Source organism: Anopheles coustani, chromosome 3 (genome assembly GCF_943734705.1).
Source record: "Anopheles coustani chromosome 3, idAnoCousDA_361_x.2, whole genome shotgun sequence".
Classification (NCBI taxonomy): Eukaryota; Metazoa; Arthropoda; class Insecta; order Diptera; family Culicidae; genus Anopheles; species Anopheles coustani.
In genome coordinates this window covers 29,629,180-29,701,268 of record NC_071288.1, presented here as the reverse complement: position 1 = coordinate 29,701,268, position 72,089 = coordinate 29,629,180, and the positions used below count along the sequence as shown (strand labels likewise).

At 47.1% G+C, this 72,089-nt stretch overlaps 2 protein-coding genes across 2 annotated transcripts in view; one reads left to right on the top strand and one right to left on the bottom strand.

Annotated features, from left to right (window-relative positions):
* The window catches only part of LOC131272174 (DNA-binding protein RFX2), a 28,828-nt gene extending 2,179 nt beyond the window's left edge, over positions 1-26,649 (bottom strand). The window contains exons 1-8 of the mRNA XM_058273825.1: positions 25,972-26,649; positions 23,511-24,266; positions 23,180-23,429; positions 5,962-6,055; positions 3,493-3,880; positions 1,485-1,592; positions 653-1,258; positions 1-590 (exon numbers count right to left, since the gene is read on the bottom strand). The exon at positions 1-590 is cut by the window's left edge and continues 394 nt beyond it. Coding sequence (XP_058129808.1) covers positions 1-590; positions 653-1,258; positions 1,485-1,592; positions 3,493-3,880; positions 5,962-6,055; positions 23,180-23,429; positions 23,511-23,900 — 2,426 coding nt within the window. The 5' untranslated portion in view covers positions 23,901-24,266; positions 25,972-26,649. The remainder of the gene's footprint in view (positions 591-652; positions 1,259-1,484; positions 1,593-3,492; positions 3,881-5,961; positions 6,056-23,179; positions 23,430-23,510; positions 24,267-25,971) is intronic.
* A 7,065-nt stretch (positions 26,650-33,714) lies between these two features.
* On the top strand, positions 33,715-70,149 carry LOC131259054 (rho GTPase-activating protein 100F). Its single transcript, XM_058260471.1, has 16 exons — positions 33,715-33,801; positions 50,207-50,503; positions 52,234-52,356; positions 52,452-52,589; positions 57,845-59,291; positions 59,331-59,998; positions 61,243-61,517; positions 61,583-61,737; positions 61,800-61,879; positions 61,957-62,197; positions 65,454-65,735; positions 65,845-65,978; positions 66,419-66,536; positions 66,604-66,949; positions 67,004-67,581; positions 67,636-70,149. Exons 1-16 carry the CDS (start codon positions 33,715-33,717, stop codon positions 68,391-68,393), a joined length of 5,727 nt encoding a protein of 1,908 aa, XP_058116454.1. The 3' UTR covers positions 68,394-70,149.
* The last annotated feature ends 1,940 nt before the right edge of the window (positions 70,150-72,089 follow it).

The window sequence follows — 72,089 nt, the reverse complement described above, 5'->3', positions numbered from 1 at the left end:
TCGCTCAGCATCTGCGCGATCTGCGTGCCGTTCTGCAGCACGGCCCGGGCCGCCTGGGCGAGATGGTTGAGCGAGGTGTAGCGGCGCAACGTCTGCCCGAAGGCGGCCACCGCCGACAGCTTGATCGCAACGATCGGCTCCGGGCAGCCGCCCATCGCCGACGTCAGCCAGCCCTCGAGGTTCTTGGCGAAGTTCCGGATCGCTTGCGTCAGGCCGGTCGGGATTGGACGCAGCACATCCGGGATCAGCACGTCCACCATGTTCTGGTAGAACTGAAAGTCGACCTGCTTCACGAACTCCTGCACCGGCTCGCACTGCGTCAGCAGGTACAGCTTCTGCTTGCTGAGGTACTTCTCTTCCTCGCACTCGTCCCCGTTGTTGTTGTTGTTCTCCGCGCGCCAGAACTCGCGCCACAGTGACTCGATCATGTTGAAGTCGAGGTTGAGGATCGCGTCCAGGAATGCCTCGCAGTGCTCGCGGTAGATTGAGCGCAGCGTGTCCACGTCCTCCATCGTGATGTCGTCCGGCAGCGGGTGAATCATGTCGATGAGCGGAAACTGAGGTATGGCACCGCTCGGATCGCCCAGATACTGGAAGAAATGAAGCAAACACGTGAACAACGCATTTCTTCTTACGACGTGCGAGTTCTTACCTGAGCACATGCTTCGGGCATTTCCGCCTTAAAGCTGTTCTTCTTGCCCACCCGACCGCCGTGGCCATGCATCGACATCCCATGACCAGCGCCACCACCTTGCTGGAGATGTCCGGCACCCCCAACGCCACCCCCGTGGCCCATAGACCCGTTGTTCTGCAGACCATTACCGTGGCCATGGCTGTTGGACGAACCGTGCACGTGCATCCCATTGCTTCCACCGCTCCCATTGTTGCCTCCCATCACCCCCGAACCACCACCACCACCACCACCCAACCCATTGCTTCCGAGCTGCTGATGATGGCCAGTACCAAGCATTCCGCCACCTCCTCCACCCGCCAGATGGGGCTTACACTCGATCGCGTTCACCAGCGGGGACGTCGGCTTGATGCGGATGCCGTAGTAGTGGTACTTGCTGTTGCCCCGCGTGCCCAACCGGCGCGTCCTCAGCCCGTTGAACACCGAGCGGATCAGCTTGCCGAAGCTGGCCGCATTGACCGCGTCCAGCTTGTTTTCGTTGCAGTGCCACATGTAGTGGTTGTAGAGGGTCGAGCGTGGCAAGCTAACACCGTCCGCCGTTTCGTAGTTTTCCATCAGCCAATTGACCTGCAAAGTTGATAATAGGAGAAAAGGCCCCATTTTAGCCTCAGTATCAAACACGGGCAACGGAAGAAACAACGGAAACAACGCGGGAAATCAATTGGGTAAACAATACCTTAGGCACACATACACACACACACACACGGACGGAAAACAAATGGAAGAAAAGCAAAGCAAGCTTGCAGCTGGTCTGGAGTCTGGAGGGGAAAAGTGAAAACGCCTTGGGGCTTACCGTAGCGGGCAGCACGCGTGCAGCATGGGTTAGGCCGGGGGTGGGATCGAGATCCTGACCCGCCATGGTGGAGGTGTTTGCCTGTGCGTGCAAATAGGATGCTACGTCCTGGGTTGTTTTGATGAGCGAATGTGGTTGAACAAATGTCACACAAGGTACGTGAATGTGGGTGCACAAGGGTAAAAGGCAGACAGGGACAGACCCAGTAGGCAGATGGCGGAAGTTAAGTGAGAGAGAAGATCAGAGAAGAAGAAAAAAGAATGAAAAAGAGAGAGAGAGAGCATAGTGTTAGTATTTATTGGTGCATTGCGAAAGCAAATGAAATAACATACAATGAATGAAGCACAAGGAGGTGATAGGTTGATGGGTTTCTTTCCTTCGGGATCGCGTAAATTAACTAAACCCTAACAGGTATTCATCTGTAATACTAAGCCCAGCACTAATCACTAAAATTAAACCAAACCCCCGAAGACCAAAATTTCGAACGTAGATAGGAACAACCATACATACGTATTCCATGTAATTAAAAAATGTGTAGCTTTCTACTCTGTCAAGCAGTAATTGTTACATTTACCACCAAATCTAGCACTACAACTCATCAGTCATAATCAAACATTTACAAGTGAAAAAATGAAATAGAACAAGCTACAAAAAACAACTTTCGATTCCGAAAATGTTTGAATTTAATAAAATGGTGCACTAACGGACTGGAAGCGCGTTTAAGAAAAGTAAAAAACATGATTTTGAAAATTTCGGTATGAAATAAAAATACTTAAAACAATGACACTGTGTATCGCATGATGGCAATACAATATTAAATACAACGTGCAACGTGCCTCAAACCGTTTGAAATTAAATATGGAAGAAAAATCCAGCAAGTACCAGCGTGTCCTATCGCACAAACAAACAAAAATGTCGACAATTTATTCATCTTTAATGTACGATACAATGTCGACAGGTTTTTTTCACATCAACAGTAAAAAAAAAGCACGACACACCCCGGGATAATAATCTCGCATCCTGGACAATCCAGCATAATTTTCCATGATGAAGAGGACTCCATGCATTAAGAACGTCCACCAAAGGGAAATAAAACAAACACTCAGATGACCAGTTGGAAAGGATAAAACAAGTAATAACAAAGCATGGCTCAAATGATTGGTAAAAACCACGCACTCGTTTTTCGATGACGCGAAAACTGCAATCAATACACGAGCCTCACACGCACTCGAGCAGGGGGTGGGAATGTGCAAGTGAGTAGGTAAGTGCACGGGGTGGAGTTAATTAAGTAACAACTCTCGTCAAAAACCGCGACTGTCGAGTGTGAATCAATCGGATGGAAATCATGGACGAAAACCGATATCGAAAGGGGGGAAATAAAAACAAATACAAACAATAGAGAGGCACGGAGAGTACAAAACCAAACAACACACAAACCGGAACCACCACCACCCGTATAGTGGAGGAACCTCCCACACAACCCCCTGTAGCAGGCGTGAAAAACAAGCGCGGAAACAGTGAATAGGTTGGGAAACTTATTGATGAAAAGCGGAACGCAAATAAACCGACCAAACCGATGCTGGCGCGGATGTGGTCGAAATTGGAGGACAAAAAAAGTACGGAAGCAAGGAAACGGATATTTCGTTCAAATTGGACCCCGTCCACCATCGATTACTGGCACTGGAGCGCAGTTCGATAACAATCGTCCACCGATGGTTTCACCGTTTCGGACATCGTCGGTATCCAGATCCGCGGTAAACCACAGGCACCTGCTGTGGGTTTGTCCGGTGTGTCCGCTTCAGTGGAGAAAATTGGCAACACAGCTTCACCGGAATGGCGCAACCAGCAATAGCAGTATGTGTACGTGTGTGTGTGTGTGTGTGTGGGGGTGTTGGTGCGTGCGATGCTAGTTTGCGGTTTCCCCGATTGCTGATCGATCCGTACCATTATCCTAACCAGCTTCTCATCCGCCGGTTCCGCTGGCCTGCCACACGCCTCAACTACTTACCGTCATGTTTTGCGGCGAAGAATCGGAGGGATGCTGCTGCGCGCCGGAAGTGTTACCGGTGCCGTTCACACTGGCCGTACCGAGCAACACGGACTCATCGACAGGAACGAGATATTGTTGTTGTTGCTGCTGCTGCTGTTGCTGTTGTTGTTGCTGCTGATTGGTCGTTCCGGTATTGGCCGATCCTCCGCTTCCGGTCGTCACCGTGCCATTGGCGTTCGCTGTGGTGGTACCGTTGGCAGTCCCATTACCGGTCCCGGTTGTGTCCGTATGGCCGGTGGCGGTCGTGTTCGTGCCAGCGCCGGTCGTATTGTAGTTACCGCCCGTGGTGTAGTATTGCTGCTGACCGTTCGAGCCGTAGTCACCGACGGTGTACACAGGATACGCCCTGAGGAAAACGCAATGAACAAGTTAGACACAAGTCGAAATACATTAGTGCGCAACTAATTCATCAATTTGAGCCATAATTTACAACTTAAAACAACTACTACACAGATTTGTTAACCTCATATTCAATTTTTTGTCCTTCCAACTCTGTGTCGAACGAAAGATCTTACACAAATTCAGGTACGCAAAAACTGATCGACAAATTCCTAGAATCAAGCATTTTATGCGGAGCCCAAGGTTACTGGAACGAAGCAATACTTGCTTCTACAGGTTGGATCGTAACAGCTTCTAATGTCTCTTTACCTTGAGTCCAAAAATGAATCAATTTTGAGGTTACAATCGCCGCTAGATGTAGAAGGATTTGCTTAAAATTGCAACCAAAAGGATTTGCTGATACATTACTCACATAGTTGTTAGCAATATAAATGTGCTTTACATCCTGGTGCAACTATTTTTTGTTATAAAATTTAATTCAAACGGTGGTTACAAATGTTTGTGTCCATGAGTTCCTAGATGGCGCTATCCTTATACCTGTTCGATCGTTCTATATGACTCAAATTTAGGAGTAACCTTGATGGAGCCTCAAAAAGACGTTTATCTTTTAAGATGTTAATACCGTTGAAAAAGAGATTTTCTCAGGACTACCATGAGTTCCTCATGTCGTTTGCTGGTCGATGATCAGACTTCCTATCCAACGATCAGTCAGACAAGGCGATCCTTTTTCGAAGAATCGAAGCCATTTGCGGGGATCGGAGCGGGATAACCTGGTCATATGCCGATGGCATCTCAGTGGTGACTACCTCCCTTTCCAAGATTGAGCGGGGCCGAGATGCAATAGAGGCGTTTGCCATGCGCTGCACCTCCGGGAACTCGAGATACTGTTCTCAAACAGCATCCGCGAAGCAACGGGCCACAACTGGGATGTGGTGGTTGACCAATTTCGTCGGCTGGTTTGGCTGCACAGAGTGAGGGACCTGAACCTAATGCAGAAGGAGGTTCTGCTAAATCTCTTCTTGATGCCGAAACGGTAGTTTGTTGTGTCAGTCGTTGGTAGCACGCGCAATGGACATAGCTAAGGTGATTAGCCTGATAGGATTTCTCCAAATGTTGCTTCGAAACCGTGGGGTACTCAAGCTCCACATCCCAGGCGTGGTCAATTCCGGGGACGTGTCTTTGGACCGTCGTTCAGTAACTCGCCTGCGTTTCCGACACGCTCAAGAAACGTTTCGCAAGACGCCGACAACTGGTCCTTATTAAGAAACGTATGCCGACCGATTTAGTGATTGATCTAGCTGTCCCAAAATGTAAACTGTACTTGTGATACTAAACTGTAAGATCACTTTATAACCCCGTTTACTATTTAAAATAAATAGTATGTTTTATTTAAAAGAGAAACGGTTCTTACTTTCTCAAAAAAGCCCAAAAACTTAATCGAAATGGTCCTGTAATAAACTTCTGGGAAGTTTAGGGTCTCCTGTGTCTTTCTTCCCACTTAAAGTATTACATCTTTCACATTATTTTTTGTGCATTAAAAAAATGAAACCCCTAAATCCTGGTTTCTCTCTTATAATCTACCAGTGGGTCTGGCGTATAGCTTTGAAGTAGTTTTGTGTTCTTTGTTGAGTTTCCATGCACCTACAAGTTGCTATAACTTAACAGCATGCACAGACATCTAACCGACCAGCTTAAAAACATTGTTTAACATTCTTTCTTCCACCCAAACGAACCAGAACTAAACAAAATGCTGAACTAAATCGATAGTTGAGACAATTGTTACCGCGGCAAAACTGAGAGTAAGCTTCATGTAATTTACTCAATTTTACAATGTGATAAAGACGAATGTGTGACGATTAAAACATTTTCTTTTTTAGTGTAACTTTATCAGTTTAGTCCTTTTTTTAAGTAGAGCACGCTTTTTGTGCTTGTGATTGTCCTTCGCGTTGTGCGTCAATGTCACACGAACAAAGTTACCTTTTTCGAATTCCAAGCAGGTGCAGGAATCTCGAAACAGACTGTTTGTGGTCACAACATAATTGCAATGAAACTTTCTACAGTATTGATGACGACGGTAAAAACACTTACATCTGTGTCTGCCCCTGGCCGGAGCTGGTGTACAAGTCCGAGTCGACATACTGCACGTACGCATGGTGATTGGGCACATTTTCCGGCGACGAAACTGCGAAAGAGGAGATAAATCGTTTTTAATTTCCATTGTAAAGGTTTTGCTTTTTCTTTTCGTTTTTTTTTCCGTGAATCATATTTAAAATTCATTCGGAAATAAAATAATAAAAAAAAAAAACCGGTCATTCATTGCAACTGCTGTGCTATTATTTTTTAGTCTGTGATAAAAAGTTGAAAATCGGATTACAAAATTTTCGCAAAAATGAAAATAAAAGCAACGAACAGAAGATCCGACGTGCACGATGGAGCAGAATGTCCTGGAGAGATATTTTCTTTTGCAGCATCTACTCGCCTCGAACGCACCATCCCATCCTATCCTCCTCCCCCTCGTAGACGGTCGCTTCATTCAAGGAAAATATAATTTGCAATCAAACCAACAGAATGGAACATTTCCAAAGCAATTTCGAATCGGAAAACCGTGCCTTCCTCGCACCGGTTGTACACGGACACGGTGGCGGGCCGTGGACAGCGCAAAAATGGTGGAACCGAGCAGTACCGGCCATCTTGTTTTTTCCCCCTAGCTAAGCTAAGTTTTGCACCCTTGTTTTTCTTGTCGGGTTTCCGTTTTCCACGCCGGTTCGTGCGTCGGGCGGACTGTTTGAGCACCAAACAATCGTCAGCAGATGGTTGCTGGGTCCCGCCGCGTTTGTCGCGCGGGAGGGAATGCTGCGGGAAATGGGAGGAAAATCTGAGGTCGGGGGCGAACAAAATTCTCCCCATCATCTGTGTGACGTTTGCTGACGCCCTACAAATTTGGCTGAATTCTATTCGCTTCCCCTTCGCTGCTCCCGGTCAGTCGCTGTGTTTTTGAGGACGTTTGCCGTTGGTATTTCCGAGGAAGAAGGAACTGCCAGCATGGTCGAACACAGGCAATGCCCTCGGTGCACAGGACAATAGCGAGCGAGCGCTTTTCCTCCAAAGCGTTCGCGACCTGGGGCCCGATTTTTGGCCCGAAATTGCTAAACCCGGATGGGTGTATATTTTTGTATTTATCAACATTACACAGTGGAGAGGAACGAAAAATGGTAAATAAAAAAGAAAAAATCTCCATCGCGGTTGGAATCAACCGAATATGCTGCTCGACGGGAGCACACTGCCGTCTGAAACGGGTACCACCAAAAGCTTCGGACGGTCGGTTCACGGCCGGCTCTTGATGGCTCTTCATTTCTTGGAAATATTTTTACACTCGTTTGATTTATGAATAGGAATCACGATGGGATGTGCACCCAAACACACACGAACGTCCCGGAATCTGTGAATGCGTGGGTCAACCTCATGCGTCGCCAGAATGCGTGGATTCCGTTGAAAACATGTTAGGATGGAGGTTCCACTGAAAACACGGAATGGAGTCCGGGAAGGAGACCTTCACGTTCCATCATGGCGGAAGTGCAGGTTTCCCGTTTTCTACGTTTTCTCTTTACAACTCATGCACATTTCATTCCTTCTTTTTGTAGGGAAACAGTAGCGCACACACATATGCATCGGCTGAATGGCAGGATTTAATTTCAAAAGTCAGACCCTTCTGCCTTCTGCTGAATAAATGAATAAAAGGAAGATTTGGTTTATTGCCTGCTAGATTAGATATTCATTGTTTCCGGCTTTTCATTGCCTGCGACGTGGGGGAGGAGGGAGTTGTGGAACGGAACTGCTGCATAGATGTGCGAGGATGAGAATGCAGACTGCAGAATTTGGGGCGCCCGTTTTCCGGGATTTTACTCTCGTGTGGAGGGTTGGAGGAGAAGGCTGGGTTTGGTGGTTTTAGAAGCGATAACATTCCAAACGAAGTCCAAATGGACACAAAGGCGGTGGATGGGGTGAGGGAGGGTTGATTGGAAATATTCCACGCCCGATGTGTGTGTCCGTGGTTTAATTTAAGAAGAATGTAAGATATTTCCAGTTATTTGACAATACGAATTCTAAGATAACGCTTTAAATTTGGAAAGATCGTTTAATTGCGGAATGAGCATAAGGCACATTCTAGTATTTTCAATCAAAATTTGCATTTGAAGTGTCATTTCTTGGATGGAATATTTCGTGTTTAAGTTTTGACGGCATATTTAAAATATTTAAAGCATCAACTCGAAGCTACTGTTCATCTCATATTGTTGATTGCTTTTCGGTTTAACTAACATAAAACTAGACTTGTTTTAAATATAATTTTTATCCGATTCCACTGAATTTGCTAATCAACTTACAGCTTAAAGAGTGAAATGTATTTCAATTGGCGAAACGACTGTTCGATACTGGAAGTATATTATATTCCAATTTTTTTAGAATTCATGAATGGTTCGCAAATTGTATCATTTTATGTTCAGATAGAAACGTTACTGGTGTGATCAGATTGTGTATCCACACTGATAGCAATTCACAGTACACCATCAGCAAGCCACAGACAAAAGTCCAAACGATGCAAGTATAAAATAGTGTTTAGTACTAAACAATCGTATCTAGCGAGACATGTTTACAAAACAGAAATAAATTAAATTGAAAACGATTGTTTCAAGGAATGAAAATGACGTTTAGTGTTTAGTGAAGTAATTGAGTTTGGAACTGAGAAATTATTTTTTAAAATCATATACTTCAAACAAAACGATTGTTAAAAAGAAAATATAAGTGATTAGTGAAGTAATTGAGCTTGGAATTGAGAAATTAATTTAAAAAATCAAATACTTCAAACAAAACGATTGTTAAAAAGAAAATGTAAAACACATACAATGTATAATATTTGCTGTTTGACAAAGAAACACAAATAAGTCACTCAAATGTAAAGTAAAAATTGAAAAAGGCAAAGGAACAAAACAGAGCTTACCGAAAATTCCCAAAAACAGAAAAAAATGGAGAACACTCTAGAAAATTAATTTCAACAAAACATGCATCCTAAGCTACCATCATAAACGTCCAACCGTGCAGTTGCAGTGCCATATTGCTGATTCGCTACGCCATTGCCGGTGTATCCAAACAATCGAAACGGTGTTCGTTAAAAAAAACAAATGCGGATAAAAAACAGCCACCCGACAAAAATCGCAATGCGTGTTTTAGTGGACGAAGGAAAGCGCACAGCAAGCCGTCCGTCGAACGAACTGGGTTCTACCGGCTCACGGCAGCCCTTTTACAACCCGAACGAAGGCAAGGATGCGGTCGAGTCAGGAAACTGACAGCGAAACCAGAGTGTTGGGCTGGCGAAGGGTTTTATTGCACCAATTCGAGGAGTTCGGCAGCGATCCCGCCATCGCCATCGTCGCCGTCGTCGTTGTTCTTGTCATCGACGTGATCTGATTCCGGGAAAGAGATCCCGATGCCAGCCCGGACGGGGAATACGGAATACCCCGTTGTGCAATATCGGATCGGTGTGTTGTGTGACGCGGACGAAGCTGTAACGAATGTGCACGGCCGGGGATTTGAAACTGTTTCCTTTGCAGGATGGTGCTCTAGTTTTCTACAACAATCGGACTGGGAAAACTTGAGACACAGATCATCGGAACCACTGCCACGTCGCTCGGTTTGTGCAATAAAACGATAAATCAATCCCTCCATGACGTTGCAGGCACGCACAGGAAATCAGTTTACCATCATCCCGGGACGACGCATCCTGGTGTGGGAATGGAAAAACCGTTGCGTTTTGCTAAAAGGAACCGGTGGTCATCCATTCATCATGCATACGCCTTCAAGACGAACTTTCTGGCATCAGTTATCGTCGCGCAAAGCCCTCGCAGCAAATTAAGATTCGCTCGTAAATGTATCCGCGAAAAAGAAGCCAACATCCATTAGCAGCCCGGAAAATGGAAGCCAACATCCATTTCCCATAAAGAGTGAGGTCCTTCGGGCCATCCTCCCAAGGAAGCAAATTGGTAAAACACACATACAAGAAAAAAAAACTCTTTCCCGAATTGCCAGTGAAGCCAAAAATAATAGCTTACAAATTCGATTAGCAATTTAGTGATCTGGTGCTAGTCCGTTGGTGGGGCCAAAGGGAACCAGCCGCCAGCCGGGTAGGACGCCATTATGAGAGTGCCGTTTTTGCTATAAAAATGCAGCGAATGTTGGTGGTTCGTTTGCGGAATAAAGTTCCTTCTTTTTTGTTGTGCTACGCATAACGTACATCCAGGGCGGAGCTAGGAAAGGCGAAGGAAAAACATAAAAGAACTCCCTGCTCTCCGGTGGAAAATCCGCTATCAGGTTATCAAAGGGTGCCTCCTCTTCAAACACCCTTCTCCTCTTTCATCCGTTCCATCTGGTAATAACAAAAACATGGCACGGTGTGTGTGTGTGTATCGCAGTAAAGATTAAGGACCTCTTCTAAAGTTGCGGACCATAAACACATAAAAATACTAATGCACTTATTTCTTTTGTCCGCCCGCTCGCTTGGGTGCTTTTGCTGTAGTGGTGCGGAAACCGTGCCCTCCCCCACAGCAGGCACATTCGCCCCTCATGCTCGGGAAGGGTTTTCCATCCCACCACTGTTCCCCGGGGCGATCGAAGGTACGCCAAGCCACGCGATATCCGAAACATCCTTCGGCGGGGTGGAAGAAAAATAATAATAATAAAGACGGATGCTGTGTTATTGGCGTTTGTCTTCGGGGGGTTTGGCAGAGGGAAGGGATAAAGAAAAAATACGATCACTCCGGCGAGTGCGCTGTAAACATAAATTTAATGTTGATTGGATTTCTGCGAAATGGCAGCACCATATTACAGCCGCGGCGTGCCATGCGGACAGTTGGTGGGCGGGCCCCGATAGCAGGCGGAAGGGCCACATCGGGGAGCATACGTCGTAAAGAAGCCTGCTGCGCTAATTCCTGCCCGCCGCAGGAACGTGCGTACGGTTGGAGCACCGAATTAAAACTGCTATAATCGTAAAACGATACGACGATATCGGAAGCTGTACGGAAAACACTTGCGGAAAACTGTTCCAGCTTTAGTGCTGGGGTGGGGGAGAAGGAGTCAGGCGAGGTGGGGACGATGGCCCAGATGTGGCGCAGCGTACAAGTAGGGAAATAAAACCTTTGTGGACATTTTGTGGAGTATCACATTATGCGCAGCGCACTTGCGGGCTGCGGTAATTAAGCTCATGCGCTTTTCATCTCCACCAGGCGGTTTATTTCTATGGAAAAACAACGTTAAGAACGGATGTTGAAAGGGCTTTGGGGATAAATTTTATATACATCCGAGCTATCTCCCCAATGGCAATAGGGATGAATTTTACAGTTAGTTGAAAGTGGGTTAAAAATCATCGATAAATTTTCAATGATATCCACAAACCTCTTCTACACTACTTTTGTTTGTATATTGAGACGGATGCAAAAAAGAACTTCAAACCCGAAATTGACGAGCCAGACCAATATCAGTAAAGGAGCTGTTTTACTCAAGTAACTGATAAAGTTCAAAAACATTTCATTTCCAACTTCTTTCGTGTTTCAATATTTTATTTGTTTTACGAAATTACGAAACTAATGTCCAATCATACAAATTCAAACATTAATCATTAGAAAATGTTAAGTTGAATTTTGGTCTTTTTTGTAATTGCTAGATAGATCAATTACAGCATATTTTTTAGAATAATGCCGCAACTAATTTACTAGCTTCAAACGTTTTCCGAAACCGTTTTATGCAATTTTTCATCCCCACTGAACTGGGCCTAAGTGGAGCTTTGCTTGTTTATGTTCGACAGCTTATATGGCCAATCAATATATTTCGATTAGATCATTATATTTCATTGGATTTGGATTTGTCAGTTATGGATGAAGTTGGTTGTGTTAAAAGGAGTTCTATCTTACTTAAGCACCTTATCAACCTTCACCTACATGTTTTGCCTACGTTTGTCTTCACGACATGCGGCAAAAACACTTATTATAGGTGGAACATTGGAAAACATTGATTTTACCGCTTTTTGGATAACAACAAGCGATATTCTTTACCATTTTTGAATATACCCTCCTTAAACATGGTGGGCGTGAGGTTTTGAAACCATGTATTTTCCCCATAGATTTCCCAAATACCCTTGGGCTTTAGACTTTTAGAATAGTTTCAATTAGTTACTACGTAATATCCTTAGGAGTAAAATTACTTTAAGATAACTGGTTAAATATAAGATTTTCTAAACATTTTCCTATGCACTGAACGCTCTTTTAAAAGCTTCCGGCATCCAAGCTTTCAACAACAATTTGCACATTTAAGAAAAGTAGCATTTGCAGCAATCATTTGAGAAAAGAACGTTAAAGCGTTCAAGTTTACTATAGAAATAAAGATCTTTTTCAAACTCTGCAAATCGCGATTGGATTACAACGAATAAGCAGGTTTAACTGAAGACGAATGTTATGCGTTGGACGTAGATCAACGTAAGTAAGTAAGTAAGTAAGTAAGTAGTGATGTCATCCGGCTAGATCCAGGCGAGTAATCAGAGGGCAATAGACGTCGGGAGTTTTGACCGGTAAGAATTCGTAAGGATAATTTTTAGCAGCGATCAGCGTATAAATAAAAAGGACTTTCAACAGTCAGTTTGTAACAAATATTCAATGAAATGCAGCATCAACTGTTTACTCTTCACAGTTACTGAATTTCCACGAAAATCCTTTGTTTCTCATTGAAGCTTCCCAGTTCCATTTTCAACAAGAATTGTATCCTTTAAACGGTTGTTAGACGAATATTTTTTCACATTTCGAATTGTTAATACACAAATGTTAATTTATAAAAAAAAATTAAAAGGATTAAAGTATTTTTTATACATTACATGAATTGTGCAGCGGGTAGGATTTGGCGCAGTACGTCATGTTGTTGCAGCGCCTGTTGTACATCATAGCGCACGGTATTCCTCGATCCCACGGACTAACGCTCTTTGCTTTTCGATATCGCTCACAAATAAGCGTATTCGTCAGATAATCACAGGAATGTATCGAATGAACGAGCACCGCGGACTCACAGAAACTCTCTAGCCAGCCAGCACGCTTTAACTAATATCGTCCTTTGATTCGTATGAGATTTCCTTGTATCAGAGTCGAAACTTGGATATCGAAAGGCTTCCGTTCTTTGCAAAAAAAAAATACCCGCCGGTGTCTTAACGGTTTCCGCTTGATTAAAGTTCATTGACACGATACGTTCCAGTGCGTGATTGTAAGCATCTCAAGGACATGACCTAGAGACACATGGTACGGCGATAGGGAAAAAAAGTGCATCCCACATCCGTTGCACCGCATGTGATTACCAACACACAATCGAAGGAACTAGCCGGTAGACGGCGAATTGCAACGGTGGTCGGACCACTTGTGTGAGGATGTGGTAGTACTCGTTTTCTTCCTCGTCACCGGCGCTAACTACCCATCGGTGGTGAAGTGCATCTGCTCGGCGTGGGGCCGCTTGCTCGTAGACACTCGCCCCTCCTCCCCCTAACTCCCTTACGGTGCCTCCTTACTCCTCCTTAAGACTTGGCCCACGTGCTGCGCTCCTTGAAATCTGAGATCCGAATCGATCGATTGGGCGCCTTCGGGGAGGATGTAACCATGGGTTACGGGTGGCGCCTTGCCGAGGCCGTCCGTGCGACGCAGTGACGCCACTCGAGTTCTGCTGCTCCGAAACCGAAAGTAGGTTACGCCACACCGTGCGAAGGCTGTTGATGGCTAGGATCTTGCGAGTGGCCTGATTTCGTATGCACACCGCTGGAGTTGGTGTCGAATGCAGTAAGGGAAAACCCCCGGAGGGAGCTGGCTGGCAGGAACAGGATGGAGTTTCCCCCGGTGGGTGAACGCTCTTCCGGTGGCCGTTGCTATCGAATCCAATCGATGGTGAATGAAAACCAGTTGAGTGATAGGAATATGCCGGTCGGGATAGTACACCGTTGCTTTTGCTGCAAGCACCCGAATGGGACCCACTCTCTTCACTCTCACCGGCTAGTTTCCGTCTCTTTCTGGGGGTGGGGTGTTTATCAGGCTCTTCCACTCTAGCATCTATCAATGGCACACAATGGCGTCCTAGCAGGTCCTTTCTCCTTCACGATTTCTTGTGCGTGCCAAGTGAAAGTGAAACCCGACTCGATCGATTCGCATTCGCTAAAAGCCTCGCGTAGTGTTCATGATTGGCAGTTCTAGGATTAGTTTATGGGATTTTCTCCCTATCCGAAAAGCATAATGAAATCCTTTCCAGAACTCACTGAGATATATTCCATCAACGCGCTTGACGAACTTATGCCCATAGAAACAACACTAAATCACACGAGACTAGCAACTTATCACCGTTCGTTCCGGTGCAGAATAAGTTCCGGATATTGCCACACAAGGAAGCGATATTGCCTCACACTTGCCACCTTTTCCTAACAACCGCATGAACAAAACGGAACCGCACTTGCAGCTTCCAAGGAACTGCACATCCAAGGAATTTACGACACACCAACGGATGTCTGGATTTGCTTCGAGCGAAAATCCGCAGACTCCGAACGTCGAGGAAAAACCACCCGCCCTGGGAATGCGGCACGGCGTGAATGGCGACTGTGACAACGACCTCCTTAGCAACGGGCCCCGACGACGCGGCGGTGTAGAATGAACTGAATTCGACACCGAAATCTATCCCCTGGTGCACCACGCTCCGGTTCGTTCCGGGCCACTGGTGGGCCGCACTCTGCTCGGCTTCGGGGACAGCCAGCCAGCCTGCCAGCCAGCATCAACAAAACGGTTCGGCTCAATCTCTCTCCGACCGTCATCGGCATCATCATCGGCGTCATCGGGAAACCAACCCTCGCCCAACAGCATCCTGCAGGCTCTTTTAACTCGCTCTCTTTTTCTCCTACTCAAACATCTCCCTCTATTGATGAACCCCTCTCTTTCCCTCTTTTTATCTCCCTTTTCCATTATTTCTTTTTCATTCCATCCATCAAAAGTGTCCTGATGCACAGTGCGCCCCCGTAGGTAAATGCATCCCTTCCGTTCGCACCGTCCGTCCGCGTTCACCAATCCAAACCGATCCCTGCAGCAAACGACGTCCACGTCCTGGGATTGACAACCTTCCTTACGCTCGACGAGGGTACACGGAAAACGGCCGCCAGGACCTGCTGGCATTGGTGGAAATGCGTTCGGCGGGCAGCGATATGCCTTGCCGGAAGGAAGACGAACCGGACTGCAAGTAGGTCGCCGACTAGAGCTTACCAATGCCTTTAGGGGCATAAAGAAACAGTGGTCAACAACTAGAGATTTTTTTTCTGTAAAGAAAAAGTGGTTATCGCACCATATTTTTTCCTAAACCAACATTATTACCGCGAAGGACTAGATCGGCAGCTTTCTATTACAAGGCGTTCGGGCCGTTACAGCTAATTTGTGCCCGATTCTAAACTTCCGAAATTGGCCAGATGATTTCGTCGGGTTTGGCTAATCAAGAAGCGGCACCAAACAAGGCTAATATCCTCGGGCTTTCTAGGCGCTGGCGGAAATTCGAACACAGTCAGCACCACCGTCGAGATATCGTTGGATGATTTCGATTTTTACGACCTTGATAAAAATGGAGCGCACGAACGAGATGGAACTCGCCTGGTCGCCTGGCTACCAGCAGGCATTGGTCCAACACCCCTTTCGGCCCAGCTTCCCCGGGGCATGGGGTTTTCCCGGTAGCATCGGTCATGCAAAATGGGCGTAACACAAAAAGGCGCTCTCTTCCTGGTTTCCCGGTTCACGGAACCATGCATTCGGCGCGATCCTGGAACGCTCTAGGCTCCGCCCCGAAACACATGCCACCCAAGTGAGGAAGAAGGAAAGAGAGAGAGAGAGCGAGCCATAAAGGACCTGAGCGAGAGTTTAATCTGAAACGCGCATGACGACGATGGCGACGGGGCGAAAAGGCAAAGTAATCGCAAGGATGCTCACATGGACGGATGATGGCCGTCGACCGAGCCGTTGTTGCTCTTCGGGGCCATGATCCGTGCATGAAATGATGACTTCACCGCGTGGCGAGATGGAAATGTCGGAGGAAACGCTCTCCGGTCGTTTCCTTTTTTCCTCGCTTGTCTATGCCGTAGTAAAAGCATATACCCTCACGTCATCGTGTTGGTGGTGTTTTTCCAACGAACCTCTCCGACCTGTCTCGATTCCGGATGTCCTCGCGGCGCGAAGATGGGACGAAGATACATCATTCGAAAATGGGAAAATTCGCCGACCACAAACCCCGCCAACCGGGAGCGGTGGCTAGGGAACGGTGGGGGGAGGGGGTGTTGCATATTTGCGTCTTACATCTTTTGCCTTGCGTGAAGGGCAAAAATACCGGAAACGTTGTCAAGTGTAAGGATCGGTCAGAAAAGTTCACCGCAAGCTTTCCGCACACGGCCGTACTTTCCCTCCCATCCTGGTTTCCTCCCCGTGCGGTTCCGAGCACGGATGCTTAGTGGAATGCAATTACACACGGCACCCCCCCTCTGCCAGGCAACAATCGAGCGAGCCATATTTTCCTTACCACACACACACGAGAGCCCTAAAATTGTAGCAATTTTCCCGAAAAATGCCGCTTGATACGGGAACCGTAAAAACATAAAGCAAATTGGGACGCCAACCATGCTAGACATCGATGGTGGTCGTAATAAGTGTACAACTTACGTGGGTTTTTTCTTCTGCCCGAAATAATTTAACTGGAATTTAATTTCTGATGCCTACCGGACACAATAACATCAGTCAGTTTGTTATTAGTTTCTGAAGCGTGCTTAACAACTTTCTGATTCAAACATAAAACATTCTTTATCCAGAAAACTGTACACTATATCAACCACGGCAGGTGTAATAGTTCTCCAGGCACTAGAACGTTTCAATAGAAATGTTCCAGAACTTATCAAGAATCAGATTGCACATCTTCAATCCGTACCGTGAGTGAGTGGTTTAATCCAATGTAAAATATGATTTATAAAAAGAGGGAAGATTCATCGTTGAATCCATTTGCCTTCTACCGATCCCTGAGATAACGGCAGATAACAATCGATACTTTTCAATTATGATTTCAATTCGAACTAGAGTGCGCACTTTTCAAATCGAATCCCTCACATGTTTTACAACATTTGAAAAAAAAAAAATATGCTCGGACACGACAGACAGAAATCTGTCCACAACAAAGGAAGGGTTCGCTCTTTGTGAACCATCTCAGGTGCTACCGGGGGGTTATACAGCATCGTACAGCAAGGGCTCTACATTCCGGCGTATCGTATCGCTTCCGATCCTATCGATCGATCCCAAATGAAGCCTTTCTTTGCGTCGAGAGAAGGGGGCTCACTTCTATGTTGTCATAGAATGACACACCCACATACACACGCCTGCCCAAGAGGAATCGCCACGGCAAGTGCACAATTTCGCAATGGCAGTTATCGAATCCATCGCGAAAGGGAGTGGGAAAGATCGCACCTGTTGCTCCGAGGCTCGCGCCAGCGTCCGGGGAAAAACAAGGACCAACGGGGGCGGATTGTTGTTGGTTGGCCAAACACGACAGCGACGGCGTAGCACTTTGCTCCAGGACACTCGGTGTCCAAAGTTTGACCCGAACAGGGACAGACAGAGCGTATCGAGAGAGGTGCGCCGTCAATGGCAATTCGATGGTGAACGATAAAATCGATAAACGTTCACCGACGTGAACGATCGGGTACGGGGCAGAAGGGGGTAGAGGGGCGTCCGGAAGGGCACGATGAGATGTGGCGCTAGCAGAAGCACTCCGTACGAAACCACCGACGGATCCGGAGTTCACCTGAGCGATGGATCCGGTATCAATTACCCGATTCGGTTGCACGTGCGAGCATAATGTAGCACTCACGCATGTGGGCACGTGTTGCACACGCCCAAGGCCGGGTGGTGGAAAGCGGACCGGCGGAAGGACCTGCTGGCGTGCGGTGAGGCACGCACACGCGACGGCCTGTTTGTTGCTGGGATTTTTCTGATGCTGATGGATATTACTTTCCTAATCGTACAGGTGTCTAAACAGGGGGCGCCTTGATATCCTCTCTGACACTGATTTTTACTCTTTGCCGGTTCCGCTTCCCTTCCGGTTCGATTGATTCGTCCCCTGCACGTCGTGAAGTTGAAGTTTAGTGTGCGATAGAAAATCAGAGCGTAACATCGACGGTGTTTTTATTATGTTGTATTGCGCTTCATTTTTTTTTCCTCAACTGGGAGAAACCGGTCTCGTCGCCCTCTACATTACAATCCAGCAGGACGACACAGGTAACACAAGCGGATAGGGGGCCGCAACAACCACCCGCCGGGTAATCCTAATTAATTGATGCGCAAATGTTGCCCAACAGGGCGGGAACGGAACCGAAACTCCCGGTGGCACCCGGTCGCACTCAATATACTCGTCGAGGATGTATCAAAAGTGGAAAAGTGAAATAGAAAACACAAACGTTAAAAAACGTACCTCAACGCAACAACGTCAAGAGTGTGCGTTCGTATGTGCTTCGCGCGCGCCACTCACTCAGTGGAAAGGGTGCATGAGATAATTTTGCGAGTTTTTAATCCCGCCATCATCGTACCTCGACCGAGGGTTGGCTGTGCTGGCCCCTCCTGCCCTCTGCACCGGTTCCGATGCCGTTCAGGGTTGCAGGACCCTAGGTCCGGTTGCTTTCGCCGGTGTTTGGCGCAGTTACGCCGCGCCACCGAGGGATAATTCTTCCAATCAAGACTAATTATTTCAGGATTACATTCGCTTCACTACACCTCGATGCAGGCTGGCTGGCTGGCTGGCTGACGGTCGAACCCGTGACCCTCTCTGGGAGGTATGTGATCATGCAGTTCTCGTTCGGCCGTAGAGGGCTATGTTCGCATCGCGGGAAGGGGTTTTTTTGTTGTTGTGCGCTTTGTTGTGCAGGATTTAGCACCAGGCTTCGGAACAGCATCGATATCCACTGATCAAGAGATACACACACACACACATACACGAAAGGTTCATATGGCTTCCGAAGAGGGATCGCGTACGCACAGGACAATAGGTCGTACGATAAAAACCGAACAAAGAATTACATCCGATTCTGCTGGATGGGAGAGAGAAGTGAAGCCTGCCGAGGGATGCTGCCGAAGCCCTTTTTTGCCGAACCCAGCTTAGAAGCGCGAATGTTTATCACTTGACCTGGCCGTGTGCGACCGGGATCGGGATTTGGTGCAGTTTGGTGGATTCGCCCGGTGAAATGCGTAACGCCGACAAACAAACCATTTACCAGGGTAATTAAAACGGACCATCTCGGAACGATTACGATGTGACGATACCGAATATGTTGGCACAAAGCCGATCAAAACTATCCTAGATTTTGATCACATTTCGGTGAACATAATTTTCACCTTGCAACGTGAGTTGTAGATACTTACTAACCAATTTTGCTGAGCGCAATTTTAAATGCCTTTGACTGTGCTTACTCATGGAGATTGATTTGCGTTTGAAGCGAAACGAAACTAAACTAGTCATTAGAAAGTCACACAACAGAGGGAAGGATTGGCATCGTAAGAAATTCGTAAATTGTATAGCAGACGTTTCAAGAAAGTTGGCGATTAGAGCAGAAGTGCCGCGATTTCGACGCAACTGGCGCAGAAAACTGTAAACCACCGTCAAAAAGCCACTTCACTTGGGATACAAGAAAAATAGATGAAGTCAGGTTCCGCGGGATAAGGGCAAATTTTCACCCAATCTAAGTCTTCTCTTTTCCAGTCTTCCGAGAGAGAGAAAGCGCCCTCCGCGACAAGAATACACCGCACCAGCGTGTTCGGCGTTCGAGTTTGGCGTCTCGCGATGAAAGAAAGTTTTCCATCTTATCCATCCAGCCCAATAAATTTAGATCAAGAGATAAAACTTTACACTCGCCCGCGCGACTGTCGGTGACGCCAATTTATGGTCCCATTGGCACGAGGCGAGATTTGTAGTTAAGAGTTTTAATTAGTTTTACCCTACGGCGAAAGCTTTTCACCCACTACCAACCGAAGAGGCACACAGTTAATTTTAAAACATACGCATACCTCAGGATGATGGCGAATGGAGGATTGCTTTTCCTCGGTAATGATGTTGCCGCTTGACAGAGATTTAGTACGAATGCGAACGTATGCCAGCGTTGCTGAAGGTGTGGCACAATCGGTGAAAGATGGGGGAAAAACTTTGCCAATCGGTGTAGTCGTATTTTTCGTGAGGAAATGTCAAATTTAGCTTCTGCTGAAAACACACAAAGAACGCGCAAAGTCCTTACCCGTTTGTGCGGCAGCCACCAAGTGTGATTTCCACTGGGAACAAGGGGGTAAAAAAAAGATGCTGCCCGCTATTTCACCGGACGCAACTGGAAAGGTGAAACCGTATCAATTTCACCCCAATTACTACACCGCAGAGAAGCAGAACCGGCCTGGCCAGTGCTGACAGTAAACAGCCCCTTTTTTGGCTGCGTAAGCCTTCGAACAACGGAGCCGATTCGCTTGAGGGCAACGGACGGGCTCAAACGGGCCGGTGGAATGAGGCTGTTAATTTGTGATTCTTACTTTCTTTTCCATCCACACACCGATCCTCTCATCCCCGTCCCCCGCGTTTACAGCATCACCCGGCAGGGTGATGTGCGCAAGGGGATGGATTTCCACTTGACGAGATAATGAGCGATGATGGGACGATGAGAGGTGGGATTAGGCGGCTACCGCTGCCACCAGACAGGGCGGGCCCGGGTACGTGTAGCGGTTCCGCGGCAAAAAGTGATACATTTAATTGTGCTACTGGTGATGCGCTGGGCACGTGAGACGCGCGAGGGTTAAAGGACCCTGGGTAAAAGCGGCCACCACAGGCTTCACGGGGCGCGGTGGGGCACGGCGGGCGGCCGAGTGCAGTGAGCGTATCTGATTACACGTGTTTTGACGTGTTTGACAAGTTTGCGAGCAAAAGGGCATCCGTTCCGGGGTGGAAGAGATGATCGGCGGGTCGGGTGTGTCACACGGAGTACGGCGATGATATCGTGCCATTATAAAAAGGATACGTTTAATTAAGATACCGGTGATACGATCGCGGCCGGGCGCCAGCGGTAAAACCACTCGAACGTACCAGACGGAGAGAACAGAAGGGAGGAGATAAATCTCGATAATAATAGATCAAAAGATGAGTTGTTTATCAACACTGATTTGACATACGGCGGTGAAATGAAGGATATACGGCCCAGAGTGTCTGCCTATTGAGAGCGATGTCGAAGGAATCTGTGTGTTTTTTTCATCCTGCTTGCTGATTATTTACTTAATAGTACAAGGATATGCAGGACAAGTTACACAATTCTTTACGTGTTCTTTTAACTAAAGTCTAAACATCTTTGTGATTAGAAAATATAAGTTTTAAATAACTTCGTAAATTAGTTTATATCTGATATTATTGATATTGATATATGATAGTGATATTGATTTAACAGATATTTCACAAGTTAAACTCAAAGAAAAAGAAACAAAAAGACCTTTCTCAAGTCGAGGATGAGAGTGACAAAAAGTTTCAATTAAGTACTCATGTTTTACATTTTTCTCTGATTGGAAAACTCATCAAATGCCTTTTTGTTTCAACACTACACTTTTTTAAAAAGCAATTGTCAGATTTGTGTACAGCATTGATTCGAATTGAATAAATATGCTAAACGTTTTCAGATATGTATTTAGATTCTAATTGAAGAAACATTTTGAAGGGTTTCTGTTAAATCAAAAGTCAGATGAGGGAATCATTTTTTCTTAATTAAGTGGAAGACGCAGAACATTAATTGTATCATAAACCTTAGCTTTGAAGAAAATGTTGATTATGATTTGAAGTAGAATTCAATTATACGTTTAACGTACGTTTAACAAAAGTAAATTGAACCTTATTAAAAACTCTCATTCGTACACAACAACAGCCAAACATGAGGAAAAAATTGAGCTGAAAAATAACAGTTTAATTTGATGTGATTATTTTCCTCAATACCAATAACGATACAGGTTTGATGTATTTTTCTAATAAACGAAATGAACCTAAACAAAAAAAGTAGAATATTGATAAAGCGTGATGAACATTAGATCAAAAGGACTTCGAGTACAAGATTGAATCGAGGTGCCAATATCGGTGAACCGAAACCATCGTGAAGAGATCAAGCAATCCAAAAGACAGTATACGGCCAATGTACACCTCATATGATCCTTAGTAGATTTTGGGTAGCACTCCGGGGCATCGACCCACACTCCGGGTGTGTGCTGTTTACTGTGTTTCTTTTATAAAAGTATCATTCCGATTCCGAGAACGTTTTACGCACCGCTGATGCTAGAAATATTCACGTGTGTATCCATCCACTTACGGGATTCGTTTCGACTTCGGTTGATATCCCGGACTGAAATCTCATTGCCCTCCCCCTCCGCGGGAGCAAAATCACCGCACGATGGGGACTAACATGAAATGTCGATCAATTGCCGTCCTCCAGTTCTTGGAATGCCAACGAATTTGTGTACCATCATCCATAACACACGTGTCGTCACGCAGCGCTGACAACTGTTGCCGAAAAAACGATTCCTCTACGGCATATTTGCAATACAACACACCACACTTCGACGACCACGTACCGTAAGGCATCCTTCCTTCTGGGTCAATGACCTTGGCAGTGCTTGATACGTGGTCGTTTTTTGCTCGTTTGTGTCTTTTCACACCGCCCCCGCACGGCGTCGAGTGAAAGTACTCGTGAAAAAGGGGATGAAGGTGGTGGCAGAAGCTCCATGGAGAAGCTTTTGCATGTAACATAACAAGATAGATGGTATGTAGAAAAAGGATCATGGTGGGGTCGTATGAATCAGAGACGATTCAAACCGAACATGATCTTGAACCTTAAACAAATTGAACACGCTTCCGCAAACGACGCAGATGATTGGATGTGTATGATTTGAACGAGATAATTGCATTTTCATTGGCGTATGGACAATTGAATTTTTCGAAAGTATGTAGCAACCATTCACTATGAATTATAAAAATAAGATTAGCTACGAAGAAGCAATACTAGACAACATGTTACTTGTAACGTAAATTAACCAAGTTGTTACGTTAGTTGTGCAAAGGACGTATTTTAAATTTCAGGACAATTATTATACTACAACGACCATATTCAGATGAACAATTCTTTGACTTTTGAAATTTGTAAAACATAAAGCTAGTGAAACTTTTCAATATGACTCACCAGTAACCGTAATGTACTGCGGCGTTCCACTTGTTGGGCTCTGCGTTTGCACGACCGCTACCTGAGCCGTCACCTGTGGGACGTCATCTGCGGTTCCCTCCGATGAATTGCCGGACTCTGTATTATCATTGGTTACCGTTCCATCCACCAGCAGCTTTTCGTTCTCCATCTTCAAATCAGTCCCCTCGCTTTCATCGGTGATTGGGACGATGTCCAGTACGGTGCCGTTGGAGTTTATCACAATCTTTTTCTAAAACAATCAAACCGAATAGGGAATGAGTGGTTCATATTTATTGTTTCTCAATCATTTGTGGTGGGAATATCAGCCTACCTGCTGTATGAGTTGCTGCAACGAGAGTCCGCTGCTGCTGCCACCCAACAGACTCATAATGTTGGAACCATTGGCCAGCAAGGTGGCGGGCATTAGCGACCCTTTTGGGGCTCCATTCTTCAAGCTGCTAGCGACGGTGATGGTGGGCAACTGCTGCGTCGGGTTGCTGGTTCGGGATGTCATGACCGTTTCCACTTCCGATTCCGATTGACTAGCGCCATTGTGCGGGCTGCCGCAACCAACGAGCGCATCTTCGGCTTCCGACGTAACCGTTTGCGGTACGGCAGTGTCGTCGCTCGTCTCCATTGTCACGGGCACAGGCGTTGCGCTCCCGGAGGTCGCCGGAATGACGGTGATAAAGTTTCGTTGTGTCGCTAAGCGTGTGGCCATGCTTTTCTCCGTTTTCGGCTCTAATCGTTAAGCATAAATAGTTATTTGATGCAGACGCGTTGTGTTTCTCCCTGTATTCTGTATCAGAAGTTCACGCGATGTTTTAACAGATATTAAACTATATTTTTGGTAGCGATTAGATTAAGTATTGATATGATTTCGTTGATTAAAACGACTGGGCGGCACATATATCACTGGAGTGGCATGGTATAACGAACGTGGAAACAAAATTACATTTGAAATATGATACAGCAAACTGCTGTGTTCTGTTTATCTGTATTCTAAAAGCATCCAGACACCCTTTACGATCGTCAAATACTCTTTCGGGATGTATCCAAAACACGCGTGCGCTGTGTGTTGGGTGATCTGCAAAAAGGATTAAAAAAAGTTATGAGTTTTTCATTATCAGATCGGTAAACTTTCACACCTAGAAGTGGGAAGAAATGACGCCTTTACGCATGCGCGTGCTGCGATGAGCTTTGGGAGAACTTCTTGCAAGTCGCATGACTTTTACATGGTTTGCTCTGTCGGTGATTTTATAAACACTGAAACCATTGATTGTCCCAGGGTTTAGCAATGGACGGAAGGATCACTGTTCGCTAATGGGATTTTGTAATACCTCCTCTTGTATCCATATTTCAAACGTTTGCTCGACAATTTTCACTCCGTCCGATTATCTCTCCTACTTACTTGATTTATTTAAGCTGATGGTTGGCTTTCCTTGAGGTTATCTTTAAGATGGCTTTCAACAAAGGCAGTCAAAATAATCACAATGTGAAGCCAATTAATTCTTTCGAGAAAGTATGCCCTGCTTCGCACTTTACCACAGTTTGTCCATACGAAATGGCTTTCAGAGGAGCATCTGGATTTTCTTAGATGGAGTTTTATGTTTCGTTGCACACAGAATCAGCGAGTGAAAAGTTAAAAAAACAAACGGCAAACACCGGTAGTTAACAAACAGAATCGGATGCATCAAGCACACAACAGACACTGACGCCTAGCAATCGCACTCTGCTGCTAAGGGCTGCAGGGCTGCTAGGACACCGGTGCAGGGCGGTGGCAACGCCAACGGACTTTGTTTGAAGCGTAAGAGAAAGAAGAAGGCAGCGAAAGCCTCCCGGGACTGGCTCAAACGGTTTCGTATTGATCAAACAGACTGTGTGCCGTGCCTGAAGCGGTATCCTTTTCCTCGCCTCGCTACCTTTGCTTGGCTTGCGCCACCATCGGTGTGGGGGAGCAGGACTTGGTTTTCCCAACAGTCTGTACGGTAAGGCACCACACTGCAGTGTTTCGGGCGGCACAAAAAAAGGACAAAACGACACGCGGTGTCCGCAGGTTACGGCTCGGTGAACGCAGCGGCGTCGGTTGTTAGGGTCCTTCTCGATCCTGGGGCTCGTGGGTCATGCATGCGCCATATGGATACGCGATCAGTTGGGAAACAAAATGAAAAGAAAAACTCCCGTTCCCCTTGGTTACCTCATGCGAATGTACGTCCGGCATGCCTCCTCATGCGGAACACTATCCGCTTTACAGGACTAGTACGTTACATCGTACGCAGTATCCTATGATAGGACGTATGTCATGCAGTGTAGATAAAGTATATTAGAACCTTTAAAAAATTTTCGAGCCTTTTGACTCCTTCAATAGCCACATGTAAAGTTTTTTGCGCTCCAGTAAACAGCAGGTTGATTCCCTTTTTCTTCAAATGAGATCACGTATGCCGTCAACAAACCAAACTGTTTATCCAAAAATCCGTGGCCAATGATGCGTAAAACTTAGCAACCCATGGCAACGCGTGCCGTGCACCTGGAAACCGTCATGCCGCTGTGCACTCTGGTCGCGCATATGATCGGCGCGACCCCATCCCTATTGGAGCCGTAAACAAATGCGGGAGGGCATTAGGAAGCATACGGAAGGAAGCGAAAAGTATTCCTATTTCGTGCAGGACGCATTGGCATGATTTAAATGTTTGCCCATTACCAAGTAAAAGAAGGGAAATTTACGAAACGATGATCAGTTAGCGAGGCATTCAACCGATGTTAACGTACCCTTGGGGGTTATGGCGACCTACCTTCCTACCCTTTCCGAAGGATATACAGCAATTTCTCCGGAGTAAGCTCGTCCCTATGTTGCGCATTGTGATGCATTGTGGCAGTGTTGAATAAATCTTTGCAAACGTTTGCCGTAATCTTGCTCTGGTGTGCGTTGTGTTGTGAGAACGAGCATTTGTTGCACCGAACACGTAGAAGATTACACTGCTTTGGATTCCTTCAGCAAGTAGTCACACACGTTCCGATCAAGCAGGCATGGACACGAGAATAAAACCACCGACTTGCACAACAACATTCAGCGAATGTTGAATTATTTGGCGAGATTTGCTAGTGTTTCTATTTTTTCTTCCAGTGTCCTCTTGTCTGGTTTTCCTACATCAAACGCAGAGTTTTATGCTGGCAGCAGCACTGGTCACTATTCCGAGCCTTTAAATTGTTCCAGCAGTTTCAGTGTCCGGTTCCGTAGATTGTTGACGGAGGCAGTATTTCCGTGCAAAGGTAACACTTCCACATAACACATCACCGTACGGCGGTAAACTTTATTTTCTGCCCGGTGCAGGTGTACTCGAACCAGTTTATTTGTTTTTCACATAAATATGCTGAACGTAGACGGCTGGCAGAAAACAAGCTGGAGATAAAACCTTTGCACAGTTTCGTAGCAACTACTTTGATGAAATCTCTTTTATTTTGTTTTTCGTTTTTCTGCTCGTTGCCAAGGAGACAGGTTTGACAGTCAAGGCATGTACAGTTCGAGGTAAGGTAGCGGAATGCAAATCATTTTGACATTACGGAGTAATACAGAAAATCGATAAACTGATTTAAGGCTACGAAAATGGCACACGGCGGTTAACGTTAGAAAGTAAAACATTAGTGAAAGCATGATTTTGCTAACAGAATGCCTGGACAATTGCAGCTAATCAAAATGCTTAGTAAAATAATCCTGTGGTCATTTCGTGTTAAAAAGCTCATACTCTACCTATAGAAGTGTACATAGACCTTGGAAAAGGTTCTGTAACAAAAAACACGCAAATTTGGCTATCCTGGATATGGTACTTCGAAATTGGACCTACTTAAATTTATCAATGTTAGCAATTCAAACAACATGCAAAGATACGATAAAAATGTGTAGCTTCTTTGCAGTGCTTACGAATGTTTATGTTTTGAAAACGAATTACACCGCACTTTTGAAAGGTGCAGGACGGTGTAATGTGACAGAGAGTCGCATAAAAGCTCAACACGGTGTTTTTGTGAGTCATAAAACTGATCGTTATGAGCATCACAAAGCAACCGGCCTCAAAGGCAGAAACAATAGACTAGTGATGGGGAAACTAAATCCCTACAGGGATTCGAATCTTTCGATTCAAATCCATTCTGAGATCCGGATTTCGAATCCGAATCCCAATCCGTCATATCATACATGCTCATCTAATGCCGATTTTTCATATGATGTGTTACTTTAACAATTGCAAAATCAATGGTTGAATTGATCCAAAGGCTAAATGGAGCATGTGAATGGTCCCCAGGACCATCTGGATCGCTATCGCTATCCGCTCCCAGGGGGAGCTGTTTCATTTCAGTTCCGAGGAAACCGGTAGTTGAAGTTGGAGTAGGGTAAGTGAGGGTTTTATAAGCATTTAGTATATGCTATCAACTTCTAAAAATATAGATGTTATGTACTTCAAAGGAGTAAGATTAATCCTTTTTTCCGTGAATAATTTTTTGAGAAATAAGTTGTTGTATTGGTTTTACTAAGTTTTCGCATCACAAATTATTTTTTAACACTATTCTAAATTTCTTAAAGAAATTACTTTACTATGGTTGATTTATAACTAAATATAACTTTGCGTTCGTAACACAACCTATTTTGCACTCTTCCTAACGACGGCAATAATCCAGGGAGAAGCAGGAATCTGACAAGGGTGCATTAAAAACATTTTTCTAAACTTGCCCTCACAAAGTTTTTCATATTCTCTGAATTTTCCACTGGCGAACTCGTCTCTCGGCTTGAAAAGTGCAGACCTACCCACACTTACCCTTATGTTCAAAAACTCCAGATCCCATCCTAGCTGCTGATCCGATGTGACGAATGGGGGCGCAAGAAAGATTTTAAGCAGCGAAATATTTGAGTTTCTCGCTCCTTCCAAAGGGTATGGCTGAATAGACTGTTACGGATACCACCAGAAGGAACCACATTAACGCAAGGGGCATGGAAAAGGTAACCGCAATGGATTGAGGCAACGGTGAACATGGTAAAACTTTTGTTTACTTTCAAAAGAAATTATGTTGAAACACAAGGTACGTCCGAGCGTGGGCAGAAAGGGCGGACGTCCAACATCGTTGTAAGAGCAATAATGTTAGTTTATAACGAAATATATACAAAACAGCTTTCAGAGATTCCCGGCCTCGCAAATGCGTGAGGGTAAAAAATAGGTAAAAATCACTAAGAAATGCTTTCATTCATCCGTTAGATGTTTGTCCTTCGTGGGGCTGCTTTTTTGCGCTGAAGAAATCCGTTTTTTTGTCGTTTGTTATTGCCGGGTGAGAGTTATTAGATTTTTGGCCGCGTAGGTGCAAGCAAGCGGCTCCGGGTATGCCGAACGTTGGAATGATCGGTCCCTCGCTTGCGAGACATCAAATAAATCCGTCAGTTAAAAGGCGAAAAGGATGGACGAACACCTGCTGCGAAAAGATGGGGTATTTTTGAGCAAAAAAAAAAAGATAACAACATCCTCTCGATGTCCCTCTTGAATGGAAAGAGGATTTCTTTTCTTTCACCTGAAGAACACCATGCGGCTCGGGGCTCGAACTTCAACGGAATATACTTTCGGTGCGGTGATGAGCGTACAAAATCTCAATGTGACGGGCGGAAGAAGCAACCTTCCATAAAAAAAGAAACACTTTGCCTCATTCCACGGTCATGCCCATCGAGTATAATTTTTTGTGCGTGTTTGGGTTTTTTCTTCTCATTCATCCCATTCTTTTCCCATCAGTAACCTGCACAATGGTGCAGTGTTTTTCTTTTTCATGCTTCCAACGAACTGTTGAGGTTTGATCTCGTGCCGAGATTGATTTGCCATATCATCGAAATTTTGAAGGAAAAAAGCTCATCCCAGCGAAAAGCGTTCGACCGAAAATGGAAAGCCTTGCAGGGCAGGCTGGCAGGATGGGGATGGGGGAGCTGCACATTGCTACACATTAAACATAAACGTCCAGCCATCCATCAATGAGCGTGAGTGACACTGCTGGCAATGGCGGAGAGCTTGTTGTGATTCCGGGAAAAGAGAAAACTATCACCAAACGAACGATAACAATAAATACTCCCGAGACTGCGAGAGCTGCTGAGAGAAAATGGGGAAAAAGGGCCGGAAAATCATTCACGAGAGCAGAGCGAGAGAAAGCGCACTCCGGAATCGGAAATGTCGACGAGAGTAAACCAGAAAGGGAAGAAAACAGTGATGAAATGTCCCCAAGTGTGTCGTAAAAAGAGAGATGGCCCTTCGATTGCGATCTGTGCCACTCTTGGGAAGCATACGGGATTATAAGGGATAAAGAGTAAGGTGGCGGGTGTGTGTGTGCGTGTGTACGTGTGCCCTCGGGAGGCGGGAGGGTATTTGGAAAATTCAGAGCGAAGGTGGACACGGGACCGAGTAAATTTTCACTCGACGCACGGCTCGCATTCGGTCACCGCCGTTGGGAGCGCGCTAACACGCTTCGGTTATATCTATATCTATAACCCACTGATATATATAACCTCGCGTTTTTTTTCCCCTGGAAGATCCTGAAAAAGATCCAACAACTCAACACTTCCCTAAAACCAGCCTGACAGAGTGGTGAGACATTTTACGTGAAATTTAACTCCCCTCAAAAGGGAAAGCTTGTGTCACCGCGGGGTGTGGGAGAAGTTTTCCGGATTGAACACGATGGGGGCAGCGGGGAAGGAGGCAAACGATAGTGTACAAGAACTTTCAACCACAGTTCTCCTTGTTCGAAGCAACATGCAACGAAATGGGAGCTAGCGGTGCTGAATTGAGGAACAACCTCCTAAAAGAAGACTTGTGTTCCAGGGAGCAGAGACTTTTTGTGGCGGAAAGGATAGGTCCAAACCACAAAAACCTTTGCAATCCGGTGCAGTGAATCCAACAACGAACGGAAAAGAAAGGATATTATGTACATCATCGAGAGGCTTCAGATGTGAACGATCGGGTTTTTGCGGAAGTTTTTTGGGTACGAAAATGTTATGTACATTTGCCCACCCACTTGCCCACCGTGGGGCCGATCGGTCCGCTGCTGCGAGTGAACTATGTTCTGTGATTTCCGTGAAGTTGGGCGTCCTTTTCCGCGTGTTTCCGCGTCTTACGAAAAACGGGAAAAGCGGAAAGCAAAAGTGTAGGATGTGTGACTCGATTTTCGTGTGTCCGTTCGGGGGAGACAACTATGAACGAGACGCGCTAGTGGAACGCTAGGTGGAAGGAAATTTAAACAAAATGCGAAACCGTACGAACCGGAAGTGAGTGTGGACGGAGGAAACGGAAGTAACCCAACAGGATACCGATGAAAGAAAATGAAATATCGTGCAGAATCATTCAACTTGGCGTGTGAATGCGTACGTGTGTTTGTGTGTGTGTGTGTGTGTACGAACGCTTTTCGTGATGAATTTTCTGCACCCGACAGTCGTGGCTGCAAGGGGATGGTCTGGGATGGTGGAGTGAGGTTTAATACTTATAGAGAAGCAAGCCCTAGAGGAGCATTTGGAAAACGGTACCCCACGCGGTGGGTGGCGTCGGGCGGTGGGGGGGGGGGGGTCAGCAGAAATATCGATCGTGTTTTTTTCCTCCCTGTATTGTGTTACGCTTTTCCCACCTTTGACTTCGCTCTGTGTCTCAGCAACTCTCCCGGCTTAGGGAACTTATGTACGCACTCATCAACACAGTCACAGTGCGCACACACCCCCACACTGAAAACTCGGTGTTGGTGTGCACGGTAGTATTATCATTGACCAGGACACGTTCTCGCTACGCTACGGCTGCTGCCTTGAAGTTGCGGGCGTAGCGAAAGAGAGGAAGTTATGGCTAAAACCTGCCAAAAGTGGTAAAGAGAGAGAAAGAGAGGACAATATGTGGATGGCTTGGCACGAAAGGAAAGGAAGGAGTTTCCTTTGCAAAGAGTGAGCGAGAAAGTAGGAACAAATACAACCGACCGTGAGGTCGTTGACGGAGCCCAAGGCGAAGATGTTTGTGTGCCGGGTTTGTGCTCCCCACAAAAAAAAGTATCAACTCTCTCACACGCTCCGGATAGTAGGCGTAAAAGTGAGAAGCTACCTGTGAGTCCACTCCCCAGCCTACTACTTCCATTTTCCTTCCCGAATCGGGAGGGCGGAAGTTCGCTTTGTACGGGAGATTCCGAACGGAGTACGGTTTTCCGTTCGGCATAAGCCTTCTCGTTCCAAACACACACATACACAGACGGTGTGACACGCTGAGTTCAGAGTGGTGCGTCTTTTGCGACCATTTCCAACGACCACCACGTCAGCCACCGCGCGAGCATCCCTCACGAACATTCGGCGCATGCACGAACCAGTATGGGAAAGCTAACGGTTTTTTGATAAGAAGCCTACAACCCCGAAAGGCGGAGAGTAGCTTCGGTTGCGTGAGTGCAGCCAACATGGATCCCGGAGCGAATGGTACAAGCGTAGAGAAGAGAGTTCAGGATCTCGACTCGTGTGAAAAAGAGGCCCGTAAAAGGATGGAAAGCGATGGATAGAGAACGTAAAAAAAGAAAAGAAAAATAATGGAAAGCTACCCAAGCTGCAAGACACCGGAGGAACTACACTTTCCTACCGCTTCGCTCGGGGCTTTTCCTCCGGGTGCAGTCACGTGTCCCGCTGGCAAACGGTGCATTTCTTCAAGCACAGCACAGGCACAACAACAAAAAAAAAAAGAGTTTCCTCGCATCCTTGCCAGCGTGAGGTCGCTCCCAGGCACCGATACCAACCTGGCCTGGCCACCGAGCGCCGGCACCGTGTGCACCCCCGTGGGGCAGATGTAGGCCACCGTTCGGTTCGGCATTGTGGCGACACCAGGCAGAAAATCCGTAACGCAACGTAACGAAAAACACACAGCACCAGGCGCCTCCATCAGGAAGCGAAGCGTTGCATCCGGTCGGGTTTTGTTCGGGGCCGCCTTTTGAGACTGGCGCTTTATTTGCCAATTACTTGATGTGAAGCGGATATGAAGCTAGTGGGAGGGAAAAAAAAGGAACAAACAAACAAACAAGCAGTGCGGGTGCAAGAAAAAAAAGCTAAACACTACCTGCTGGCCTTTGTTTCGTGGAAAAACTAGAAAAATAGCTAGTCCCTGCCAGATATTACCTTAATTGGTGACCGTCTCCGGATTTACTCCGAGCTCTCGAGGCCCGAATGTGAGCTCTAGTAGACTTTCGCTGGTTCGTTTCCGGTACTGCTTCCAACCGTTGGCTTTTCTTTTTCCTTTTTTCCGTTTGGTTTTCGCTGATCATTTCAATGGTGCCAGTGGAGCACAAAAGGAAACTGTAAGCAGAGCGTGGCAAATCCTGGCAGCATCGGCTACGGATGGTCCATTTGGAAAAGAAACTAGCACAAGGACGCACGAAGGTGGAAAAGTTTATCTTTAGCCTGCTTGGGTTTTGTTTTTGCTCGCTTCGAGTTTGCTGAAGCCTTGTCCAACATCAGACAGGCTTCGTGGTGGTGCGTCATAACTTGTTGAGCAAAAAGCTTCGGTGCTCTTTGCAGCCTCTCGGTGGCGTCTATTTTAATCAATATCATCCCTGGGCATCATTACGTTGAACGATTCAATTAGCTAATCAACGTCTCGGGTCGTCCAGCAGCGTTGGGTTTTCCGTCGGGACGCAGGGGCAGGCAGTGACCGGAAAATGCGGTGCAGTGAGTTCGCGCAGCGTGCGCAGATGGTAAACCAGTGAGTCGTGAGTTCGCCCGCCCGGGTCGACTCGGGCAGTGACAGGCAGCAGGGAATTGGCGCGTGAAGCTGGCGGTGGTGTGATATGTGTGTGTTGTGGATGGTTGCAAGCCATGCACGTGCCGAGTGCGCTCAGAATGAGGAAGGACCAGAAGCGCCCACTGCCACTACCGACATCGCACAACATCGAGCAGAGTGAGCAGCAGCAGGAAAAGGAGGAGGACGACCGGTCGGTGCTGGTTCGGGAGCTGAGTGCAGTAGTCGTAGTCGAGGCCCGGCGTCCCGCGACGGCGTCGTCCCCCATTGGTGTTTGCGCAACCGAAGCCGCCGTCAATGAGTCACGTTCGTTCTAACCAGAGACTTCAGGAGCCGTTCGAGCAGGAGTGGCAGGAGCACGAGGAGTGGTACCGTGGTAGTAGTGCGCGCAGTAGTGTAGACCGCCCGTGGGCGTCGCAGCAGCTGCGTCAACCGCTGCATCTCAGGCAGCAGCACCAACAGGAGCAACAGGAGCGCCAGGCGCACCAGCGCGAGGAGGAGGCGGAGGAGGACTCGATCGAGGAGGTGGTACGGCTGCACCAGCAGCAGCTTCAGCAGGAGCGTCCGGTCAGGCGGCGGTCGGCGGGCGTACAGGTGGGCGGCGGCGGTGGATCGCGGGGCTTTGTGGCGGCGGTGGGCGGTGTCGTTGGGCAGGGGTTCCTCGCACTACGGCGCACGCGGGCCCGAGCCGGCTGCGCGTCATAGCACGGCCGGAACAGCGCTGCCAACGGCAACAGCCCGAAGCTAGTGGTCGTCTCACGCGCCCGACGTAGACTAATGCAGTGGAGGAAGTTCGCACGGCTGAAGACGACTGCTACCGGACACTCGCGTACGCGGAGGATGCTTTGCTGTGGCCGAAGAAAGGTGAGTACCGACCGTACCCATATGGGCGAGAACCTGAAACCGGGCTCTTGTTGGATATGCGACCAAAATCGGCATTCTGGACGCATAATTAGCATAGGCATAATTTTTGGGATTCGTTACTTCGGGCAAATGCACTGTGGAGATTGATAGTAGATTATGCCTCTTCAGTGCAACCGCTGCAGCGACAGATGACATTTGACAGCTGTCAAGTCTACATCAGCAAATGAAAAGATAAGGGCGATTGGGCTAGAAAAGCGGGGCGATTACTAGAGGGCCTGTTTAGTAACAGAGTTTACCATCTTATCTGTAGCCTGTATTGTCAGTTCTAATCGGTGGAATGAAGATAACTAAATTTGTGGTACCATCTCCACTTTGTAACCAAAATTGATTATACGAGATTCTGAACAGTTATTTTGAATGAAGTCATGTATTAATCCAACCAGGATACCCAGTTCTGGAGATGATTTAAGGGTTATTTCAACTATCTGTTCCGGTATCAATTTTGTTTAGTTTTCAATGAGTTCGAATATTTTTTAGGAGGCACAATATCCCCTAGTGGAACAAGTCCTCCCTCCGAAGAGAGTAACTGTGACCGAAAGACGGTATATTATAGGTCGGTGATCAGCCGTTCGTAATATCGGAGGGTGCCAGACTTATACGTAATAGTATTATAATAATTCAGTAAAAAATAATTTTCCTCGAGGAGTTTATATCCGGTAAACAACCACCTTGAAGAGATTTTTATTTACTACTTTACTTCACTTTGTAACAGCTTTGAATTTAATTTTGAAAAAAAGATTTTAAAGACGTCAACCTTAAATAATTTGGTGATTTTTTTTAAATTTATTCAATTGCCTTTACATGTTTTTTATTTATAAATCATTCCCATTTCAATTGGAAAGAATTGAGGAAAGTTATCATGTTTATCTTGAATAGTTGATGATTATGTGTGGCAAGTGGTGAACGATTCGATTTAAAAATGACAATAATCATCATTAGTACACACGACAGCATTGACGAAATTGATAATGGAACAGAAAATAAGCAAAGCTTTAGTCTTTGTTCACGAAGCTTTGCCTTCTAATAATAAAAAAAAAACACTAAACAAAACAAATCCACCTTGAATAGGCTGGCACATACAAACCCGTGCGTTGTAGATCAATAAACCTATGGACAAAAGATCGGAAAAGAGTGTTACGGGATCTGATATTTCTTATTAGGAGTTGATTTAGTGTACACAATTTACACAGCAAACATGTGCGCATAACATATTTCTGAATATTTATAAGCCAAAAGAAACCCTACTAGGCTCGTTTGCTATAAAAGGTCAAGCAACAGATTTTTAAGGTTCATTTCTGTTGAGATATTTATTCTAAGCTTTGCCCGAGCGGAAGACACCCACCAACCGCACACGAGGGTGGGTGCGAGGGTGAGATAAAATATGTTGCCCCTATTCTCGCGCGGACAAATCGACGGGAGTAAGCCATGCGAAAATCGGCACGGCACAGTTCGCACCGTTAGCAAAATGCCTTGTCGTCCTATTTAATTTTATGGTGCCAAAGCCGAGCGGCACATTCGTGGGGATTTACAAAGATGAAACCCTTTTCGAGCAGCGTGTAGAGAGGCATATCTCGCGCGCACGAAAGAGCTGGACTTGGGGCTTCCCTTTGGCTTTCCCGAGCGCGCGTCGGAACGAGACACTCGAATTGGGCAGGAGAAAACGGTGCCAGGGGGGGATGCGAGCGAAAAGAAGAGTTTGAAAAATGGGCCAGTGTAGAATTCTCCGGAGACTCCGGCGGGGAGGCAGCAAAGCGGGCTTGGAACCACCACGGGAAAACATAATTTATATGGATAAACAACGAATTGAACGACATCCATATTTTGCCGTACATTTGTCCCACGGTGTCGCTCGGGTTTGGAAAGTGGAGGCGAAGGGGGAAACCCTCCCCCCCCCCCCCTCCTCCGGGCAAGCACACAACGAAGACAGTGGTCGTATCGTCGTGTTGAACGCGCGTCAGTGTGGCTCTCTTGGCCTCTCGAAGGGACGGAGAAATGGAGATGGCGGCAGAATGGCACACACTTCGCTCGAACCACGCTGGGGTGAATTATGTTTGGGTACCATTATGGGACATCGATTTTTCTCCAACAACCCCCCCAAACCCGTCGCCCGGTCCCCTTTCGCTAAGGACGCGTTGTTTTTCCTCATCCTCAGTTTGAATCCCTCTGCTTTGAGCGCGGTTTCTCCGACTTTTCCGTTCGCTGGATCCGGCAGCTTTTTTGAAACCGTCGAAGCCCAAGGTGTTGCTAAATGGAGACGCCTGGTTGCCGTTGGTCTTGAAGTGCTTATTGTGACGTACTCTCTTCGTATGTGCACTTCACTTTCCTGACCCACCGTACGCCATTGGGCGAATGCACGGCTCGAAGACGTCCGCGAGTGTCGATGTTGGGCTTCGAAAGACGGCACGGGGAAGAAACACTTCTAGAAGCGTTGATGTGCCGAAAGTGTGTCTGGATGGGGAAACACACTTTAAAAGGTGCACTTAAGCGTAAATATAGGTTACGGCCTGGGGGTGCATGATGATGCGTTTTAGTGAATTCTTCTACTAATGGCACATTTTAGTAATTTGTTCAATTTAAGTTTCCCTTGAAAGGATACAATTATTCGGTACGGAAAATCATATTTATCCTTTTCTACGTGGAACTTATTAGTGAAAATCTTTCGCGCAGTTTAATTACTGACAATCGTTGGTGGTGGAAAATAATTGCAAGGAATGAGATTCTTATGTACCGTACTTGTCAGGGTTGAAGTGTGGCAAAGTAAAAGGACGAGCCCCTTTTAGCGGAGAAAAGTCAAACCTTTCAACATGCCAAGCAACTCCCCCCCCCCACCCTCTCCCTAGCCTCACCCAGTGCTGTTTCGTCGTGTGCGAATGCGGGCGAAGTGTAAAAGTGTGTTATGTCATGGTGGATTAAATGCCGATTTTATTACCATAAATTTTCCATTATTTCCAACCGTCCGGAGGTTCCTCGCTCGGGCTGCCCCGGCCCGGAATGTTCGCCGAACGCCGCTGGCTGTGTTGGCCGGAGCTCGCGGGACGCGTCGAAAGGATTCTCGAGCAGGACCCGTGCTTTCCCGTGCCACTTAAATTGCGAGCGGCACTCGGGATCTTCGGAAAATTCCTCCGACGAACATATTCAAGTCATGTCCGAGGTCGTTGTCGGGGCTGGGAGTTAGTCAAACTTTGCGTCCCACTTTTGCCCAAGTCCCCATCGTTATCGTCGTCATCATCATTACCATCGTCGCCGTCATCATCATCATCGTCATCATCATCCTCATCATTACCGTCGTCATCGTAATCGTTGGGTGGCGGAAGAGGGTTCGCTTGACGGGGTTTTGATTGAACATAAAGCTGATGTCTAGTGGTTTGATGAGCTCTCGCAAGGTGGGCAAATGATCGATTCGGATCGAATCTGTGGTCTTTTTTTGTTGGCAAGAGTCTCTCAATGCAAAGAAAGGGGATAGAAACGATGTCGGTGCTAGCTTTATTCATCCAAGCGTACGATATTTATTGTGCTGTCGGGTCGGGAAGTTGGAAAGTAATTAAAATGGCACCAGTTGAAGGACTTTCAAGCAGAATCGACAGATATCGTCAATGTTCTTAACTTTTCGACGACTTCAACAATATTTAGTTTTCGTAAACTACTTCAACTGAATGGATTTGAAAAAAAAGGCGTTTGACCTTTGTCATTAAGACAAAACCCAGTCGGCTACGGCAATTACTTATTGAAACAAATTTATTATTGATGAAAACTCCAGACGACCATGTTATTTTTTTAACCTAGTCCATATGGCAAGCATCCTTCTACGAAGGTTTCTTGGTTGCCTTAAGCATAAGAAAATTTCCGTTTCATCGGGCGCTTTGTTTTTCTAAACCGTTGTCGAGACTGAAATGTTTTTCATTACAAATTCAGACATTGTTTGTGTCCCTCTTTTGAAAGGGACAAAGTTCTGTGACCGTTGAAGGAGAATTTGCATTGTTGTTCAGTTCTATTCTTTTTAAACTTTTCTGCTGTTTTGACTAGCTTGATGAGGACTGCCCAGGGGTATTAAACTGTTTCTGTTACGCATGTATTACAAATATTCCATCAAAACTTACAATCCTTAAACACGCAACCCATATTAAACCGTTGTGAAGCGTAGTTACTCATATACTCTTATCAAAAAAGAAACTGGTCACAATAATCTAGACGAGATGGTTGTTTTTTCAAACTTTTTATGCACACATGCTATTTCCGGCGTTGAAGCAGGCATCACATTTATGGGAGTTTCTGCAGATTATGCGTTTGCCGTCACATAATTTGTCTCGAGTCACGCATCGCACCCGCATGCTGCACTGAAAAGGACGGCGCTTCAATAGGGGTAAAAATCAATTTCCGATGTCGCCAGACGTGGGGTGGAAGGCTATAAGGAAATGAGTTTTCCAAAGTGCCTTCGGGGGGATTCAAACGGCTCGGGTGGAAATAAATTAAAGGTCGGGTATCTTAAGGGGCCTTTTCGTGTGGTGCGCAAGAAGTTAGAGATGCTTTTTAAGTTGAATTCGCTTGAGATTTCCATTTGGCACCATTTGGCTAACAGTACGTTTAACCTTAATAAGCTAATATATGACTATACGCCACCCTTAAGCGAAAAAAAAAATGTCTTGCAATGCATTCAAAACAAATATTCCAAATCTTCACAGATTGATTCTCTGCTCTCTCTTTTTTACTATCAAAACGTAGTAAAACGACTTATAAAACTCTCAGGATGTTTTCAAAATGTAGATTTTTAGGGCCCTTTTTACCAAGCGTTTTTTAAAATTGTGGAGCAAACTTGGCCATGAATAATTATTCTATCAGAGTTATTGATCGAGACATTATATTTTTTGAGTACCTCCAATTACTGCATAAGGTAAACTTTGTCAAGAAATTTGGTAAAATGTGCTTGTATCTTTAAATAAAATTTTGTTTTGTTGCAATGAATTTTACCTCATAGTTGTCTTCACATCTCATCTTCAATGTAAAAAATATGAATCCAATTCTTTCCAATATTCGTTAGGTGACATATTAAGGAGCTTGATGAATGTCTGCAGGATTGAAATATTTTATTTTAACACTACTATGTTATCGCTTAAACTGTCGTTTTAAATTCTTACATGATTTTGGCGTATTTTGATTTATCCTGTTTTCTCTGTTGAATCTTAATTTAGAACCGTGAATTTACATAGGAAGTATAAGATGAGCTTATTAACATATTCTGTTACTTAATATTTGTTTAAATGACTTGTTTCAGCTTTTCTGTGTTAATGCTTTTCTTAGCTTTTCTGTGTTAATGTGTTTCGTGAATTTTCATGAAGCAAAATAAAGTGTCTGAGAAAGGCGTACCAAAAGCTTAGTAAAAGAATATGAAAGCATGACGAAAAGAAAGCTACCATCGAATTGATATTGTTCAACCACGAACCCAACCGTCGTTTGCCATCGTTTACCGAAATGAAAAATGTCTTTCTCACACGCCCTCTTCCTCCCCCCGCCCATCCCCTCTCCACGTCAACGGAAAGCCGGCAGGCGTGAAGGAATGGCGTCCAAAATACCTGCTCCGATTACGACCGAAAAATCGTAATCTCGTTGGAATGTGTCTTATTCATTGCCCTCTTCAATTGCATTCCATGGAGCTGTCGGGGCCAACGAAAAACCAAAAAAAAAAAAAAAATCATTCCGCAAATCGACCCGACACGTGTTCGTGGGTGGTGAATGGCATGCATTCGTATCGTATCAGCCGTGGTGCGGTGGTGTCAGTTGCAAATGGCACCGCCATCTTGGGACACAAACGAATCGAACGGCGTCGTGGAACGGGATCGTTTGGCAACGAAACTACGATAGATACAAGTATATTGGGGTCAACCGGGAGCCATCCCGATGCCGAGTGTTCGTACGCTACCACGTCGTTCCATGTTCTTACATGTGTTGAGAAGAGGCTGCCCACTTGGCCGTACGCTCGGAGACACCGAAATTGTGCATATGTCGTGGATTTATTGCCACCGTTTTGCGCGAGATCGAATAATGTTTCCGTTGTTTTCCGGTGGCTGGCCGTTTCCTTCCTTTCCCCGCCCGAAAATGGCATCGCGCTGCGTCGATCGGATCGGTTCGGAACGCTCTTCGCTGGGATGACGGTGTACCGTATCGCGGCCGTGTGCATCTCGCCTCGGGGGGTTTTCCATTTAGGAGCACCATTTGCTCGGCTGTGTGCATCTTACTCCCTCCCGAGTGGAAGGCATTTCGCAATTAAATGCTGCTCCCGCGCACAATCCAGCACCCGCAAACGGGACCGAATGCACGGATGCACGGATCGATACATAGTCACACACACACACACCCACACACACGCTGATGCACTAGCGCTGCAGGCTGCATCCGGCGTACTTTGATAGTATTCTGTTTGCGCGTAGTACAACCGAGTCCCCTCGCCAACGTCCCTCCCCGAGGACTCTCGCGTTTTTCCCGACCCCGGAGAGTAGGGTTTTCCACCACACATGTGTCTGTGTTTGTGCCATGGAAACTCTCCCACGCTCCATCGGGTCCGGTCCGTTTTACGTGCCGACGTTTTTGTGCCGATTGTGAAAATGGTTGAAAACGATCGCTCTCTCGCTCTGTCTCTCTCTCTCACTCTCATTTTTTTGACTCGAGAAAGGATTCACAAGGAAGGGTTGTTTTTTCCTCTTCGACTGTTGCACCACAACCCCCCTAGTGAGAGAAAGCTTCGTGGGGGATGGGGGCAGCGGGGTGGTGGGTGAGATTATGCTGTACAACTGGAAAACCTGATGCCTGATGTGGCATGACGACCGCAAACCAGCATCCTTTAGTGATGTCCTAATCGAGCGGCACCGTTTTCGAGTCGATTGAAAACGTGTAAACATGTGATTGCTTGCCGAACGGAAAAGTCCAGCTCGGAAAAGGCGACACATCCTTCGCGCGGGTGCGTTTGGGAGTTAAACTCCCCTCTCTCCCCAAACCCACCGATGGGAGGGGGATCAATCGATATTTTTTCAACTCACTCTCATCGCTTCGCTCCATTTCTTCTCGGGATGCCACATCGCTTTCCCATCCACTCCGATCCATTCAAACAATCGACACCAGAATGCCGAAAGCGAAGGGAAAAGCAAAAAAAGTTGGGAAAACCACACACGAACACCGTGGAGGCGTAGTGACCCACTGAAGCGGGGCGCGAGGGATGGGCCACACGGTACAACTGTTCAGGTCAATAATCATTACGATGGGCACTTTCGCATTAAGTCGGAGTTTTTTATGGAGTCGACTCGTCGTGCAGGACTCGGTTCGGTCGGACTCCTTCGGATGAGAGAGAGACAGAGAGATAGTGAGAAATCGTAAGGAGAGGAGAGGGTGGTCGGTCGGGAGGCAGAAGACAACCCATGTGAGGTTCACATGAAGTGGGGCGGAAAACGCTGGAAAAGGGGTCGAGAGGGATTTAATGTATGAGCGGGTCCCGTATGTGTGCTGCACCCTATTCGTTTTCCATCTTTCAGCTGGCAGGGTATCAGGATCGCTTACGAGGAGTCCTAAGGGTGGGAAGACGCGTTCGGAAAATGGCGTCACGAGAAGCACCGAGAAGAAGTAGGGCGAATGTTTTCCCGAACGCTCCCGGGCGGTTGTGTGTGGGCACGGATGGTGCGGCAGGGTGGAAAACATTCCTTTGCCAGCTGTGGGCTTGCATCAATAAACCGTTTAGTTCCGCCACTGGGATTCGTCCTTGTTTGCTAGTAGGTTCTATTCTTACTCGCTTCACACAAAAATGGCTGCAGCAGCTCCCAGCTCCCAACCACCCACTGGGTGTTGCATAAGTAAAGCACAGGGAAGGAAGTGTTTGGTAGAGAAAAACATGGAATAGAAACAGCACGCCACATGGACACGCACAAACGCTCGAAGGAAAAACGAAAAACGAACGAGCGTAAAGCAAAACCAAATCACAACCCTGCACGTGTCTGACGTGATGGAAGGCTTCGACAATTTATGACTGATAATCAGCGACTAATTAGCGACGGAAGAGGAAAACAAACGAAAAAGAAACACACCGGTGGCGAGGGAGCCCGGCTTTCGGCCGGAGACAAGCGCCGGAAGGAGAGACACGCTCGATGATACCGACACGCATAACGATCATTAATGGTTAATACATAATTTCCTCTGCAGCAACGGAGCCCGGAGTTCTGGCGGGGTCCGTCTGATTGATGGTGGTCAATTAGAGCGCCGAGGAGCGGGTTGAGGGAAATTAGTATTCGAAGGTCAGTCGATGTGCGCAGGAGTGGTGTGAACTATTTTATGCTGAGCCGAAAGGACACTGGCTTGAGGGGGTGGGGAAAATAAACGAAGAATTGGCATGCAGGGGCAGTGGGAGAGTCACATTACGATGACGATGTCAGTGGCGTAGTAATTTGTATTTCCAACGAATACGAATACTTGCTCACGGGGATTGTTAATGTGGCAGTTAATCGTGAAAACCTTAGAAACTGGCTGGTGTTTGTTCTTGAATCATTTGTTAATGCTTAAAGCATTTACTTTTACATTAGAAAGTGAAAACTTATTCACTTTTAACTTGGTTATCTAAGAACGAATAGCTGGGATTGGAGTTTGGAATGGTGCACATCAATATGAGAAAAAGCCTCACATCCGTTGAACAACAAAGATTTGCTAATGTCTATTGATTTATTGTAGATTTTACTTTATTACTTTCGATTTCCTACAGTGTTTATTTACATTGGGTTTTCTGAACGGTTTTCTGTTAGTTATGATAATATTATATTTTAATAAGCTTTGTTCATCAATTGGTTCTCTTTTTTCCACGATTGAAGATCTTTTGAACATGACGAATTTATTGTTTTAAATGTCTACTCTCTACTACTCCTCTATTTAGTAGTGGGTCTACTGTTTTAAATGTCTGTAGTTCCTAATCAACTGTATTATATTTTATTTGGCGAGGTGATTTTTTACCAAAGCTGTAAAATATCTCTCTGAAACTGCTAACACCCACGTGCATGGGGCTTCAGCATGTTAAAGGCCATCAGTTTAAAGTGAAACAGTTTGGTGCGTGGGAAACACGAGCCTCACCAGATAATCATTCATCCGATAACATGCGAGTATCATCCGGGGGTGGGTGAAGTGAATCGGCTAAAATTGTTGAAAACCTCACCCGTCAACGATACGCAAAGGTTACCCCAGGGCGGACGACCCAAACGGTGGCCGATCGGATGTGATCATCAATATCACTCTCGCGGTGGGTGAATAAATAACATTGACATTAGCTTTAACCGCCCACGGTACGTGCGACAAAAATAAATCGACTTCCCACGCGACAAACGCCGACACCGCATGCATTGTTGGGTGTATGTGTTTGCTTGTGGCGTGGGCGCTGACTCCAGACTTTCGCGGATGCTGCCAAACCGTTATGAGTCCACCGGCATGCCGACATTTAAAGTGGATCGATTACAGCCCCCGCTCAAAGAGGAGACACGCACTAAGGTGTCACCAACGCATATGATACCGCATGTTGACTAGAAGTCGGAAGTAGGAAGAACCGGAAACAAAATCCGAACAAATCACCGAAGCCTCAAGGCTTGCCTGGAAGAGACTTTCGTGCAAGCGTTGCATGCAAATGTCACAGTTGATCTTACTCGTGCGAGGCGATTCGGTTTGCTCTCGCACATCCTTGCTCAGGATTTTTCTCGCTCTTGCCCGCTCCATTTTCAATTTTCCCACACTCCCTCTCGTTCTCACTTCACATCCTTGCCTCGTTTGCGTTCGCCTCCAACGCAGTAACAGTAGCGTTCCCGGTCTCTGTATGCTAAGTTCCCTGACGAAAGTCCTTGCTCGAGCAGGAATAAAGAGCCCACTGTGTGAACACGATAGCAGACCGTGCTTCGCGTTACTACACACTCATCCTTAACACGAACACATTCAACCACCGTGCCACGGTGGGGGGGAGGTTGTTGTTTGTTCGAGAATATTTCCACCCGCGTAGCTGTCGACGAGTGCTCCGAGAGCCGAGAACGTTTGCGCTCCCCCCCCCCACAGTTGCCCATCCTGCCCATCGGCCCAGGACAGGCAGGGTCGGGGTTGTAGTGAAGTTGTGTGCCCTTGGGTTTGATTGTGGAGTGTGGGAAACACTCGGCTACTATCAAGCGAGAGATGGAGAGCGAATTCGTTACTGTGTAACCATCGTTCGGTCGGTGGTTTCGTTCGACACACGCGATATTTCGGTCCCAGGACCGAGGACGACGACGACGGCCACGACGACGAAAGGATCCTTCCGTTCCGTACCTCACGTGTTCCCCCACCTCCCCCAAGCATCCCGTGTACTAGCGGGGCTGTTTTTCGTTCCGTTCCTCTCGAAGCCGTGGAGTGGAATGCTGGCGTTTCGTGAGCGCACCAGTCAGTACAGTTCATCCACTCGGGCGGTCGGTTCTTGGGCCCCCGCAGAACGCGAGCGCCATAGCAGCCCATTTGCACTTTTTTTGCAGACCAGAGTGTGTGTTCTTTTAGCTCGCATTCTGCCTGCTCACCGCGATCGGTTGAACGTCGGGGTGAATAAGGCAAGAAAGCGGTTGGAAAAACGGCTCCCGACTGCTCCATATCATGTTCCGCGCAGGGTCCTTTGTCGTGCACAAGGTTCCCGCGGTCCGTCCGTCCGTTCGTAGCTCGTAGTGTCCCCACCAGTGCAGTGTGTGAAACGCCACCCTCCCCCGACTCGGTGAAGGTGACCCGGTTGCATCGGTTGCATCCAGCCCTCGGCAGTTTCGGGGCAGATCCTCGTTTGGCCCCAGTGCAAGAAGTGGTTGCTTCGTAACGCAATAAGCGAAGGCTTGAAAGTCAACCACGGGGGTGCCACCTTAGAACGCCCACCGCAAAACAAAAAAACCACCGATAGTGTCCGAGAGGGATGTGGGATGAACGGCGTGTGCGGGCTTGGTTCACTCCGTAGGAGGTTCTGCGGAGCAAAGGCGCAGCTAAAGGCGCCTACAGTAGAATAGTGCAACGACACAATCGTACAATCCCAAAGGGTCCAACGCAACCATCGACAACATATCAAATGTGCTCAGCGGTAGTGATAGCAGTAGCGAAGCGGAACGTAGTCTATAGTCGAGTCGGAGTTCTAGAGAATTAAGCAAGGTGAAAAGCAGCCGTTTCAATGTGCGATAGTGCCACGACAGGATGCTTCTTCACGCGGAGCAGCAGCAGTAAGGTGAGCCTGAAGTAATGGCCAACAGGAGTAGTCCATTGCCTTCGCAGCCAGAATCCTGAACTGTGTATGCTAGTGTGCGTGTGTGCGTGTATGTAGGTGTATAAGTGCTGTGGAAAAGGAAGCACGCACGCACGAAACTGGTGACAGTGACGTGGAAAGCACTATGATTCCGTAGTGGAAAATTCCTTCACGGTGCTCTCCGTTTTTATCCACTAAATGCGTGAGTGAATGCGCTCATGTGTATGTGTGTGTATGGAGGAAGGAATCTGGTTTCTAACTATGGCAACTACTCTTTCGGGGCAGCCCAGTTGAAACATTCTTAGTCAGCCAAGTTCTTAGTCAGTCCATCCTGCATTATTAATAGTTTTTTCCCATTGAACTCGGAAAACGTTCGCGGTGGGTGAGGGTGGTTGAGGTTGGGGACATAAAAAAAAAAACTGTGCCACTGTGTTACACGCACGTCAGACGCAGGACCTCACGCACACTAGCGTCCGTTCGGTGGAACACAGGATTGATTTGGGAAATTCACTGGCAAGATATGGTCGGTCAGGGGGAGTAGGAGGAGGTAGAAGGGGGTCGTTTTTTCACGCTGGCAGGATTCAACTGAACAAGCAGAACTCGTTCAGTCAAAGAACGGTATACGCACACACACACACTCACGCGAGCAAACAAATTAAACAAAATCCCAGAGAATGAGTAACGGTGCGGGCGAGTTGTGGAGGAAAACTCGAAATCCTTTCGCCGACGACAAGTGCTTCCACATTTGCACATTTTCTTCTCTCACTTGTGCTCTCGTGCGTCCTGTTTTCTCGCTCTTTTTTGCCAACTCGCTCGTTCATTCTCACTCTCATTCGCGTACGTTTCCTTTCGCTTCAGTTTAACTCGCTCGCAGAACCGAATTTCTGTAAATGAGCGACAATGCGCGCGATTTTTCCATCCCCATGTCAACCCGTGTCAGATGGTGGAAATGGACGGGGACGGCCGGCGGGTGGTCCTGGTCAGTTGTGGTGTAGTGGAAACCGTATCCGCGCGTAGCCCGTCGTCCTTAGCGCGCGTGCGTGTGTTCGTGTACGGTTGTATTCGTTGTCGTTGTGCAACCTACACACCGCGTTCGGCTCGGATGATGTGTGCGGCGCGCGTTCTATTCAACAGCCAGAATTTTCATTCACACCACCACCACTACACCCCCACTCCCACTGCCCAATGCTCCACTCCCCCCCCCCCCCCACGAGTTCTGACAGCACCGTTGACCTCATAGCGTTACGGTGCTACGGCCAGTCCTTCCGAATCCGAATGAGTAACGCGAAAGTTTCATTTCGACCACTTCACACAACAGTGTCGGAGTGTTTTTTTTTGTGTTTTTGGTGTCCCCACCCTCCCGCTTGTTACGATGGTCATGGCTGCAGGGTGCACCGACTGGATGGCTGAAGCGAGACGAGCTAACTCAAGGGAAGGTCAACCTTTTCCGCTGGAATGGTGGTGGAATTTTAATAAAAACCAAAATTGGTCCTTTCCACCAAAAATAAAATCCATCGTTTTGGCTCGATTCGTTGCGATTCTCATTCGGGGAACCAGCGATGGGAAGCATTTGAAGTTGTGGAAATTTCAATAAAAGGTATCCATCAAGCGAAAATTAAACAAAACCAAAAGTCATTCATTTTACAAACTAAACAAACCGAGCGATGAAATATTGGAAGATATTTTGTTGATAAACGTCAATAAGTATATGGAGACAAATTTCATCAAGTGATATTGCATTGATCTCGTAAGTTGATCCTTAAAATTCGTCACCACACGAAATCTGTGCGTTTCGTTTACTCCTGAACATAACGGTTCGTGAGAGGAAGTGGAAAATGAAGTTAAAAATATTTATCCCTAAAAATTGACCATGAAACTTTTTCTCAAACGAAATGAAAGCTCCGATGGTTTATCACATGAAATTATTTAAATAGTTTGTCATAGGAAAATATTTAAATTTCTCGCTACCAATAGTGATGGAGAAATGTTAATACTTAGAGAATCTCCTACTAAAATAGTGCCTATAATTTTCTCCTATAGTTCCTAGATTCGGAGCTCGTATGTGGAAAATGAAGAAAACAGTGTTATCCGTTAAAATTGACTATATAACTTTTTCCTCAAACAAAATGAAAGCTCCATTGGTTTGTGTCATGAAATTATTTATATGTCTAGTTATCAATAAGAATGAAGGACTGTTAACACTTAGAGAATGCCTTAGTAATATAAAGCCTTCTATATATGTCTCGATAAGCAATCCTGCCATTCCACGTAAATATTTAAACCTGAAATATATTGGTCAAATCTTCTTAACATTTGGTCCACCGCTATCAACAGGTTAAAGAAGACCCAAGGTTGAAAAAATCGCAAAGGTTGAAATGGATCGCAAAGGAATTGTAAGCTGCATAAGAATTGAAAGATGCTCAGATCAACTGAATTTTATCTGCTGCGCGTTGACTACTGATAAATTTTAAAGAAATGAAATGAGGAAGTTTAAATCAGTGGGAAACAAGTCTACTGGCAGGCCTTGGAGAATAGGTGTGGTTATAAAAACTCGTTTGTTGTCATACATGGTATAAGATGGTTCATTGAATTTTTGCACTGATTTGTATACGTGTTTTTGGGTTATGTAAAATGTGGACAAATGTTTTATTAACCCCAATAACCCTTGGAAATCGGCATGATAGGAGACCAACAAAAATAAATACGAACCACAGTCATCTAAACAACGAAATACGATATCTATATAAAAGTGAGTGTAAGTCTGTATAGAACAGTTTGTCAATCAAATTGTTTTCGTCGCCAGAACATTTTCCTCGATGGACATTCTCAATCATCCTCTTTCCCAACAACCCCTACAGCGTTTGCTGTCCACAAGTGGATTGTGACCCACCGCTAAGTGCTGTTGAGAAGATGAGCTTGATGGCAAGCACGAGGTGCTCGCAATTGAATTGCACAAAACGGACTCCACAAATACAAACATACTGACTCGAAACGGGCGAACGCGGAAAAGCTTCATTTTCATCGCCCGGCGATCTCCATCGAGCACGCGAACACGCGACTTTTGACGCTGTTGTGGTTTTGCTTTTGCTGTTGGGGTTTCTCCATCGGTAGAGATTTTCCTCACCTCACCAACGTATGCACATGTATGTGTGTGTGTGTGTGTGTTTAGGCCGGTGGGTGGGAATGTTTTCGGTGGCAGGCTCCGATTAGATAGTAATTGAATCCGGAAAAGTATCCCAATTAGAGGACGTTGGGGGCAAATTAGCAATTCAAATCGACCACCGGCCACCGATCCAGCGTTGGGTTCGTTACGCTTTGGCAAGGAGAGAGAGAGAGAGAGAGAGAGAGTGAGCATGAGAGAGGGAAAATAGACACCCTTGATGACGGTGGTGGTGGTGGCGGCGGGGGAAAAATTGAAATCAGTGGCCTTTTCTGCCTCGTTTGCGTACACCGAAGCCTCCGATGCGGTGGCACGTTGTTTGTTTAGGCTCGTAAGCAGAGTCATTTTCCGATCTATAAAACCGAACCACCGAGCCCACGTCCCCATCCCCTTGCCCTTGTGTGCCGGGTCGATGGCTAAACAATCAATGGCAGCCGTGTGGTTTTGTTTTGCGTTTGCCTACGCTGCTTTTCTCCTCGAATTTCCACGCAGCGGGAGGATGAGGCGACGAGTGCGAGGGAACGAGTTAAAAGGGCTGCCGGAACCGGACACGCAAACCCCATTCAACGGGTGGCTCCGGAAGCGTTCCGGCAGACACTGAACGGTCGAAGGACATTCGAGGCGAATGCACCCGACAACGAACCGGGGGTTTTTGTTTTCTGTTTTCCCTCCTCTTGCTTTACATCGGCCCAATCGAAAGCCCTTGATACGGGAAGAGGAAAAAGCTCGCCGGTTGCCGGTCAAGCGATAATACCCGGCCACCGGATCGGTTAAGTGGCCGGATGCTAACCGCCCGGTGGAGATAACATTGTACGGAATATAATTAGCCTCTCCACGGAGTCTTTTGCTTTGGCGAGCGACCATTTTGTTCGTTCGACCATACGCTCGTGAATGGCGCGCACGCAAACATGTAAATGTCATCAGCAGCGTTTGAAAGTTCACCCGTCGCCACGGAGATGGCAAAAGCCGTTCGTTCCCTTCCGGAATGCTCCAGGGAGGTTGATTGGAAAATTAATAATGGAAAGCAGCCTTCCAGCTCCAGCTTCGCAGCGAACAAAACAATGTCAATGGACGGGTGAAGGGAAACTCTCACTTAAGGATTTTTTTTTATTTTTTATTTTACTTTTAAATGAAAAGATGGAAACCGCTTTCATCGGCTGATTTGTTTTGCCAAAGGTGTTTTCGGTTCGAAAGGCTGTCGGAAAAAATGGCCCTCCATCCATCCGCCGATGGCATGACGAAGCCCGTTGGCAAATCGGGTATCCCAAGTCAGGACATGGCGTGGCATTAGCCAGACCACTTGGTAGCGAGGACCGAGTCTCGTTTCACCATTTGAGCGGGGTGAGAAAAATCGGAGCGAACGACCAAAGAAGAGAACTGAAAGACGGCGAAAAGGGCTGTCAATACTTCAGCTCGTTAGGTTCGAGAAAAAAACTGTGGTACATGTGGGAGGGGAAAGGGGGGCACGGAGCAAAGGGTGCGGGAGATGAGGGACCGCGAAATGTTTGCGTGACGGCTGCTGAATTATTAATCATCGATTGTTCGCGTCCCGGAATGTCTTCGGTTTTCCGTTCGAAGGAAGCGAATGGTTGATATACTGGTTTGGTAAGGGAGGGGGGGAAAGGAGAGGGTGAGCCCGTAAGGGTTTTTAGAATGTTTCGCTACTTCCAATGGTTCCAATTTCGATCGGAACGTGGAACCATCGTTATCGACGAAGCGACGGGCTCGCGCTTTTCGAGGAGGCCAAAGGGTAGAGTTTTCCCCGCGTTTGGCAGAGACGTGGGGACGATGAAAACCATGCCGAACTGAGGGTGACCAAACTCGGTCATTTTATGTATGTGCTTCATCAGCATGCCACTGGCATGGCTTTCCGCGCGAACGTGCCACTGATCGCGACTCGCTGACGGTTTTTCTCCACTCTCCTTCTACTTTCGTACGCGCAGGAAAATGGAAGATCTGTGCCTGACCTCACCGCTAGCCCCGGGCGGGCACCGCCCGGTCCGATGCCTTCCCACCAGGCGCAGGGTCTCCAGCAACAACAGCAACACCAGCAACACCAGCAGCAGGGAATGCAGGGACACCACCAGCAGCACCAGCAGCAGCAGCAGCGCCAGGGCTCGAAGGAACCGGTGCTGCTGCAGGGCGACTTCCGGAAGGTGTCCGGCATCAGCTCGGAGATCTTCCGCCAGATCGAGGCGGTGGAGAATGACCACGATCCCAGCACGGCCGCTGCGCTGGAGGTAAGCATCCAATATCGAACGCCAATCAGGAGGCAATTAATCTTACTCTAAATAACGAACTCTTCCAATGGCAAATAAATAAAAATCCTAAGGGTAGAGTTGAGTTTTCTCAGATGCATAGGTTGGTCAGATGAGTTTCCAATTATGTCATATGTATAGCATTTTCAATCTTTTCTGAGCTTCCAGCAAGTGAGACTGTTCAAGTTTAAATGATAAGACTATAAAGTGCTTATTTATGTTTTTGAAAACAATTTAATATGAAATATGATATGTTTAAATAGAAACAATCTCAGCAGGAAGTATTCAGATTATTTGCACAAATCAAACAGCTTTCAATAAAATCTGGAGAACAGGCGTACCTTAAAAATTAACGGACCTGGTATTTTTTAGCAAAATATTAACTATTCACTTAACATAAGCTGCTTTATGTTGATAGTTAATCGATACAGATTTTAGCTTTAAATATATTTGTTTCGCTATTTATTGGTTTTTATAAACATTTATTTTGACTCATATGAGTTTGTTTACAAAATAATTACTTAATTTATGGAGCTTCGTAAATAGAAAACGATTTAACGTGCAGTAGATTGTTGAACGTGAGTTCAGTCTAAAGTTGTTACGAGGAGAACAGAAACGAAGGTAAAATCAGCATAACCAGTCCAGGAGATGTTTAAAAATGGACAAAGTTCATTTGTCGGGATCTAACAGGGTTTAGCGTCAGTCCCTTAACCTTTTCGCGCAACATCACACAGTTCGTGTAAAGTACATAATTTGATGAGCATAATTTCTCCCCCAGGGAATTCTTTTGCCCAAAGCATAAACATAGCAAGGGTAAGAGAAGGTAGGAACAAATCTACTAGAAGTGGTAGGCAGAGGATAACCGTGGGCGAAGAACTGCGAGAAACTAGCAAAAACTAAACCGATCAAAGCCTCGCGGTGTGGTTAACCGTTGAAGGTTGCCTTCGGTTGCCTCGGGTTGTGTACGGGACTACGGCCTGCCCGGTTGCTGTTTGTGCCAGCCACGGAACGACGTATCCATCCCACGGTCGTAACGCGACCGTTTCAACCGTTTTCTCGTGCTCGTGATGCTGCCAGCTTGTTTTTTGTTCCCTGGTGGAGCCCTTTGGTGGCCGGCGACATCAAAGCGGCAAGGAATGCCCACGGTATGGCACAAAGCAGCACAAACGAGCATTCGGAAACGGGGCGAAGGAAAACAACACGGAACGGCTCACCGCAAACCGTGTATGACGGAGGGAAAGCTTACGCTGGGAAGCGGCGTACCTGTCCGTGACGTAACTGACGAACGAATAACGGAAAAAAAACGAAGAAACACAAACATAAAACAAGCTACATGAGATGATTCCAGGAGCAGAAACCCACACCGTAAGGATTTGCGCCGACTTCCGGCGACGTGCTCGACGGATGAGCGGTAATTGAAACGGAACGGAACGCCGTTCGGTGGAAAGGGGGCAGAAGGGAAATAAACAAGGCTAAGCAAGCAAAAAAACCTTCTCCAACAAGGTCACATCGTCACTGGGACAGAAACACGAGGGTCCGGGAGACGGATCCGAGAAAGGGAAAAGTTTAAGACGACACTAATTGAGTTTGAGTGCTGCTGCGTTAAGAAAGCAAGATATGGCGGAAGAAAAGAAAAGGCATCCCAACAGCGTCCATCTCGAGTGTCTCTTATCAGCCATGTTTTCTCTCTCTCTCTTTCTCCCTCGCGACAGGTGGTGGAGCGGCGGGGGGAAATGATAGTTCGCATCCTGGAGCCGCGATGCATGGGCAGCCGGCAGGCGATCGAGGCGGGACAGAAGTTCCTCAACAAGAGTGATGCCCGACACACGGTCCAGGTAAGGAGGTCCGACCACGGACGGAACTGGCGCCTTGCGAGTCGCGCGATTGCGTAACGCTGCCCTGCCTTCTCTCTTCCGTTTTTTCCGAGCAGCTGGTGGAAATCGTCAAGCGACCGGGCCAAACGCTGGGACTGTACATCCGCGAGGGCAACGGAGCGGACCGGTCGGACGGTGTGTTCATATCTAGGATAGCTTTAGAGTCGGCCGTTTACAACAGTGGCTGCCTGCGGGTAAGTAGAGCGGGACTCGGGGGCCGCGCTAAATGGCAATTTTCAATTAAACTCCAATTAGGCCGCGCCGGTGCGGGCGGTTTGTGCGGCGAGGCGTTAAATTGGGTTTTTATTGTAAACAACATTAGAAAATGGGTCTAGAAGGGGGCTTGGAAAATGCTAGAAGGACTTTGCGCACGATGTCGCGGGGCGGATGGATAAGCAATGTCGCCGAAAAGTTAGCAACACATTCCGGCCGGCCCCAGACGGAAAGGGCGTGCAGTAAAAGGAGCAACTTTCTATCCGGAACTTTCCTCCCGGCGTTGGTCAACGTGGCAAACGTGGAAGCTAGCTTTTGGTGAACGGCACCGTCCGTTTGGACGATCGGGAAGATGAGCAAAAGTTTTCCTGCATTTATGTTGCAGTTTTCCACGCCCGGGGCAAGGCACACTTGCTAATCATTTGCTCGGAAAAGCGATATTTTAATTAAAATAGCTCACATTTGGAAAGTTGTGGCTGCCAAGGATGCTTGTGCCAGTGAAAATTCCTTTGGAGAATACTTTATTGCATCGCAAATCTTTAGCGTCGGTTCAAACAAAATAAGATTTAATTTGATTAAAACTGTGGCATCTGTAGGTGAACTATTTTGAATGATTTTACTTTATTTCATTACGAAAAATTACAATTAGTTGAGGTTTGTTGATTTTTTTGGTCGGTATAGGTAGGAATGTTTTCGATTGCCAATTTTGTATAAGATGGTTTTAATTTTGAATAAAGCTTCTTACATCACGTGAAGAATGAACGAGCTTTATTGGAAAGCAAATTAAGAGATATTTAAGATAAATTCATTGGTTTTTTAAAGATGGAACTTCGACAACCTTAGTCGATTCAAGAAAATAGCTCTTGTTTTTAAAAAATGATAAAAAGAAAAAACTGAGACGATTATATAAGAGAACGTAAGCAATATTTTACAGAACTAGCTTCAGTGTATTTCCATTAATTTTCCCAATAAATCATCAAAACAAATTGATGCTAACTGTCATAAGATTGCAAGAATGTGTTTATGTCAGTTCATAAGAATTGACATAAAAGCCTAAGTAATCGAAGAGGCTTTCAAGAGATCAGACGCAAATTTTATCAACAAATCTCTAATATTCTTATCTTTTGATGAAATAAATAAAAGGGTGTAATTGTTAGGTACATATTACAGTCTTCAAAATATCGTTTTCCTTTTATTATATAGATAAAAATTGTTTTAAAGAAGCAAATTCATGCAATTGTAAAAAGCACTGTAACCTTGTAATCATACCGCCCATGTACCCTTCGTCCTTCGAAGAAAATACAATATAAACCATTTGCAGCGCTCGTATTTGTCCCCGGTGTCGGAAAAGTCGAACAAAATGGCCCATCATTAGGTCGGGTTGGAAGGTATAAATTAAAAGTTTTTGCCAGCCTGGTTTTGTGGTTGTTGTGCGCTGCGGTAAAAGAATCAAAAAAAAAAAAAACGGACACCCTCACCCCTTTGCAGCTGAGAGGGTTTAGCTTCGTTTGTTGTGGTCACCGGCAGCTAAATGAGTTAACGAAGGGTTTTTCGGGCCGCGCTCGCAAACGGCAAGCAATCGGGACCAATTCGAGAGTGTTAAATGTTTTTACAGACGATTGTCGACGCATCGATGGGTGCCAAATGTTACAACAACTGGCCGGGGCGTCATCGTTTTAGTAGCAATAATATAAGTTATCGGCGTTTTCCGGGCGAGTGCCGGACGGGGAGTTTATCGCGGCAAAGTTTGTTTCATAACTTGAAGCATTTTCGATCGAAAACGACTGGGCGCCTCCATCGCATCTGTTGAAAGGCCGACCGACGGTCCGCTGGTTCCACTTTCGCGATGCCTTCACACCCGATTCCATTACGTAATGGCACTGGCGGTTATGGTGGTGGTGTTGGTGGTGGGTCGATTGGAGTTGTATCCTTTTTGGCTTACACCATGTATCGAATATTGGACACGACACGGACCGTAAACGGATAGTGCGCGAGCGGTGGCTCGAAATGGAAGCCCGCAAGAGATAACCCGAGAGCATAAGGAGGCGAAATGTAATAATCTAGCTAGGGAACGGGACGGTGGAGGAGTGTATGGGAGTGGCGGAATCCTGTGATTGGATAGCGCAGTATGTATAGGCTATGGAAAGATAAATAGAGCTATTATCCGTAACGGGTTTTCTTGCAACTCGCCATCCTTTCCGGTTGGGGCTATTATAGTTGTTTTTTCACCGTTTTCGCTCACATAAGTTTCTGTGAGTTTGTGTGTGTGTGTATGTGAACAATTGAATAAACATACATGTATTGTGTGGTCCTGGCACTATCGGACCATATGAAAAGACCAACGGAAGGATCGTCTGGCATGATTTAGACATACGCCATACCGATGGCATCGTCTTGGAAAAGCTTGGCATCGTGTTTGTGAAAAGCATTGTGCAAACACCACACCAAGCTTCAAGGGAAAAGGAGTTTAAAATGAAATAAAATATGATAACATTTTAAAATTTTAATCCAGGCAACAAGCATTTTGTGGCACTCACAGTTTGCCTAAAGTTCCTCCCAGTGTCGTCCAAGAGGGTGAAACACTCGAGGCGTTGTGATTTCCGTTTTCCACCGCTCCGTTCCGTTTATCACCGGGAAGCTTTTCTTTGCACTCTGACGAATGGCAAGATGCCCGTCGTCCGCAGACATCACACTGACAGGCGGAAGGACAGGTTTGTGTGGAGATTATGAAGAATTTCCTCCTCTGCTGTTCGCACACTCCAGACGATTACCTTTGTTCGCCGCTATTTTCGTTCCTTCTGCGATGGATTGCGCTGACGTACGGATATGTACGGTAACAAGGGAAAACGGTAACGGCCAGTGGTGACAAATGTGTTACACAAAGTAACGCTTCGTAGGGTTTTCTAGGTGTTTTTTGCGGTTGGAGGTAGGAATTGTCCATGTCTGGCTTTTGATGGGTTGTGACTAAGAAAACATAGTGACATAATTCGTGCAGCTATTTTATCGTTTTACTGGCCGTCCACACGGCATCGTAGCGTAGCGATTTTGACACTCCATCGTAGTGTCAACTATTTTTTATGGCCGTGGCTAAGGCCTCCCGACCAACATTTGCACTACGACGGAGTATCGAAATCGCTACGCTACGATGCCGTGTGGACTAGAGATGGGAAAGATGATTCTTTAAAAAGATCAGGTGCGGTGCAGTTCGCTCTGTGAGATGAACTGAACGCGTGCGGTGATTCTTCCGCACGTCCCAAGAGCGATTTTTCGTCGAATGGGTTATAGATTAAACGACAAATATTGGCCTGGTCATTATAACACCGTGAAAAATGGGATATATTGTAAGATATCACATACATTCAGAATATTTTTTACATAAATATTCGATATTAGAATATTTATTCATGATATTTCTGGATGTGATTTTAACAACCATAATTAATATCGTTGCCCACCTAAAACAGTAATTCATTCAAAATTATAGCGGTTGATACAATAACCGCTTTTTTTTTTGCTATCGTTTATGTACGAACGAAAGAAAGAATGGTGTAAAGATTTGCCCCACACTTACATAGTAGGAAAGTTGATCAACCATACGAAGAATCATAACCGCACCTCTGGCGTGCGATTGAGCAGGGCTAGCCAGCTCGTTGATCAATGAATAAACCAATACCACACCGCCGGTTGGTGGAGTGTTGTCGTACACATTCATGATCAACCGTAGAACGAATCAATATCGCACCGCTGGCGTGCGGCTATAGCCTGCACGGTAGGTGACCGCACGAGGAATCAATACCGCACGTCTGACGTGCGATTGAGCAGGGCTAGGGAGCACGGAGAACGATCGTCGTGCGTAGAACCAATACCACACCGCCAGCGGGTAGCGTATTGTCTTATCCATTCTTGATCAACCGTAGAACGAATCAATATCGCACCGCTGGCGTACGGCTATAGACGGTAAGGAACCACCCCGGTGGCAAAATGATCATGCTTTCTCGTTCTGTCGGTATCAATTGTCAATTGGGCAGAACGAGAAAGCATGCTGATTTTGCCACTAGGGCATCGTCACACAGCTGGCGAGTCGTGATTTTTCCTATGTATGCATAGTCGGGACCATCGGCGTGCGGAAGAATCATTTTGGTTGATTTGAATGTGCGGTAATCGTTCGCTCAGTAGAAAGATCAGAGTGAATCATACAGTTATGATTCAATTTGCCCATGCCTAGTGTGGACGCTGCGTTATACCACATAACACATGCAATAACAGTTGATTTAAAAGAAAAGGACAGAACATTTTGCTAAACATATTTTATACATCATATCAGGCCATCAGAGACCTCTTAAAAGATGACGAAAAGAGTTTTAGTTTTTACGGATCCGTTATTTTATCGTGGAAAAAACTGTTATATATTCTAGCTTTTATCATTTATGGAGTCTTGTGTACACTAAAAACTCGACCAACACTGAATCGACGACTCTGAAACAATCCACACATTGAGCTTGAACACTGCAGATGTTGTTTGATCACTATTTTTTTGATAAAATTATCTATGTTTTATAATTGAAACTCAGTTTTGCTAGTTTTGCTTCATAAAACAAGCATATAAATATATGTCAAGGTGTATGTACTAAAGTTATACAACAAGGTTTGTACAACACGGGGAAATTAGTAAACTGTCAATCATTTAAAATATACCGTAACATCGCGGGGGCGTCAAGGTAGTAATTTATTTATTCGAATCGCATAAACGAATAGATCACAAGGTAGTTAAATTTCCTTTTTATTAGTTTCACCTGTCAAAAGTTTCTATGGCACTGGAATAGCTCGGTGGATTGTTGAAGAGTATCAATGAGTATTTAACACTCATAACCGTCAAATATGAAAAACCCATTGATAAAGTCCAAAAAGTAACCGCTGCTCAATGTTATAACTTCTCCTCAGTTGACCAGTGCGCGATTTATTTCGAAGTCTTTAAGAGTTCTCACACTTTTATTCTGTCTTTTGTTGTCATACTGCCATCTGTCTCTCTTGACAGAAGCGCATCTCCTAGGGCACTACAGGATTTGGTCCCCCAATTCATCAACGCTACACCAAGAATAAACGATCGAACACCCCTCGCGTTTCCAATGCAAAGTATTGAACAAAGCCTCCTTCATTAGCCTATGAGTTTAAAGCCGGGTGTTTCTTGTTTTCTTCCCTTAATTGTCTTGTACATAAATTCCCTCTCCCTCTACAGGTTGGTGATGAGATACTGGCGGTCAACCTGGTGGACGTGACGCGGATGTCGCTGGACGATGTGGTGATCATCATGTCGATCCCGCGCCGCCTGGTGCTGGCCATCCGCCAGCGGCGGGGCAACCGGGGTGCCAACTCGCCCGGCCCGCCCCAGATGTCGCGGCCAGAGCAGAAACCGCCGCCGGTCGTGGTGATCAAGCGGGACCTGCGCGACGAAGACCTGGACGACTCGGACCGGGCACCCCGATCGTCGCGGTCGTCCCGTGAGCGGCGCACCGGCGATGGGCGCGAGATGACCGAGTCCCGTTCGCGTCTCGGGTTGGGCCTAAACAATTACAGCCCGCAGAGCGAACAGCTCGACCTGTACTACGGCGGCGGAGGCGGCGGCGGCGGGCGGCATGGGCCGGGAGGGGGCCCGGTCGAGACGCCCAGCTGGGGCTACAAGCCGCCGCCCCCGCCGTCCGTCATCACGGAGCAGCCGAAGGGGATGCACGGAGGAGGAGGCGGTGGGTTCCACACGTCGCACTCGTACTACCAGAACGCGGGCACGCTCGAGAGCCTGGCGGAGAAGGTGCACGCGTTCTACCCGTCGGCCACGACGAGCCGGCGGATGTCGGCGGGCGGGGCAGGGGTGGCCATGAGCCAATCGCACCAGCGGTTCCCCCGCAGCGGCTCGGACCAGCATTTGCCGCGCGTGGAGTACGCGGACTACGCCTCCCTGGGGCGTCATCCTCTGCTGGCTCGGTCCAGTCTGAAGAACGACCTCGTCGGTGCGGCTCCTATCGCTGGAGGGACGCTGGGTCGGTACGGACGGTACGATGGGCAACCGGGTCAGCCTGGTCACGGGTCTTCCCGTGGGCCCAAGTACGGGCCGAGTCCTCTCGGGGCCACCGGATCTCTTCAGAGGCGCTCACGGCCCGCTCTCGACTACTCCAGCGATACGGAGGCGACGATTGGACCGCGGCCGAGCTACTACTACTACAATCACCCGGCGATGGCGGGGCCAGCGGGTGGCGGCGGAGGGGGCAGTATGGGACGAGGCAGCACGCAGGCGCTCGGCGGTGGTCCCGAGTTCGCCAAGTTCAACTCGCTGCCTCGCGAGCGGCCCGGAGCACGTCTAGGTCTCAGAGGGCGCATCGTCGATCGGCTGCAGGACGAGGCGGACGGTAACGTGTCCGCGCCGGAGTACTCGTTGCCGATACGGCGTGATCTGCGGGACCTGCGCCATCGCATCACGGCCAGCCCGTCGATCTTCACCTCGGACGAGTACCGGGCGTGGTTGCGGCGAGCTCCCAGCAGCTCCGCCATCTGCGAACAGATGCGAGCCTCGCGGGATCTGCTGAACCAGCAGCGAGCGCACAGGTTCTCCTGCAGCGCCGAGAACATCCACGACGTGCTGAAGAACACCGAGCACATCTACAGCAGCCGCACCGGACTGGTCGGTGCGGGTGGAGTCGGAGGAGTGGGCAGTGGCGTCGGCATGGGAGGTACCCTCGACCGGCACTCGCTGGCGGCGGGCGGTCCTCGGATGTCCTCGCTTCCGGTGCGCTCCCTATCCTCGCAGCACATCGGAGGGCCATCGTCCATCCGCTCCCCGAGCGTACGTCGTATGCGCCAGCTGCTGGAGTTGACTCAGCAGGGTGCGGCTGGTCTCGGGGGCGTCGGCGGTGGCATCCCTAGCTCGGTCGTAGCAGCCCTCGCCGGTCATCAGAGTCCGGCACCGACGCCAAGCACAACACTGCCCCGAGCGCACCGCCAGATCGACATCAACCCGGCCGAGTACACCAAGTACAAGCTGGATAAACCGGTCGTGGACGCGGTCGGCATGTCGGGTATGCTGTGGATCCACCTGCTGGCGGGCCGAGGACTGCGCGCTATGTCCGACACGCCGTCCCAGCTGCAGCAGCCGCTCATCCGCGATCTCTACTGCGTGCTCGAGTGCGACCGTATCCACAAGGCGCGCACCGTCGTCCGGTCCGGCGACCTGCAGTTCGACTGGGATGAGTCGTTTGAGCTCGATCTCGTCTGCAACAAGCAGCTGGACGTGCTCGTCTACTCCTGGGACCCACAGCACCGGCACAAGCTGTGCTATCGCGGGGCGCTCTCACTGACCACCTTGCTACGACAATCACCGATTCATCAGCTGGCGTTGAAGGTATGTCAAGATGATTAGGATTGAGCTCGACAGTAGACACACTATATCTATAACGAACAGAACTTTTCCAAATCCTTAAACGTCATTGCGAGTTTCGCTTCAATGCGTTCAGTTCCGGGCCGTTGTAAGCCGGAGGCGGAGGAAACGTAGTTGACATATTGCCAAGACTTGCAATATTACGAACGGAGGAAGCACAATTATAAGGCGTTGGTCAAAGGAGAAACAATTCTACTTTTCGGATTTTGGACTTAAGCGGATTTTGGAAGAAAAGCGTCGATTCCGTTCTACACGCGTGTCCTTTTGAAAATTGAGGTTATAATGAGATAACAACGCCATCTGTTATCTTTCTCGACACGTATTGTCAAAATCCCGTACGATAACTTCAAATGTTTGCGAACATCCACGAGCTCAGTACTAAGGCGGTCATAATGGTTCGTCTCGGAAAGGAGCTCATCAAAATCTGTTTTTATTCCAAATGTTCTCGTCTTATGTACTAAATTCGCTCTAATGGGCGTAACTGAAAAGGAAGATCTCGCTCTAGAATTCAGATGGTTGCATTCATTCCTATCCTTTCACGCAGTTCCTTTTCCATGTGTTTTCGCGAGCGTCCTTTCAATCGTATGCGCCTTCTCTGTCTAACTCTTAGGCGTGAAACTTATGTAACCTCCTGTTTAAACATTCGTGGGACCTTGAGCAAGGATCTTTGCTTATCTTTTACCTGCTTATGCATCGAGTACTTTGTCCGTTTTCTATGTTTATTTAGGATCACGATAGCGATCCTATCGCTACGAACGAGCCCTGTTGTCCGTCCGTAACAATATCTTTTGAATCCTCGGAGTTTTATGCTATATAACATATCACCTACAATCAAGTTTTGAGCTCTAAAGAATTAGGATGGATGTTCCAACACGGGTTGGAGTTGGAAATTGGCTCCAATCTTCAAGTTAGTTTTGTCCAAGGCGCGTTTCAGTCGTTCTATCTTGATTTAGTTATTTGGATCTACATATAGGATCGTATTCCAAAATATCTTGATAGAGTGTTCTTCGTTCATTCGCCACAGACTTCGACTTATATGTTATTTTCTAACAAAAGAACCTATTCATTTTGTACTATCCATGAACGGGTCTCATCAAGAAGCTCTTCCATAGGTTGTGGAACAATCCGAGTTTTGAAAAGTCTATGAGTCTTCTATTTCTACAGACTAAATCTCTGATGCATCTACTTTGTGTCCTTTCTCCATGTAGGTTGAACCGAGGGGTACCATCTATCTGCGACTAAGGCACACGGACCCGTTCCAACTGTTCCGACGACGTGGTCTACCGAGCCTGCGGGGTAACGTACCAGCCCTGTTCGGTGCCGACCTCGAGACGGTGGTGACGCGCGAGTCCAAGGGTGCACCAGGCTGCGCTCCAGTTCCTATCATACTGCGCCGCTGCGTCGAGGAGGTGGAACGACGCGGCCTAGACATCATCGGCCTCTACCGTCTGTGTGGTTCCGCGACCAAAAAGCGTCTCCTAAGGTATGCCCCGCTCCCGGACGCTCTGGTGTTCTTCTTCTGAAGCGAGTGACGTTTTGCTTTTGCAGGGAAGCGTTCGAGCGGAACAGCCGCGCCGTGGAGCTGACGCCGGAGCACGTGCCGGACATCAACGTGATAACGGGCGTGCTGAAGGACTACCTCCGGGAGCTGCCAGAGCCACTGTTCACCAAGTGTCTCTTCCAGATGACCGTGGACGCCCTAGGTAGTGCTGTCGCGCACCGCAAAACATGCCCTGCTCACCCTGTCTGCTTGCTTCCGTTCTAGGTGTGTGTCTCCCGGACGACCCCGAGGGTAATGCCAAACTCATGCTCAGTATTCTGGACTGTTTGCCGCGCGCGAACAGGGTAAGTCTGCAGGGGACAGGCTAGGTCTGCATTCTCGACTCGGTCCATGCCTGACCCTCTTCTCTTCCGCCCCTTAGGCGACACTCGTATTCCTGCTCGACCACCTGTCGCTGGTCGTGTCCGCCTCGGAGCGCAACAAGATGTCCGCCCAGGCCCTCGCGACCGCCCTCGGCCCGCCGCTGATGCTGCACTCGGCCAGCGTCGGCGCGAACGAGGAGATCGACCACGCGCAACCGATCGCGGTGCTCAAGTACTTGCTGCAGATCTGGCCGCAGCCGGGCTCGGGGGCTCCCGGCGCCTCCGGCGTGCCCACTTCAGGTAACGTAATTCTTATACGTCCCGCTAGCAAGAAAACCACTGCCACCTCGTAACCGCCCGTCCTTCGTACCGTCGCCGGTACCCTCACCAGCTCACGCACACTAACACATGCTCCGTATTTGTTCGCTGTTGTTCGTTGTTGATTGAGCCGTAACCGTAAACACACCGTAAGCGTAAGCACCGCCGAAGAATGTTTCCGAACTTTCTTACCCAGTTTCATGTACTTGTTTTGTGTTTTCGCTTTTATATGTCACTTGATCCAGGTACGTTGCACCTGGACGTTTTCAAGATTGTTTGATTTGTTTTGCGAGTTTCAATTTATTTTTGCCAATTAAAATATTACCCAAAATTGGTTTGTAAAATCAATTGTTATTTTAAAAAAAACCGTCATTTCGTGGAAAATACCGCGATAGTCGTAATTAAAAGTAGATGAAAAACAGAATAATTGGTCCCGTTTGTGAAATATTTAATTAACAACGAATCGTTCTATGCTTGAGAGTAGCTAATTGAAAATATTGACTTTAGAACCAATTTCACTGTTCGCGACGTGAGCGACCATGCGCCTCCATCGGAAAATTACTGAGAGATTTTGAATTATTTTGAAGTAATGACCAACGTTGGCACAGTTTTTAGTTTGTGTCTATTCCGTGATTGCTTTGTTTTTGTTTATTTGTTTTCTTGTTGTATGTTATTTCTACTTCATACCTTAATGCTTTCCTCCCGCATGCACCCACTTTGCAAAAAATATGTAAAATTAATGTATGCCTCTATGATGCGCTTACATATCGATGTAAATTTAAAAATCACCTCCAACACGCCGTTTTAATATACAGAGCTCCCGTTTATTTGGCAGCGGGCAGTCCTATTCCCTGGAAGTTTGGCAATATTTCCCCTTCATCTCATCTGTCAGTTGTTTGCTTGCGCTGCAATCCATTCATCCTCCATTTTGTGGCATTTAACCTTCCTTCAAGCTGCTGCATAGCTATATGCTTCATTAGTGGAAACTTTACACACTATCTTTTAGTAGAAATATTTACAATTAATTGGCTTTGCAAGTACACAACCAAATGTAGAAAGAAGGATGGCATGTGCTACTTGTTTTGCATCCGTTCGTTGTTATAAGAAAAAGGGTTATACAAAATCAAGTTCATCTTTACATCGCCGTCGCTTTCATCCAATCGTTTCCAATCATCCGATCATTCCGTGCAACTCACCAGCTGAAAAAGCCGAAAAATGGAACGGGGGGAAATACTTTAAGCTACCCAACGAACGGTCCGTGAGTGGGACAAAAGTAACCTTGCTTGGGAACAAGGGAATATTTTTAAAAACTCGATACGTCATCAAACGTTTGATTTTTGTTCCCTTCGCTCACTCACTCACTCACTAACTCACCCACTCTCACGCTCGCACTCATGGACTGCATTACCAAACAAACACAGAAAACACACAAGCGTACGATACAAATCGGGAGATCATGATGATCAGGCTAATGCTTCGATCAAGATTGGACACAACAGATTTAATCTATAATGTGCACAGAGCATCTCGGTCAGGACATTCAGGCATTCATCAACATTATTGGAAGCAGTTTGTGATTTCTTAGTATTAATCCATTCAACCGCCACTGCTGACGCTGCTCATGTGATAGTATATTATACACTTATGAACAAACATACATACACAATTCGGTTTATGTTTCGGCTGCCCATATGCCATTGCCGCTCAACGCGACATAGTTTAAGCGAGTGCCGAGGACGAACACCGTAGAACACCAAGTTTCGAATCATTCTTGCCAAATGTGGAATGCGGTTTTGTTTTTGCTAGAGATTTGTTTGACAGAATGCAACTTCCTTTCTTACTTTATCGTTTGTTTACTTATCGTTACATCATCATTGCCTTCTTCTTATCACTCACCAACACTTGCTCGGTTTCTTGCCGTATTCTCTTTAGACTTTGTTCCGAAATGCACAGCATTCTCCCATCCGCCCCCCGCCCCACCCTTTCTGATCAGTTTTTTGTTGTTCGTATGCAATCGAAAAGCATTTTTTTTTAAAGAATAAAGTTAAATATAGATGAATACAATTTTACATAAAATTAATCTTGCGTGCTGAAAGCAGAAATATGTTGCACTAAACCACATTTGTAGTACTCACCTCAGGCATCAGCACACGAAACAGAACAACAAGAGTTGCCAACACGAACCAGAAGTGAACATGAGAACACACACAAACACACACTCCCACATTCAAACACACATAAGATGGTAACGTTGGGGAAGGTCAATCAGGCTACCATCTGGTGATAGCTAAAGTCACGATGCGAGCGTTTTGAGCGGAAGCGAGTGAGTGAGTGAGAAAGTGCTGACCGGAGGGAGGAGGAACCGATCGGCGAGGATCTCTGGCTGGCCTCTGTTGGATCACCGTGGACGTGCTGCTGGATTTGATTTGGTGCTGCGGACCGAGGAGACCTCGGATTGTCTTCGGATGCATGGAATTCCGGATGCGATGAGTCCAGGCGTTGGGTTGTCGTTGACGTTCTACGTGTGTTACTGTGTCTCTGTGTTTGGTTGTTTGCTCTGTTCCTTCCTTTGTTTCCCCCTGCATAGCCTATAGTACTCTATGTTTCATGTTGGTGTGCCCATATCGTTCCACAAAAGCTAGTTACGTGTGGTTTATGTTTGTTAGCTGTTTGGTATGTTTTGTCAACCGATGTTTCCAGTCGACGAGATTCTTTCTTTATCAAACACCCTTCCCGGCTAAGGCCTCTATCTAGCATGAGGGGAACGAGGACGGAATGTAAATATAAGCTGAGGAGACTTTTCTTTTCTTTTCTGTCATTCCTAAACGGTGAACGTTTAATGTCGGAGTGTCCCCGCATGGAATGCAACCGTGGAGTAGTGCTCCATCTGGGCTTGATGTACTTGCGAACGAAAGCTTTCTTACTTACCTCCCCGCTATCTTAGCCCTACGTGTGGCGTGCCCCACCTCACCCCTACTTCTGTCCAACTATTCTCCAAGGGAATGTCGAGTACTGCCAACCTTCTGTGTCCCGTTATCTATCACGCTTCTATTCCGTTGTTTTTCCTAGAGGGAAGTGGATGAATCTCTATCCGTGCCTCAGAAACAAACATTAAAAAAAAAAAACCGACCAATCAAACAAACAACAATCTCTGTTTACTCAGCTGCAAAACAACAACACTGATGAAGCCAAACTTGTTTTCTCAAACCGAACTCGCAATATCTCGTGGTTAATTCAGAGTCCTATGTAGACAGGTCGGCGCGGCGAGCCAGTCGAGCCGCGTGGAAACAAAGCCAGTGCGTTGCAAGTGGGCAAATCGGGGCCGCTGCAGCAGCCGCTACCGCCGGCCAGCAGCCACCAGCGCAGCAGCAGCAGCACCAACATCCACCATCTCAGCAGCAGCCGCAGCTCCAGCAGCACCAACTTGGTGGCGGCCTCGGCGTCGGCGGCGGCAGCGGCGGCAGCAGCGGCGGGCTCCATCAGCTCCACCAGCAACCACAGCCACTCCAGCCACAGCAACGTGCTGGCCAGCAGCTCCAACAGCAGCAGCATCATGCAGCAGCAGCAGCAGCAGCAGCAGCAGCAGCATCAGTCGTCGGCACTAGCGTCTATACAGCCCCGTTCAGCAGCCAGCAATCCATCAACCACATCCTCAACGCTCGGTCAGCATCTGCTCTCAGCCACTCCCAGCACTCTTCAGTATCAATCAGTAGTGGCTCAGTTAGCTCAATCGCATCGAGCCTTGCAACAAGCGGGCCAACAGGTAACGAAACACTGATCCAAACGCAATGAACCCCCACACCCAGTAAAGCGACACCCTAACCTCAAAGTTACTTCAATAACTCGACCATCTAACCTTCCCATCACCACCTTGCAAACCGGTGTATGATAGAGGGAGCCAGAGAGCGGACCACTGACACGCGCACAAAAACACTAAACAATCTTACACATACTCACACACACATACTGCAGCCACCACTAGTATTTCTTCCCATTTTGCGCTGGTGGCCATCTTTAGAACGAGTTAGCAAAGTGCATGACGACGACATGAGTCGTTCGCGGCGTCGTTTATAGTAACGAGCTAGTGGTTAAAAACAGCTAAAGCTTTCGAGCGTGGGATGACTGCTCGAATCGAGCACTTTTTGACAGCTGCACCGTGTACTAAACTTACTGACCGATGTAACGATGCCATTGTCTCCACAGCACCATCAATCGGAGGTCTCAGCGGGCTTGGCGGAGCGCGTCCAATCGCCACATCACGCCACACCCTCCCCAAGCTCTAGTTCCACATCGTCCGCGTCCGGTTCTGGGTCGGGTAGGTGCCACCGTTCGAGTGTTTGACGTGTGTTGTGGTACATCCACTAATCCATCGTTTCTCGTAACCGCAGGTACTGACACAATCAAGCGTGGAGCGTCACCAGCTTCTGTTAAGTTTAAGGAATCCACCAGCAACTACTCCCTCAAGTCGGGTGACACGCAAGGCCGCGGCATCCTCAGCGGTGGCAAGCAGCAACCCTCATCACTCTACTCGACCGGCTACGGAGGGGCAGCGAACGGGCACTCGGCGACATCCGGCAGTGCCACGACCTCGGCATCCCTCGCCGCAGACCTCCTGCACACCGGTTCGCGAACCAGCGGACTGTTTGCGTCGTCCGCCGGGGATTACCTTTCCTCGACGTCGTCGATCGCGTCGTCGGTTGCGTCGTCGGCGGCGGGCGGAGGAGCACCCGTTTCGTCCAGCAGTTTGTACGCGAAGATGGCCTCGGTTGCGGCCAACGCTGCACCGAGCGTGACCAGCACGCTCAACATCACCACGTTCAGCTTGGACGAGAAGAACAACCTGGTCGTGTCGCCGTCACCGTCGTCCGCGTCGGAGTCGTCGTACCGTTCGTCGAGTCCGGCCTCGAGCATTCAGCGCGACCGATCACCCAACAGCCTCGGGGACAGTGGGTCCCGTGGAGCGCCGACGTCCAGCTCACCGTCGCCGCTGCGCCGTCAGGAACAGTTCGAGCGTGCCGATAGCGTCCCGGTGGCGTCCTCTGCGTCATCCTCGACCGCTTCGGCGGCGGGGGCATCGAGTTCTGGCAATCCGGCAGTCACGACGGCATCCTCCGGCGGGTCGTTCATGTCGTCGCTGCGTAGCCAAACGCTCGGCAGCTATCAGTTCCCGTCGACCAGCCTGAAGCTGCCGGGTCAGCTGAGTAGCAGCGGTTCGCAGGACTCGCAGGACGATGGCAGTACCTCGTCACTGCTGCGAAAGCTCACCTCGTCTCTGTCGCGTACGATCGTCAGCAACACCGGCACCCTTCCGTTGTCGTTGGGCCGCGAGAAGCTTAGCGAGCTGTCCGGCTCGGGCGCCGGCTCGGGTGGATACTCGAGTGGAGGCATCGGTAGCATCAGCAGCAGCATCAGTGGCGCAGGTGCACGGACTATGAGCTCCTCCCTCGGGTACTCGGGACTCGGCGGAGGGTCATCGGCGTTGGATGGTGGCACTTCGGCGTCCTCCTCGGCAGGCACTGGTGGCAGTGGCATAGGGTCGGCAGCCTCGGTTACGTCGGCGGCGGCCGTCACGAGCATGAACCTCTACGGCACCCTGCCGAAGACTCACTCCTCGCTCTACTCGTCGTACGGTGCGCGGGAAGGTGGCGGCACCACCTCGGTGAGTGCGTCCGGGAGTGTCCTTTCCGGCCTGCTGTCCGGTACGACCAGCTCGTACGGCATCAGCGAACGGCTGAGGGCGCTCACGACGGGATCGACGGGCAGTGGCGTCTCGGGTGGGAGTCTCGGGGAGGGAGCCGGTTCCACCGGTTCCTCGACGGGCATGGACAGTGGCGCCGCCTCGTCGTCGGCGGGCGATCTCGAAAGCAGTGCGTACGACTACGAATCGTCCGGCTTTTCGTCGGCGTCGTACAGCGGTATGGCCACCTCGGGGGCCTCGATCGGCTCGGGTGGTGGGCTCTCGTCGTCGTACTTCAGCACCGGCAGCAACAGCAACAGTCCGTTCGCCACCGGTGCTGGGGGGGCGGGAGAGCGGGCGAGCGATTCCAACACCAACGCCGCCCCTTACCGGGTGCAGTACGCGTCCACCAACCCTTTCCTACCCAGCTTCAACCCAACCAGTGACGGTAGTAACGGTAGTAACCCCAAGGACGATGACGAGCCGTTCGATATGAAGTGAGCGCGCTGCCAAAATCAGTCCCGTGGATGGGTGGATACTTCCCTGTAGCAAAAACAAAAAAAAAAACTCAACCAACAGTATTAACACAAACATTCCCGGTTTGTTCAAAAGTCCCCCACTACCTTGTCCAACACATTAGCGAGGCCAACACACCAAATGAAGGAAGTTGAATCGATTCGCCATTTATTTCGAAACCGTTAGGACCCTATCCTCACGCCATGTAACACCAATTCAATCGTTTTCGTTCCTCAACAAGGAACCCCCTAGGAACAATCCATACGTCGTCTACGTTGACAGCGTGTAGCCCGTTTGACGTTCGATTGGAAAGGTTTATTTAGATTACTTTTTCCCGTTAACGATGTTAATGCCATGTTACTCGGACACCGTTTCTCCGTTACCAATCGTATGTTAAATTGCGCCGGTGTGGTGTAAGTTTAGGGAAAGTTGGTGCAAACGTTAGTTGGAGTTCTTAAAATTGCCGAAGAATGAATTCAAGTGAGTCAATAACTAAAAGACTCATTGCAGGAAAGGCAGGCACAGAAAAATAAGAAACAAAGAAGTAAAAGAAATAGTAAACGAGTAAAACAAAAAAAACATCGCTACAGTGCTGAACGGAAAATGTTAGTAAAGGATAGAACAATTTACGTATATTCGATACGCTTTAATCGTGAATGTGGATGGAAACGTAATAATTACAATAATGAATTATCGATAAAAAAAAACACACACACACACATCCAACAATAATTATGTGCTTGCTGATTGACCATTTAACGAAATATTCGAACTTATACTAATGTACTCCGATAGCAAGTTTGGAACAGAATACTGAACTGTAGAACAAAGCAGAACGATCAGAACCAACAGTGAGAAGCGGAAGGTGCTGTTTACAACAAACAGTATCGAAAACAAAGGCGCAAAACGAACACAAAGTTAATGTGAAAGGGAAAACTGATAGTAATAGTTTATACACACAAACAAAACCAGACTATTGCAAAGAACGAAATGAAACGAAACAGAAATGACACAGAACCTGTATAAAAGCCAGCCAAAAGAAAGGTAAACCGATCGATCATGTTTCAAGTTCCAGCATGCATTTAGCAACATATACAATAAACAAAATAAAGCGAAACAGAACAAGACTTACCCTTTTGAAGCAACTCTTGACAAGGATCTAAGCACGGGAGGAGTGGAAAACTTTAGTCATCAAGGGCAATGCTAAATGAAACTCAGCACAACAGTTAGACACGACGTATATACGCGAGAGAAAAGAGGGAACTAATGTAGGCTTACCAATGTGTGATGTAAAGTGTCACAAACGTTAGAAAGAATGTTCGAGGGAAACTGTGGTGGAGTGAGCTTTCGTTTTTCTTATGATCGCAACGTAGGACGAGAATATTGAAGATAATTAATAATGCATAGGAAAGCGATCGATCCTGTACTCTCGATATGCAAGTGGCAACATTCATCATTAGTACGCATGATGAGTCCTCGATCCCGCCTTAGCTCGAATTACACTTAACCTCGTTGGTTTTGTTTTGCGCGTCGATACGATCGGAACGGAAACCCGCTAGCTCTCTGTAAATATAGCGCAAAACATACGCTTTCCCGGGAAACTCGGCTTGAGTATCCTTTGCAACGTTTTGCAAACAGAAAAAAAAACAAATGAAAAGGCAACGAAACTTAAAGAAAAAAAAAACGGTGGAAATGCCGGGGTACCATTTTCCTACCATTGCACCATTAGGGAGTCACCCACGTGCGCACATACCTGCTTCCAGCGTCCCCTTGCTCCTTTCAACTGGAGAGAGAGATGATCATCCGACATTATAACCGCTAAGCCCATATTCTAAACTAGGAGCTGTCTCGTGCATTTCAGCTGCTCATTATCACATCGTTCTGGCCACCCGGTAGAATGCTAGGACGGGGAACATCGGGAGAGGAGAGCTTAGTAGCATCATCTTCCCTCACCACGAGCCACATTCCAGTAATCTGATTTAACGCATTCAATGTCAATTCTGTGTCGTGTTATAGAAGCAGCAACATACAGGAATCGAATAAACGAAAGTAGGAAAGAAACAAACAAAAGACCTGAATAAGTAAAAAAAGGGACAAAGACACACTTCGCATACCGAACACTTAAAAAAGAAAGGTCGAAAAAGACGACGTAAGGAAAAGGGTAGCGTAAGGAAAAGCGTAATTGAAAAGTTAAATTCTTCGCGATAACCTTATAGTGAAAACACACTAATACGCGCATCTACTTTTATCTTTGGACCTATTACCGACGCATTTATCCTTGACGTTCTTCGTTTCCAACTTAGATTAACTCAATTTGTTAGCATACACCATTGGCCGTTAAAATGCGGTTCTAAACCGTTCCTCCATGCCTCGAATTTACACACACACACATACACATTCAGACAAAAATGGAAAAGAAGGAAATAGAAAACTAACCGCGAAAGCCCTCGAAAGCCTTTGTTTAATTTTGCTAATGTGAAGGAATTGCAAACATACACGAAGCAGCTAGGAAAACCGTTAGGAAAAACTCGATATTAGGACAAGGTCTCTATCTATCTTAAATCAAAATCGTTCTGCTCGCGCCGTTGTTCAGCTGGAGTAGAAGTAACAGCTTCCACTCGACAGCGGGAACTGGGGGCAGAGCCACACTATTAACATTATGAGATTATACCTTAGAAATGTGAAGAAGCGTGCGGAAAATTTATGGAAAAAAACTACTATTACAAGCATATGATCATCGTCGTTACTTTTTAAACAAAAAACCCTCCCTTGTTGTAGGTTTGTAGGTTGGTCATTAGATAGTTTACACAACACCCCTTCATCCCTCGTTTCATCACCGGCCCAAAGGGTGTGGGAAAGTACGGATTTCCTCGCCCCGCCCCGGTAAACGTTTTCCTCCCCCCCCCCCCCCCTCCCTGAATCGTTGTACATAGATGTAAGTCGTTAGAGTGATCGTTTTTTCCGTTAGCGCACGATAGATGTTTTATCTTCCACCCATCTGGTCTCGTTCCAATGAACTTCGTTTAAGCTTTTAAAAAGCTGCGAAGGTTTGGTTTTCCTCGCTCAGGAAGAAAATAAAACCAATTACAGGCAGGAGCGGGTTAGCGTAAACGAGACACTGTAGCACTGTGCTATACTTGTTTGATTGTTTCTTAAGCCGTACTCGATTTAAAAATAAACAAAAAACAATTAGAGGTAAATTTAAAGAAGAACCCCACTCCATGGATCTGTAGCGATTAAAATTTTTGGAAAGCTTTAACATGCTATGGACGCGGAACGATAACATGGCGGTGCAAAATAAAATGATCGAATAAACGAACGAACGAACGAACGAACGACACACTTGAAAGCAATGAGCAAGAAATAGGATACAGGTTGGAGTTTTGTTAACGTAACAAATTTACTAGAAAGAAAAGAAACAATACTCTCCTTTAATCAGTATGAATTGATAAGCTTAAACAAGAAGAAAATGAGAAAAAAACATAGCATTGTAAATAAGTCAATTTTGTTGAAGCCGCCTTGGTGGTAGTAAAATAATTGCGCGAGGAATTTAAAAGCATTAAACAATGGCAAGGAACAGGATGTTAGGAAATGAAACGTCACATAAAGCATTAATCATAACCTGCACTTTCCTCCGTGCAACCTTCCCCCCTCCACCCTCCCTCCCCTTTCATCCCATGT

Bases quoted from the DNA above. Each gene is read 5' to 3' on its own strand.
- LOC131259054 (XM_058260471.1), top strand. From the start codon at position 33,715: ATGCAGTGGAGGAAGTTCGCACGGCTGAAGACGACTGCTACCGGACAC. The intron at 59,999-61,242 runs GTATGTCAAGAT...TTCTCCATGTAG, and splicing joins TTCATCAGCTGGCGTTGAAG to GTTGAACCGAGGGGTACCAT. The intron at 61,518-61,582 runs GTATGCCCCGCT...TTGCTTTTGCAG, and splicing joins ACCAAAAAGCGTCTCCTAAG to GGAAGCGTTCGAGCGGAACA.